This window comes from Saccostrea cucullata, unplaced genomic scaffold, assembly GCF_032062105.1.
Source record: "Saccostrea cucullata isolate Sc308-1 unplaced genomic scaffold, CSIRO_AGI_Scuc_v1 ctg709, whole genome shotgun sequence".
Taxonomy (NCBI): domain Eukaryota; kingdom Metazoa; phylum Mollusca; class Bivalvia; order Ostreida; family Ostreidae; genus Saccostrea; species Saccostrea cuccullata.
In genome coordinates this window covers 86920-159008 of record NW_026926516.1, presented here as the reverse complement: position 1 = coordinate 159008, position 72089 = coordinate 86920, and the positions used below count along the sequence as shown (strand labels likewise).

General features: G+C 31.8%; 4 protein-coding genes across 5 annotated transcripts; all 4 read left to right on the top strand.

The window, feature by feature from the left end:
- The first annotated feature begins 13950 nt into the window (after window positions 1-13950).
- LOC134271911 (beta-arrestin-1-like) lies at window positions 13951-42168 on the top strand. Of its 2 annotated transcripts, none has more exons than XM_062754136.1 (13): window positions 13951-14194; window positions 21912-21942; window positions 22088-22148; window positions 27638-27882; window positions 28693-28752; window positions 35532-35599; window positions 36986-37106; window positions 37964-38048; window positions 39611-39689; window positions 39851-39997; window positions 40502-40588; window positions 41034-41141; window positions 41545-42168. In XM_062754136.1, exons 1-13 carry the CDS (start codon window positions 14154-14156, stop codon window positions 41654-41656), a joined length of 1245 nt encoding a protein of 414 aa, XP_062610120.1. In that variant the 5' UTR covers window positions 13951-14153; the 3' UTR covers window positions 41657-42168. The 2 variants fall into 2 exon arrangements, with proteins under 2 accessions (XP_062610120.1, XP_062610121.1); XM_062754137.1 differs by lacking the exon at window positions 13951-14194 and adding an exon at window positions 15689-15768.
- Window positions 42169-44673: 2505 nt separating this feature from the next.
- Window positions 44674-47811, top strand: LOC134271918 (LITAF domain-containing protein-like). The gene is made up of 3 exons (XM_062754146.1): window positions 44674-44882; window positions 46843-47008; window positions 47370-47811. The coding sequence occupies exons 1-3, from the start codon at window positions 44822-44824 to the stop codon at window positions 47476-47478; spliced, it is 336 nt and encodes a 111-aa protein (XP_062610130.1). The 5' UTR covers window positions 44674-44821; the 3' UTR covers window positions 47479-47811.
- A 1622-nt stretch (window positions 47812-49433) lies between these two features.
- Window positions 49434-51085, top strand: LOC134271919 (lipopolysaccharide-induced tumor necrosis factor-alpha factor homolog). Its single transcript, XM_062754147.1, has 3 exons — window positions 49434-49620; window positions 50234-50399; window positions 50811-51085. The coding sequence occupies exons 1-3, from the start codon at window positions 49605-49607 to the stop codon at window positions 50917-50919; spliced, it is 291 nt and encodes a 96-aa protein (XP_062610131.1). The 5' UTR covers window positions 49434-49604; the 3' UTR covers window positions 50920-51085.
- Window positions 51086-52636: 1551 nt separating this feature from the next.
- On the top strand, window positions 52637-68992 carry LOC134271915 (lipopolysaccharide-induced tumor necrosis factor-alpha factor homolog). The gene is made up of 3 exons (XM_062754141.1): window positions 52637-52839; window positions 54197-54359; window positions 68577-68992. The coding sequence occupies exons 1-3, from the start codon at window positions 52824-52826 to the stop codon at window positions 68683-68685; spliced, it is 288 nt and encodes a 95-aa protein (XP_062610125.1). The 5' UTR covers window positions 52637-52823; the 3' UTR covers window positions 68686-68992.
- Window positions 68993-72089: the final 3097 nt, after the last annotated feature.

Here is a 72089-nt window from a genome sequence, read left to right as displayed (position 1 = left end):
TCTCTTTGTATGATATATAATTTTATATTGTGTGTGGACTCTAGACACGGATCATGCTGATAGATGTTTGAAGTTATAAATCTAAGTTTATCATCACTGTAATGAAAATGAACTGTCTATCCCAACATTAACAATATTTCAGTGACATTGCATCTTACTGAACGGTGTGTTGATTTACCCAAATGGAGCCAAAGATGACTCAAATGGACTTCTGTAGACTTTATATAAAAACTAAAATGCATCTATATATATATATATATAAATAATTATTTATTTTTGCATTTAGATATTTATATTGTTGAATATTGAGAATAATGGCTATTGAAATAAATATGTTTTATGTTTATGACAAACATTCAAACTATTGTATTAAAAAAAAAACTTACTTTATTCATTACAATTAAGCAAATTATTTTAAAATATATGAGTTTACCAATCAGAAAATTTCACAAAGTTATATTCTTTTTTAGTAAATCAGTCACGTAGCAACAGGGGGCGGGGGGCTTGCTCCACCACTATTTTCCAGACATAACTTTTAGTTTTACTGTATTAAAAATGTTCATTGAAAGCCCCCCTTCACCACACACACTTTCCAAAAAAAAGATGCTACATCACTATAAATGATATTACTATTTTATCTTAATTAAATCCCTTTGCTTAAATCGACGCAATTTACTGAATGTCACCTATCATGGATTATCACTGAACATATAATGAATCAATGTGAACAGAACTCATCTAACCAAAAACTGTATGATGAAAAATGATTGAAAACTGCTCAGTTTTTAATTTATGACAGAGAATGTTAACACCTAAACATTCATAGGGAAAATCCACATCAGTCTTTATGTACAAGAAAAAAAAACTTTTCAGCATTATAGACACATTAAAACCACAATAAATAGAGGAAATTCGCGTCACAACTTTATTTGAAGTATTCTATACTGGTTGCAAGTGGCGAGACCATAATTTAACCTTACTTGTGTCTAACAATACATTTATCGGCAAAACAAACGATAATTATTTTTATTTTATCTTGTTAAAATACTGTCTTACTTACAATAGATCGGTTTTGATTGCGAGTTTACTAATCATAATTTGTTCTCTCTCTCTCTCGAGTGCAAACAGCTGATTAAGTTGGATGCCGATCTCGATGTTTAAAAACATTAAACAGTTTATAGTACACTTCTGCTGTCGCTTTCTTTTCCCAAATAGTTTTTTTTTTTCAGTCAATTAATAAATATCTAATTAAATTAGTCATATATTGCACTTCTTCTTATGTAATTTTAGAGATGAAGTAGGCCTATCACATGAAAGCCCAGATCAGATGCCGATCGCGATGCAATAGCGTCGAATGTCTTATTTTTCAAGATTTTGCTGAAAATATTCAAAAAACAGAATTCTTTAACAGTCTTGGAACTTTATTACTTCGATTTTACTTCACTTTAAACACTAATTGCTTCTATATAAGGAGATTACAACTTTCTCTGGGTCTAATTATACGAGTGTCGAATTGCACGGCTACCGCTTTTTTCAGAGCGACACTGAGCACTAGCGACAGTTTTCACTGGTACACCGGGACCTCTCACATTTGAAGCGAGAGACATAACCACTACACCACGGTGTCGCTATACAAAGTGTGAAGTATATGCAGAACAGAAGTCACATACATGTATATATTCATGTTTTCATGTTCGGTATTCTCAAAATTTTACACAATCCATGGTGTTTGATTTATTTAGCCTTTATTAAACAGTTCTAATAGATGTAATAAGAACATGAAGTCCGCTGAGAACCTGTTTTATACGCAATAACTCTCCTCATGCCCCTGCGCTAAAAATAGCGACAAGTAATACTATAAATACTAATAAAACAAACGGGGCACTTTGAGAGGGGCGAGAGACGTCCTAGGGAGTTTTGGTATAAAATTACATTGCATAAGCTCAAAATCTTCTTGAAATATCGCCCGGAAATGATAGTGTTACACACAGAGAGAATGTATAAATTTACGACCTTGAACTTTGACCTTTTGACCTCAAAATCAATAGGGGTCTTCATTAGGCCACAGGGAGTTGTTATGTAAAATTTCATTGCAATAGCTCAAATGGTTTCAGAGATATCGTGTGGAAACGAAAGTGTTTTGACAGACAGAATTTGCTTATTTATGACCTTGACCTTTGACCTTTTGACCTCAAAATCAATAGGGGTCTTCTTTAGTGCATAGGGAGTTGCTATGCTAAATTTCATTGCAAAAGCTTAAAGGGTTCTCGAGATATCGTGTGGAAACGAAAGCGTTACAGACAGACAGAAAGACGGACGGACGGACGGACAAACCCAAATTAACATCCCCCACTTTTCAAGCGGGGGACAAAAATGTCAATTGAGAGAAATACCCCCCCCCCCCCCCGTTGCAGTATAGATCATGTGACAATGTTTGAATAAAAGAAATTAGGCGTTCAAGGCAAAGACTATCCCCTATCTTAGAGAAGAATTAAATCATGAAAATGTATTTATTATTCAAAAATTGTACTATCTTCAATACATTTATTACATATATTCTATAGAATAAATTGACAAAACTATATTTTTTTACTCATGTTTTTAAAGTACATGTATGTGAAAAGAAAAAAAAAACTATTTATGAAGCTTCACTCATGTTTCGAACTCTCTCCAAAAATGTGCGATGGAAATGGAAAAATACCAAAATAAAGGCGTACATATAGCAACTAATTAAAAGAGAGAAGAATTTCAATCATGATTATTGAAACTTTCTTGATTCATCAAATGTTTGGCATACATTTTAGACTGACGTTATTTAAACAAATTGTTTGGTTATCATTTTTACACTGAATTGACTTTAGATGTACCCGGGCACTCATGATAAGGAACAACTTAATGGTAGAGAGAATTTTAATCATGATCATCGAATTTTTAATAAAATGTTGCAAAATTCATTAAATGTTTTCTATGTATTTTAGAGTGACTTTTTCATTTAATCTCGTTTAAAGTCAGCATTTCGTAAATTCGATCGTTATAATGACCTTGTTAGCAAGTATATCCTGATATTGGGTTGTATTTTGACTTGTTTAAAAAAAAATTGTTAGGGCTTTGTTTTTAATACTAAATTTGATAAAGGGATGTTCTGTCTTCCCGATCAGTACATAGTGCTCACGGCAGATGTGACCACCGGTCAACAGAGGATGCTCACTGCTCCCAGGCACCTGATCCCAGATCTGGATTTTCCAGGGATAGGCGCCCTCTTCTCTAGGACTTGTACAGCGTTAACATTTTTGGGAGCGATAACTGTTTCGTTGTCTTTATCATTTTCATTTTCCCGATATTCTGATCTAAACATGTTTACAATCTTTGGATATTGTAGAAAATGTTCAGAAGTCAAAACACATTTAGCTCTAGGTACAACTTTGAAATTGAATTGCAAAAATTAAGTTTGTAACTTTGGAAGGATTCTAATGTAAACGCGAATCCTTTGATAATTGAAAACATTGCAGTGCTTGTAGTTCAAGACATTGTATTTTTGTGTAAAATTATGGACCTACTAATACAAGTATACTACTATAGTATATATATCCCTGGTATGTAATACATGTACTTCTCTGTTTTGCTCTTTCTGTTTGATCTATTCTTCCTATGCTAATCAACGATTTTAGTTGCTTCTTTTGCACACAGAACTTCTGAGTTACATCTGTAATTTTAAAATTTGCATATACTAATTAAAGTTAGATAACCCGTGATTCCTTGAACGTACTTGACGCGCAACTATTGAGACAATATGGATTTATTATGCAATGTAAAACCTAGATCACAAATATATTAGACCAAGATGTACATAATTCTGTGTATCGGATATACTTTGTTATCGACAGAACTTAGCATAAGGTTTTAAAGTATCAAGATATAGATGCAAATAGCCCGAAACTAAAAAGATGTTAAATATACAACTTAAATGAGTAGCTACAGTTTCTTCAGATTTCTGGGCAATACTTTCACTTGGGCACCAACAATTTTGATCACTTCACTTTGACCTTTGAGTTTGACCAACTTTTAAAAAATAACCTTGATCCATTACTTTTAAAGGGACATGGACACAGTTTCAGCTACAACTTTCAAATTTATTTTTCCATTTTTACAAATATTTAACCAAGGTCTTCATCAAATTTTGAATTTCAGTTGTTGAGATACAAGACTGATTTAGAGCTCCAAACCTTTGACATGTAAACAGAGTTCGTGTCATGTTTTTGTTTACAAAGGTTAATATACTTACACATGTATATTAGCTATGTTCATTTTAAAGCAGATAATTTCAATAAAGAAGTTTATTCTTAATACGATTATTATTATAGAGTTTCTAGTGATTTGCTGAATTTCATTTGTTATAAATATGATATTTTTTTTAATGTAAAGAAAAACAATGCAGGAACCTTGTATACATTATGAAGAACTTTGAGTTCTTTATCTTGTTTGTTAATCTACTAGATGATGTTCAAATTTTTTTCTGATCATTAGATGATGCCTTAGTTAGGAATTGTGAACATTAAATTTGGTTGAAAAAATTCAGTTGAAGCTGTGTCCATGTCCCTAATAAATGGTTAGGGGAAGGGTTTTTTATTCGGAGTATCACAGAAGTAGATTTCTTGTGATAATACATCTCTTAGTGACCAACGATTTTCACCCGTTTACCTCGATCTTGGAGTTTGGCGTACTTTTGTTGAAAAAAACTTTAAAATTGTCCATAACGTTCGTGTGGTTAATGCTAGAGCTTTTATATTTCACAGGTTTATTTGCTTGTGACAAATTCATCCCTTGGGTTTCAACATTTTTGACACTTTGACCTTGGAGATTGATTTACTTTGAAAAATGTTATACTCTAGTCCTTGGTCATAGTATTTGAACTCTTGGTGCTACGACATTCTTTTCCCCCAAGTATTTTCGTTTGGACAAGGCATTTCTTTGGGAACCATTATTGTTGAACTCATAATCTTAAGTTTTTATTTTATCTTGATTTGAAATCTTTCGTAAGTTTGCATACATGGCATCAGCGTTTCACATACAGTTTTTGGAACTTAAAATAATCTAGCTATGTGCCAAATTTCATGTGAGTTGAGGCCTTAGCATTTTTGTTTAAGTGAATATACCTCTGCTCCAAATTTCACCACTTTTTTTGGGAATTCCTAACATTGATTTTCATTAACATCAACAACAATATCATTAAATTCAAATGAAAAAATAGTTTGAAGTATGAAGAGTTGCTTACTTTTTCAGAAATTAATAATATGTCTAATCATGAAAATTATGAAAAAAAAATTCGTTTTATTGCAGAAGACGTAAATATAGTTAATAATGAGGATTTAGATCACTTATTTTTAAAGGTCCCAATTACAGGGAATTTCATAAATATTATGGAATCTGTTGAAGATTACGCCAGACGATGGGCCAGAAATGAAAAAGAAGACGTTGACACTTTGTCAGAATGGATTAAATATATCAGATCCATGTTATAATCGCGTATTAAAAGATTGAGGGGCAATATGAAAACCACCTATCCTTCTGTACTCAATAATCCAGAAGTGAAAAAGAATTACATGTTGATAAATTACATGATCAGTAGGTACTGGTCCCTAGTGACAAAGCAGGTAACAACATTGTCTTCTTTTGTAAGGCTCATTATATAAATTGTATTTTAGAAGTACTTGGATTTTTAAATTCTACAAGTGGTAATCCGAGTTATACTCATAGTTCCCTTTCTAAGGAAGAAATTCTTCAAAAGCATATGTCAGTTCTGAATATTTTTAATATCCCAAAGAACCAAAATGAATTTGAACTACCATATTTGATTCCGAAATTTCACGAGAATCCTTTCAAACAAAGATATACAGCGGGTTCCAGTAAATGTTCAACCAAACCTCTTTCTTTACTCCTCACTAAGATATTAACCGTAGTGAAGGAGAAACTTCAAGAGTACTATGCAACAATATATTCAAAAGGTGGTGTAAATCCGATGTGGAAACTTAAAAATTCCAAGGAACTTTTGGACAATTTGAAATCTTAAGATTTCACCAAAATCAACAGTTTAAAAACTTACGACTTTTCAACTCTATACACACGATAATTTTAAGTCCAGGCTTTTTGATATCATTGACAACTGCTTTTTCAATAAAAATGGATCTGGTAAATTTACTTACCTTGTCATTTGCAAAATTATTTTGTTAAAAAACATTCTGATTGTACACACAAGTTCTCTGAAAGATGCTTGAGTTTCTGACTGACAGGAGACTGACTGGAGACCAGATCTTTCAACAATCCATTGGAATCCCCATCGATACCAACTACGCCCCGTTATAGCAGACCTATTTTTGTATTCATTTGAAACAGAATTTGTGCAAATTCTAATGCGTGAAAAGAAGAAAACACTTGCTGTGGCCTTCAACTCAACATTTAGATATACTGACGACGTATTTTCCATTAACAATAGTAATTTCCATTCTTATGTCGATACGATATATCTTGGTGAGCATGAGATAAAAGATACCAGAGAGTCTGACACATCTGTTTCATATTTGGATATTTTACTTGAAAAAGACGTTAATGGCAATCTAACGACCAAGCTCTATGATAAACCTGATGACTTTAACTTTTCTATCGTCAACTTCCCTTACTTATGCAGCAATATACCTTCATCACTGCATACGGAGTTTATATATCTCAGTTGATTCGATACGCAAGAGCATGCTCTACGTATGAACAATTCCTAAAAACGAGGTTAATCATTGACAAACAAGTTTATGAAAAAAAAAGATTTCACCAGTCTCGTTTAAAGTCATCATTTCGTAAGTTCTATGGTCAATACAATGACCTCGTCAGTAAATACAATTTATCATTGAGTCAAATGCTGACTGACGTTTTTCATAATTGTTAGTCCATTATTTATACATGTACATTGAATTGTCGACGGAATTTTCCGTTATTTCCTCATGACAAGGAGCACAGGACGGTTGTGACCGGTTGGCAGGGGATGCTCACTCCTCCATGGTACCTGATCACACCTCTGATGTTTTGGAGGTCCGTGTTTGCTCTGCTCCTATTTTGTTTTGTTTTATGGACTTTTGAGCTTTAATACTGTTTGCTATCTCCATATGTCTCACCTAGTGAATAAAAAGATCAATATATTTAATTAATATATCTCACAATAAAATAAAAAATATGAGGTGTATATGAAAATAATATTTAATATCAGACTGTCTAATTTACATTAGAAAAGAAAATGAACCTTTTTAAATAAGAATATGAAATTCTTTCCTGTGCTTGTAATATAAATGCATCTATTTACAAGTTCTTTCCATTATCGTTCTTCATAATATTTTAGTGCCCAAATAATAATTAATTGATTATAAAAATTATGCATCTAAATTTTTGATACAATTAAAGAATTGTGTGTTAAGAGATAGGAATATCTCAATTTTCACGGCTTGAAGAAAGTGAGTATAAATATTTAATGTAAACTATTATAAGTAATTATTAAAATCATTGGCAATAGAAAATAGAAGTCAATATTTGTACGATAAACCAGATTTGAATAAGATGACTATTAAATGGACCTCATTATGAAACTCTGGCAATTCAATTCATTGGACTGTTTGAAATAATTTCCTCGGAAAGTTATCCCTCTTTTCAGAGGAATATTTCACCATAAGTGTTACATGTTAGAGACGACAGGATTGGTACGTGTAGAATGAAAAGAATTTTGATCATAAACATCAAAATTGAGTAATGTTCTGAATGAGTTAAGATAATAGGTTAAGTGCAAATGAAATATACAAGAAATACAGAGGCTAGACTGTTTACTATGAATGTGGAAAACTTGCAAGGGAACCATAAGATCTTAGCTTATCTGCCTAGAAAGAAAATAACCTTGAAAGAAGCCTTAAAGTTGATTGTAATTGTCACAAATTAAATCCATACATGTACATGAATGCAATGAAATGAAAAAAAAACATACACGTAAAGATGGACTGATATTTCAATAATGGAAATTATAAAAGATATATTATTTTTAGTCATACATGTACATCATGTTACAACATTATGGTGTTGGGGATGGTAATATTTTGCCTAAGATATGTAATACTCTTATTATTTCAATTTTGTTAAATGTGTTTTATTCTTTTTTTACTTTAATAAATGATATATTGTTATTTGTTTTTGCTAAATAAAATAGAAATAAAAATGTTATTTCTAATTAAAATAGAAATAAATTCCATATGAGGAAAAAATGAAGGCTTTTCTGGCAGCAAAGTAATGAAACATATTAAAGGAAATGAATGATTTTAAAGGAAAGAAATATGGTGATACTTAGAAGTATCTAAGCTCAAAAGCCCATTCAAACAATACAAATCAGGAGCAAAGAAAACATGGATTTCTAAAACATTATAGGTGGAATCAGAAGCCATGTAGGAGTGAACATCCCATATGGACCGAACTCACACCACCATGCGCTCCTTGTCATGATCGGAAGAAACAGTTCTTATTGTTGAATTTCCAACGGTCCATCTTTTATGCTCTCCTCACAAATGTGTAATAGTTATATAATTTTTTTTATTCATCACTTTTCGTTATCTTAACCCTTTCACTTTTAAGAAATTGTTAGTACTTAGAGCAAGCTCTTGCGTATCGAATCAACTAGCAGCCATAAGCCGCATATAAAGGTGGTAAGTATATATAGCTATGTACAATGAATGAATGCGCGATAATGATATCTTAAGAAACTCTTGGTAAAAGTTATACGTGACCTAAGGGTCAAAAGTCAAGGCTATGATTATGCACAAATATTTGCCATTAGTCTGGTCCGATTTATAGGGAAAAAAATCTAACTATGTTCTACCAAATAATAATTATTTGCCGTTAAAACTTACTTCTAGCCTTCCTTTTAAAAATCAGGACCAGACTACATTGACATTTTAATAAAAAAAAAAAACTTTCGTTGAATTTCATCTTTGACCTTAAACTTTGATCATCAAGTTGAATTCCATTGCAGGTACATTGATCCAATTCTCAAACTTTGCTATCAACTGGAGAATATCAGAAATTAGCGTTAATTGCACTTTTATTGAGTTCACTCATAAGCTAGACCAGACAGATGGGAGAGGACTATCTAAGTTTTTGGAACTTGTGTCCAATCCCTTTGACATTTTGTCAATAAAATATGTTCAAAACAACAGATGTTCTTGGCATGAATCGGAGTTAAGGATACAAATCTTCATTTTTTTTTACCTTTGACAATTGGTCCGCCAATTTATTTCTTCACACCAAATCTAATTATCATTTTCAAGAAACCCTTTTCCTTAATGTTAGAGGACAGGATTGAACTCAGCAATTGTTTCGATCCCTGTTTTCTTATCAGTTGAACTTGATCAGTTCAACCAAAAATGTAAGTCAATAAAGTCATGAATAAAAGACTGTTTTGCAGACAAAAGGGGTCTCTGGACACTTTCATTTTATTTGGGGATAGAAAGGGGTCTTGCACATGAGGTGATAACAGTCTCCCAATGACGATCGATGGTGACCATTCCTGAATTGCGTAATGAAGAGATAAGAAAAACTATAAAATATATACAACGCGATGCATAATTATCTATAATGAACACCGTCCTGCCTGGCCTGAAATTTGATGCTCTTTTTCCCCAAATTCAATAATTTCTTCAGATAAAGAAACTGTGCATGTTTAAAACAACCATATGATATTATAAATCTGGTGAAAAAAACCCAATAAGATCTTGATGGCATTCGGAGAAATTTGAATTTACATATAAAATTTTGTATACCATATTTTTCATAATCATTTAATTCCTTTAGACATAGAATATTTCTTTCCAAAGTAAAAGAAAATTTTTGATGGCATAGCTTTGATTAATTGACTGGTTTTAATAATTACGCACACAATCTAGCATGAGGCAGGCTACTGAAAGATAAGTTGATGTTACAATGCTTACACCTTCCTCGTTTCAAGTCAGCATTTTGTAATTCCTATAGTAGCTATAATGACCTTGTTAATAAATATGCAATATCACTGAGTGAAATATGAAGCTCAAAAGTCTTTTGAAAAAACAAAAATTTAGGGGCAGCGGAAACGCGGACCCCGAAAAATATCAAACGTCTGATCAGTTGTCTTGGAGGAATAAGCATTGTCTGTCGACTCGTCACACCTGCTGTGTGCTTCTTGTCATGCCGAAATCCAATTGTGCTCAGCCAAATATTGTGCTAACAATTTGTATGAAAAACTTCAATCAATACTGGCCTAATTAATACACTGTAAATGCATGACGACAATGTAATTATATCAAGCATAGAATTTTCGATTTGTTGACTTAAACCAGACTTTTGATATTCTTGTTTTATCAACTTAAATTATTTGTCAAAAATTTTCTTTGTTTTAGAAATTTTTGTACATAGAGCATGCTCCTGCGTAGCGAAATAATGTGCAGAAATAATTTCTTTATGTAGATGATTATGATACATTGTATATTGCTACGAAAATAAGGGACGTTGGGTCGTTGACACTGTAAAGGCTCAAGTCATCAATGTTGTGTTGGTCGAATATATTAGTGTCTTTTATCTAGTACCCAAACATGAAACATATATGTCAGATAAATCGAATCTTGACACTTTAAAAACCCACTCGAAAGAGGATCTGGCTCTTCATTTGAACATTTTTGAATGCCCTTTTGTTAAGGATTTTTATGTTGTTATAGTTGAAATTGGTCCAGTGGTTCTGAGAAAAAGTCAAGAGCCTTAACAGTGTAAAAAAAGCAAAACAAAGAGACGGAGAAACTATATGTGACAGAGTCATATTTATTTATAATCATTTTTCTATTGTTTTCTTAATAACTTACTGAGCCATAATTTACGTTTTGAACCAGTTTGCTAAACAATATTATATGTTCTTTTATGTTGGGAACTTCAGGGTGAACAGACAGTTCAAATCAGAAGTTCTGATGATAGACAAATGTCAAGCTTATATTCATCCAACAGTTTTTGCCATTCAATGAAGGAGAAGACTTTTAGTGTTGATTACGAAGACCTTTAAGTGACGGAGATAGGAACATAGCTAATGAAATTCATTAAGTTCTTTTATAGTCAGGTTGAAATTGCTTCTGCGTACGAGGCGCGAAACGCGTATCTCAATTTAACCTCATCATCGAGTTTAACTTTTGGCTTAAGTCTTAAACCTTAAAAAGCATGAGATTTTAAAAAGCTCTTTCCTAGCTGACAGTCAATATGGGCTCTTGATAGCTGTCATGAACCCTCTGTTTTGCATAAAAGTATATCAAAATCAGTTTATACCACTTAAATTGTTTGGAAGATAATTATTTATACCTGTCTAATCCGACATGCAATTAGTCGCCCCTTCACGATAACTTCGGTACTATTCTTTTGCAGGGCAAATTAATAACATTTGGCGAAGTTTTTGTTGATGGATAATTTTAAAAATTACATATATAAAACAATTACTTTTACGTCATATTTCACCAAATTTTGTCATTTTGCCCTGCAAAAAAGTAGTACCGCAGTTAACGTGAAAGGGTCTATGGTATCCGAATTTTGTGTCGGAATAGACAGGATGTCGGATTGCACAGAGTGAAAAATTTGGAAAAAATAGTAAAATAGGAAAAAAAATTAACGTCGGCATTCACAGTGTGACGTATTGCACAGGTGTCTGATGAGACAGTTTTCAATGTCCATATATCAATATGTTGAATAACATTATGCTATAGTAAGAGGAAGAAGGCTCCATTGACTTTTCATCCATAACGATAAAAGTATGTCTAGAATGGTAAGGTTGTAAAAAGGCCAAATCTACCATTATCAATGTTACTGAGCATGTGTATTATAAGTTTTTTGTCTATTTTTGTCTGTTTTATGACTATTATGGATATCGTATCCAAAATGCAATGTAAAAGTGAATTTTTCTATAACAAATCGACCATAGAGAAATCACTACGTACATTAAAGTGGTTATCGTTTTTGTATTAGAAGAAACACAATCGTGAAAGAAAGAAGAGTAAGCATCTTTTTATGCTCCGTGAATGAAGTTTTCATACTTGACATATGTAATCCTTGTAACAATACCTTTCCTATGATACCAACAACTTTGACCCGTTGACCTTGACCTAGGAGTTTGACCGACTTTTAAAAACTTCAACACTGGCCATAACTTTTGATCGGTTAAAGCTAGGGCGTTCATACTTCAAATATGTAATCATCGTGACAAGACCTTCCTTAGAAACCAAACCTTTGACCCTTTGACCTTGACCTTGGAGTTTGACCTTCTTTTAAAAACTTTAACCTTGGCGACAACTTTTGAACAGACGGCTCTAGGGCTTTCATATTAATTTTCTTAATTGTATTTCCTGTGAGACCTTACTTTGGGTACCAACATATTTGATTTGCATTTGAGAAAGTTTAATCTTCGCTATGTTGCCATACGGGGGCATCAGTATTTCACAAACACATCTTGTTATTTAGAGGGACAGAGTGAAGACAAATGACATAAACAAACGTATGCTCGTTATCTTAAACTTTTGTCTGCAAAAATATGCTTAAATTCAATGGCAATGTTATCTTGATGTTAACGTTTCACAATAAAAAGCTACATGTAGCTGAAGGAAATTCTTAGTTTAATGAAGATGGTGGAGTTCGCAGAGGGAAGTCATTAGAATATACTCGAACACAATTATTAGAACAACCCTCAAATGGACAGTACAAGGTTGGAAGACAATGAAGGGGATACGACGGGGGAGCCACAGATCAATCACTGAATGTGTAAAGAACAGAGCCGGGGGAGAGAGGGATGCAATTAATTGGTCTAGATGTCTAAGTACAAAATGAATGGCGTACCTCTATATAAGTATATAAAAATTTAAATATTATGAAATGTGTCTTTCAGCAAGTTACTCTTTTAATTGTAAATGACTGCTTTTGTTTTCTTGATTAACAATTAAAAATTGTAAATTGGTGAAATGAGAAATGTACATAAAAAAATTTCATTGCAGATTTGAATTTTATTAAAAAATGTTTTAAAATTTCATTCCATGCAAGATGACGTCTTCTGATATATATATCCTGATTCCACGTCCGTTCTTCTGAAAATCAATGGTAGTGACCAGTGTATATGATACATATATACAGAATACCTGCCTGAAGACACCTACTAATTGCCAATTCAGTCAGTGTATCACATTACAATATACTGTAAGAATTCCTACAAGCCGCCAAAGGAAGCTGTCTTCCAAAGGATTAAATTTGAGTCAACTGCCTTCATTTTGATGTGGAAGAAATAAAACGAACAACTTAACAGTAAGACAATTAGAGTTAGGGCAAGTTTACCAAGCAACATTTATTCTTTTACTGATAGAATTTGCATATATATTTTTTAACTTTTATGAACAACTTTCTTGTGACTGATATATTTTCTTATTTCTTTTAAATCCATCGACATCTACTTTTTCTAAATCGTTAAATTATGTAACCTTCGTTAAAGTATATGTTATATTTTAAAGCGCATTTATAGTTTACCAAAGATATTAGAAGGTATTCTCATGCTGTCTTAATTTGCTGAAAAGTATATGGAATTTTGATTATCAAAATTAGGAGTTGAAATTCTGAAATTACTTTTTCTTTTCAAATGGATGGATACAGGCTGAGTTCTTTTGTTCCTAATTAACAAATGTATTTTAAATCCGAATATAGTAAATGTACATATAAAATTAAGTAGTAATTAATTTCCTAATCATCTAAAATATTATACTTTATAGATAGAAAAATCAGAGCCATCATTGATCTGTTTCTGATCTGAGGCTATTTCTTAATTGGCATTCGATCGTTCCGACTCGTATAAAGAGAAAATCCCAATATTTTTACCATCAGATGCGTGACAATGCTGAGTTCTAGCACCACTGTCTTAAGTGATGGCATCTGAGAAATTGTGTTAATAATTAGCTCGGATGGCATTATCTGTACTTACTTGGTAATCAACAACTTCTGATTTGATTGAATCTAGAATCCACTATTTATTGTGCATTTTTTGGCTTGGGCTGCCTTTTTGAATCCCAGTTGGCTATTTTTTGTGAAACTGTTAAGACATGCCCAGAGAGGAGAGTAAAGATCCTTTAGACGTTTGCAGGTAAGTATTTTTTTATTTATTTTTCAATTTTAATTTCATTTAAACAGTTTTACCTTTCCCTACATCCCTTTTAATTTTAAGCTTAAAATCTAATGTTGACTTTAGCGCGTGTATTTTTACAAAGCTTTATTTTATGTGGCAGTTTTACTCTTTTTGCTTCAACTTTTCATTTTATCTCCGTAAAGTGTTTAAGTATAAAAACAATTGAGATGCTGACAGACAATAGTTTATTCAAATAAGAGACAACCAATTTCAGAGAAGATGAAAATGACTATGAGCAAAATCAAGCCATGCGCAATGCAACCAGGTATGTAAGTTCTAAAGTTTTCATGGTAAACATGTATATTTAAAAAAAACAGGAAACTATTGGTACATGTATCTTTGTTGGTCCTGACTCTGGTCAATTTATGTAAACTCGCAAATGCTGCTCAATTCTACGTGGCTGGCTGACCTATACTTAAGATAGATCCTTCAGTACAATGATGGCATTAAAATTATTTAACAATAATATTTCATTACGCAGCGCAATTAACCTTATTTGCGTTTTTGAAAACTGTACGCTAATGCGGATTTTGTGAGAAGTTGTAAATGTTGTCACGTGATGAAATATTCCAAGATGTAGTTAACAGAGGTTGAAGTCAGTGTCAGATTGATTGAAACGGGTTTAATTAGGCTCCATATGACCGAGACTTGTCAACCTGTCTCTACCATTCTATCTAATGTGACTTCTGTGTTAATGTCACTGACAATGTCGTATTTAGCTTTAAACATGTCTGTCTTTGAGAGATTTGGTGCAGTTGCCTCAAATCACCAAGAAAGAAATGTCAGTTAAAATGGACTAATATTGACCTGCAAAGTATCATTTTGTCAAATTGTCAAATAATCACAACAATTTGAGAATTGAAATGCATTACACAGATGAAACATCAAACTTAAAAAGCATTACTAAATGAAAACACGTTGAGTTTTTCTTGATTGAATGAGGAAAGAGAAAGATTGGTGTTTTACACAGCAAGAATACATATAAATAAAATATAAACTAACGCTTTTGACGTGTGACATCTCATTAATAGCTATACGACGACAACGAAAAACGTTCCCATTAAACGCGTTAAAAACAATTTGCAAAAAGCATTATCTCCACAACTGGGTCTTGTCCTAAAACATACAAACTGTTACATGGAAGAAAAAGAAACGTTTTTTTTCAATGCTTAGCAATTACAAAGAAACGCTAGAGGACAAATTCAATTTATTTAATACTTGTGCAGGTTTTTCGTTGGTCTGACAATGGCATTTAAATGGGAATGAACTAGAAATGACTTAAGTGTCTTCCCGATTAACTATATTTTCAGAGATAGGTGATGTATTGTTTCGAAACTTTATCAAGCCCTGTTTATGTTAGAAATCGTAAATGACAAATCGAATTATCCGACACTAAATATGAATTTTTAGAGGCAATATTGATTCTTCGTACTCCAGTCGTGAAAACTTTGCAATGACAATACATAATTTATCATATGAAGGGAAAAATAATTTTATGACCCATTTATGGATTTTGGAAATGCACCACATCGGTCAGTAATAACTGTATAATTTTTTGTATAATGAACTTGAAATTTCTCTCTACACTTCATTTTTTAAAATAACAGATGATGTTAAAAAATCTTAATTTTATCTGAAAATCTTTAATAATTTTTAAAAATTCCAATATAAATTGCCCAAACCCCTTTTAAGAGAATAATGATATTAATGGTCGATTTATGATTTTAGCATTGAAACATAACAATCGTAATTATAGATTCCATGTTGACAGAGAAAGAGTTGTCTAAGTTCTCATAAAAGGCTTCAAATTTTTTATATGTTGACCAGTCTCAAATTTCCTATAATACAGTCTTTCTAGTTGTCAACAATATACTTCTTCAAAACGAATATATTATCCGTACTTTTGATTAAAGCTAGCATGTCTCTTGTGTTGTCACGATAAAGAATTCTCAATGCTCAAAGGCCTTGAGTGTGGAGTACATGTATATGGCTCTAAATTTGAAGCTCTTCATCAAAATAATTATTGTCACGTCATGATATGAGTGCAAAAATTCTCCAAAGTGACTTAAAACAACATGTAATCAATCATTCTATCTTGCCTTAAAAATGTAGCATTCCAGTTCAGCATAGTTTGTTTTTTCACATAGCAGCAATTTGTGTACTTCCTTTTTCAGTTAAAAAAAATATTTCTTTAAAATACAAGACTTAGTTAAGTTTGTTTAAGTTAGCAATTCAGAGACGAACGTGTTTTATGACGTGCAAGTAAGGCTGGCTTTCCATTCCAAGTTTCCCGAGAGTGACATTAACTGGAAACATTTGGGGAAGTTAATTTGGTCATTATTGAGGTTGTCTCCTTTTTTATTTCTTTTAAAACTAATTTGTCCATGAGTGGTTTGGTTGTTACATAATTTCCAGACTATCTGCATCTGAAGACTTCAGTTATAGTAAACATAATATATAATTATGCTTTCTCTTTCTTTTTGACTAAAAATTACCTATGAAAGTTATCTTTATTCTTTCCTCTTCTTCAACAATCGAAAGATTTTACTGGTTTCCTAATTATGGTCTTTTTTGCTTGTCCGTGAAACCAGCACACCAACGTTGAATTCCCTTTGATTGCCGTTTTAATCCTGGTGAGCATTGTAGAGATGTATAAAAAATCCTTGTCATAATTCAATTTCATAACGCACTCCGTATGAACGTTTCAAGATGTCCATTTTTTTGGGTAATGGATTACAATATTTGTTATGGAATTATATTTTTCTATAGAATTTGTATTGATAAGTGTAAATGTGTGTTGCGTCCTCCAGTAAGATGTATGACAAAGCATCATTGAATAAGGTATGATTATTGTAGCTCATAAATATTTTAATCAAATTGTAGTCTGACACACAGCTTTTATTGCACATGATCCCACCTTTGACGTTTGTAGAGATCCGTTTCTGCCTTGCTTCCAATAAGTATTATTTCAATGGACTTTTAACATGTTTATACACTTCGTTTGGTGAAAGGTCGGTAGAGCACTCGCTTCGTGATGGGGAGTCGTGAGTTCGAATCGACCTAAGTCGATAAAATAAGGGTAGCAACTGTTCCTTTGTAAGGCGCTAGGCAATTGAAGTGAAAGTTGCGGGTCATTCGAATGAGACCTGAAAAACAGAGCTTCTGTGTCACGGCAGGCGTCGGCACGATAAAGATCCCTCACTGCTCAATGGCCCTCGAGTGCCGAGTAAAGGTCAAAATCTGAAACTCTTCACTGGTATATACTGTAATTACGTCTCTATATGAGTGGAAAAAAATATCGAATGGGGCGTAAATCAACATACAACCAATCAATCAATCGTATATATTTTTTTACTGAATGAAACATATGGAGATAAGGAACAATATTCCAGATAAAAAGTCTATAAAACAATACAAAATAGGAGCATAGCAAACACGGACCGTCAAAACCTCAAAGGTGGGATCAATTGCAATGGAGAAGTGAGCATCCCCTGCTGACCGGTCACAACCGCCATGTGTTCCTTGTCATGATCGTGAAATAACGGAAAAAATCGTCGTCAGTTCAGTGTTTAAATAATGGATTCACAATTAGTATGCAAAACATCAGTCGGCATTTGACTCAATGATAAATTGTATTTGCTGACAAGGTCATTGTATCGACCATAGAACTTACGAAATTATTACTTTAAACGAAATTGCTGATGTTTTTTTCATCAACTTGTTTGTCAATAATTTACCTCGTTTTAGAAATTGTTCATACGTAGAGCATGCTCTTGCGTATCGAATCAACTGAGATACTTAAACTCTGTATGTAGGTGATAAAGGTATATTGCTGCATAAGTAAGGGAAAGACCTTAGTTGTTAGATTACCATTAAAATCTTTATCAAGTAAAATATCCAAATATGTAAGAGATGTGTCAGACTCTGTGGTATCTTTTATCTCAAGCTCACCGGGATATATCGTATCGACATAAGAATGGAATTTTAAGTTACCATTATTAATCGACAATACATCGTCGATATATCTAAATGTCGAGTTGAAGGCCACAGCAAGTGTTTTCTTCTATATACTATATTGGGGTGAAATTCTCGAATGATAATCAGATGTAAATAAAATCGTTAAGGTTTTCTCAAAGCGTAACAAGAGACTGTATGTTCTCGAAAGATTTGCTGGATATTTTTTTCCGAAAAAAAAAATCTCACAAGGGAAAGAAGAAATTCTTTCTGAATTCTATTTTAACAGGACCCAGAATTAGTTATTTTATTTAACCAACAAACACCAACTGGTTTCTTTGTTGATTTACGCAATTTGTATCATATAGTATTTTCTGTGAAATTCCAAGAAAAATTATTACACATGGGAATTCATGCATATTAGTTGGTCTCAATCAAGTCCTCTATTTATTGAGAAAAAAGGCGCAGTTAGTGACGATTTTCAATCATCATTTTACGGATGTTTACAAATACGTATAAGCACTTTAGGCAAATATAACTTTATTTTTGTGGCAGATCACTAAATAGCGAAAATTGATGTATGCAGTAGAGATATAAATACATGTAGAACGAGTTACGAACAATTTATCCTTCAATGAAATATATGAAGATAGGGAATAGTATTCAAGCTCAAAAGTCTACTTAACAATACAAAAATTGGAGCATAGCAAACACGGACCTCCAAACAATCAGAGGTGGTATCAGGTACTATATGACAAAAGTTGACAAGTCGTAAGACCTCAATGCTTCAACGATGAACCTTCTTGCGTTTTTAATCTTTATTTTTGATAGCTGTGTGTCAGTATTTTAAGCTTCATGTATTTGCTTCATTCCATGTAAAAGGAAGACAATTTTAAATCATCGGAAAACATGTTCAGAGTTTAGAAATGTTTGCTGTTTAGATACCTTTTCTCCAAGTATTTCAAACTTTAAGAATGATGATGTAAAACAATGATGTAAAAACATAATGATTTAAACAATAAGCAAATCCTATTGTGTGTATTAATCCTTTTTGGTTTGCATTTCTGTAAAAAAAAAAAAGAGAAGAAAATATAGATGGCAGGGATCAATTTCATTTTTATATCAACAATACAATATGTTAAAAAAAAACAAAACCTGAAACAATAAATGACCATTAGCAGAACAATTTTTCCCTTAAAAATAAAATGTGTTTGTGAAATACTGATGCCCAGTATAGCAGCTAGATCAAGATTATGAAATATGAAAAGATTTTGCCTACCAACAAGAAAAAGTTAAAGTTTTTAAAAAGTGCTAGGAGTATGTCACACTGCAAGGTCAAAATCATGGGGTCAAACATTTTGGTATCCTTATCACAAGGAATATACATTTTAAGATATGAAAGCCCTAGCAACAACCGTTCGAAAGTCATGGTGACCGTCGAAGTTTTTCAAAATTAAGTCAAAATTCAAATTCAGTATGTTGGAACCAGAAGGAATAAACGTTATAATTTAAAGCCCTTACATCAATCTTCAAAAATTATGACCAAGGTTATAAATTTTAAACTAAGTCAAATACAAAAAACAAGGACAAAAAAGAAAAGTCTGTCCCAATGAAATACGTAACAATCCAGATTAATTATATTGATGTTTGTTTAGTTTTTTGCATATCAGTTAATCATTCAACTTATCCTTTTAACGATTTTGACTCATATCACTATTTCTGTCAAATTATACATAATAATACTGTCTTTGGAAGCTTTTCTGCCTCTAAAAATGGTTTCATTTGGATATCAATATTTCATAATTCCTTTGTAGTAGTCGTAGTATTTAACACCAAAAAGAGAAAAATATATAATTAACAACTTGCTGAAGTTTCCAATTACAGTTTGCGTGTTCGAAAATTCCATTAATTAATCAAGTTTTAATTTGCAGACAACTTATTTTGATTCGTTTGGAGGGAATGAAGATTGTTGCGTGGTTTTATTTAATTTTGTAAAATACATCAGAAATTTACAAAAACCTAGCTATTACATTGTTGTTCGTTGCCAGCATATCTACACATTTTGATGTAATTACATTTCGAGCTCATTCTGTGATGGAATGGAATTGTACCCATAAAATGATAATTTTGGCTTACACAATTTTTCAATTTAGGGTTATAATCAAGTCGTGAATAATTCATACTACTCTTGCTATCACTTTGGTCATAATGTCATATGCTTGCGAATAATTACCGAATTTTTCTATATAAAATATTTCTCTAGACATTGATATATACATTTACGAGAACTCCTCTTCATAAGATTATAGTATTTTGTTGAGGCGCCCTTTTTTGGAAAGAACTATATGCGGTATATTGCATATATTTGCCCCCACAAAAGTCAAATTTTGAAAACTTCCTGAAATGTGCTGAATTCAATAAATTGTACGAGAAATATAAGTTTTAACAGAAAATATTATAGTTCCAGAGCAGTGTATTCACAAGTTCTGTTTTTTTCGTCACAAACTAGTCCGATTTTATATCCTTTTTCAGAAAGAGGACAAAATGGACAAAATTTCAACAATTTAAGCTTTAAAATTTATAGAGTGCATGTGTGTTCAGGAACAATATTGACATATTTCATTGATATTATCATTCTACACATTATATCAAAATATTTATCCTGAACACACATGCGCTCGGTGACTTTTATTTAAAATATCGACGAAATATTTCCTTTTTTTCTGCAAAATCCATAAAAAACTGAAATTTACGTCATATTTGTGAGAAATTACGTACACATGAAATCATTACTTATGAAATTATTCAGTGCTTTGAAGTCAGCATATACTTCATGTTTAAGGACTTAATTAAATATTACTCCATCAAAGTTTGATTTTGGGGGGCAAATGTTGGTTAATACCGCACATGGTTCTTTATTGATGTTTGTTTCAATAATATTTAATTTTATCTTTAACAATTATTTGGTCTGTATGGAATATTTTCCTGTCACTTTTAAAAATATCATTCAGAAGTATGGCATTTTAGTTATTCCCTTATTCGCGAAAAGCAAAGAAGCAGTACAAAAACTTCAAATTCAAGTCTTTCTAGTTTGTAAATATGAAATTTATTTTATAGTCAATCAAGGTCATACAGTAATTTTTCTATGGCTGTCAAACATCATGTTTTTTTTCTAATGACAGAGAAAAAAGCTTGTAGTGAAATCAGATGACACGACCTTTGCCGATTAAGAAAATATCCTAAAAAAATGAAATCTTAAGAAAAGTTTCTCTTCGTTTTCATATAGTTAAAATCTGCATGAGATTTTAGCAAAAATATCAAAGAAAATCCACAAAATGCTCTTTGGATGTAAATCATATACGGTACCGATTATGATGACATGAGCATTTCAACAAATTATGTATCTTCAGTGATGCTCATGCAAAACGTTGGAAATCCAAAAATTAAGATGAAAAACTAAAAAGAACATTCTTTCCATCACCAGATTGTCCACCAACCGCCTCAAATATGAAAAAGAGAAATTATTTCAAAATCCATTCACTGCATGATGTTTATCTCAAAACAATTTCACTTATGAGTTATTTTATACTGATACTAAAATCATTACAAATGAACGTCTGTCAAATAAATTGAAAAGAAAGTTGTTCTGTGATTAATTATGCAAAGCTTTTAACTGTATCATTTACTTCGATCAATCAATGTCTTTTTATTTCTTTTGCAGAATTTTCAAGAAGAGTAGCTTGAATGGAAAGGTGAATAATTCTTCTCTTCCAAATAGTTTTATTACTTTTTTGATTCTTGAGACGTTCACGAAATCCAAAACTTCTGAGAATAAAATAAAAATCAGGCATCTCAATTATGCGTTGTAAACCCTGTTTAACAAAATTTTCTCAACAGGTCACGGTTTTTATTGGAAAGAGGGATTTTCTGGATTACTTGACCCACGTTGATCCTATTGGTGAGTACAAATAAATTTTTTCATAAACTAGCTTTGCGGTCTTTGATAGATCCATTACGATTTTAGCTCACCTGATCCAAAGTCTCAAGTGAGCTTTTTATGATCACATATTGTGCGTTGCCCATAGTCTTCATTGCTCTGGTGTAAACCTTTTACGATTTCAAATTTTGTCCAGAGACAATGGACCAATTTCAACCAAACTTGAAACAAAGCAGTGAAAGCACCTTGGGTAAAGAGGATTCCAGTTTGTTTACTCGAAGGGTCTAGTCATGTTCATATAAAATGAAATAAAAAAATAGAAAAAAATGGGAAGTGTCCTCTAAAACACTTTAAAGAACTACAAGTTACTTAAGTAAAAGCTTTGTGACATAACGTAGCTTCAAGTTTATTCGAATTATGACCCTGGCATTTCCAAACCTCTCCATTTGCAGGAACATTATTGTTTAACAGGCACATCTTTTCAATATCACATTTCTTTCCCTCGTTCTCCAAGAACTTTTTTGCAGATTCGTTTACCGTGAGGTAGAAAAGGATCCGATAATGTTAATAATTCAATTAGTTTCTCTTACTCGCTTTCAGAAATTTTAAGAAAAATACTCTTTTTCCAGAAAGAAAAATAATTATAGTTGTTTCTAACAAAGAAAACTGGATATTAACTGATTACATGTATTAAATCTATTTCATAACTCCTTCACATTCAAGCAAAATTTAATTTCTCCATTAAGTAAATGGAAACACAATTCGGAAAAAGATACCATTTAATTCTCTAAAATCGAAGCATGTAAGATTTTTTAAGTTGATACCAATATGAAATTAAAATTTTATAAACTAAGATAAAAATCAGCAAAATATATTGGGTCTAGAAGAGTCCGGTTTCTGACTTACATGTAAACCGTGGTTTGCAAAATTATTTTGAATTTGCTGTTCTTGGATAGATTTTTTTTAAAAAAAGATATGTCCTTTGTATTTTTATATAAAAATTAAATTGTCCCTTGCGGTCACACCCCTAATCCTATGTGGTTCATGATTGGAACAGAATAGATTATAGATTCTTCCATTTAAATATGAAAAACAATGACCTTGGTGTTCGAACAAGGAGAGTTTTAAAGATGTTTCCTTTGTAAAATATAAATTGGCTATAGTTTTGCCCTACCCCTATCCCCAGAACAACAGTTGCCTATATTCTACTGTATACAGTTATTTTGTCCCATTAGATTTGCAAAAAAGTATTGCCCTGAATTAAATTTTGCAAACTTTGAAATAGTCCATGCAGTTTTTTGCCTAATCGCAACGAGAAAAGACAAAATATACGTTAGCATGTAAACTACAAATTATTTATGAATTCAACAAATTTTTTATAGCCGATTAAATTTATCATAATATACTGTATATCACAAAATTTTCGTGAATATATTTGATTTAACAATAATAATAATCAATATCAATTTGAATTCAGTTGCAAGATTAGTATCAGAACTTTTATTTCTGATAGGGGATAGAGAATTTTGACAAAATATACGTTAGAATAAACTTTGAAATCGTTTTACGAATTCAACAAATTTTTTTTACAGCCGATTTTATTCATTATAATGTATACAATTAATGTTATAAGTAAATACAATTCAATCTATTGTGTTTGAAAAATCATTACATCGAATTCGAAAAAATAATTTTGGTCGATCCCTATATAATAGGTGAAAATAACTAGTTGTGATCGTTATCAAAAAACTACACAATATACAAATAATATTAAGTTATAAACAGGACAATAACACGGACACGTGTAATTTTCAGGTGCTGAGAATGGTCGTGAGCCATATATTGATCAGGTTGACTGAATAATCTGTAATCAAATTTAGAATGAAAGGGTATGAAAATTTATATGAGATATTCCAGACAAAGTTCGAACCTAATGAAAGGTTGTAATTGCCTACATGGTCACAATACGGACAAAGGAATTTACGAAATGACATTAAAGAAGACTGCTGAAATCAACTTCGACTTGAAGCATCAACTTATTTATTTATGAGTATCCTGTGTCGGTTGACAGATTGATCGTACTCACATCATGCTATTTTCTTAGTTTCGATTAAGATGGGAGACATAACTCAATAAGCAGGTGCATGATTATGGAATATAACTACATTAACATGATGAATAAGAAAAGTTGACGAAAGCCTGAAGTTTTGTTGTTGATTGGTGTCTTTTATTTCGAATTCACTGTGATATGTCGTTGTGATATATCGATATATCATTGTCAACATATAAATTAAATAGGAATAGTTAATTGACGTTAAACAACGTCATCAATATATGGAGACGCTGCAAATTGTGTTCTATACTTGGCACTTGAGCAGCGAGGAGTCATCATGAAGTGTTATCTATTAGTATTCTCATTTGACTGAATTTGAAAAAATAAAAGATCAACTATAACTCAGGAAAGACAAAATTAAAAGATGAACTATAACTCAGGAAAGACAATGAGTGCCCATAATAAATTCAAAAGATTTTTGGAAGACATGGCCTCGAAAAATCTACATAGATTTTGTTAATGAAAAAGTCAAGCATCCTTCAATATTAACTTCTTCTGAATACTGACGTTTTAAATCACAGTAATTTTTGTAAAACAATTTTGAATGACCAATCACAAGAAATAAACATTTCCAATTTTCTTTTTACTGAAGAAGCAGTTTTACGTGTTCTCAAAAAATTAATTTTATTTTTCTTTTTTGAGAAATTGTTCAATTGCCGAAAACTCGTGATTTGAACTTAGGTTTACTGACAAAAACGTTTTTTTTTTTTGGTTTCAAAATTTTAAAAGTTCTTTCTATGCGTTCTTGAGAATCAATATTGTATTTACACCTGTCCACTTCTTATGCTGTAGCACAGGACCTTTGACTTTTTGTTTATTTAAGTTTTTCTTAGTAACCACGAAAAAAAAGATATCGGCATATCTTTCGACTTATTTCGTTTTTCATGTACGCCATGTGATAAAATTACCATTCTACATCATCATAGTGTTTCCTTTGATTTGAATTAGTCATTAGTATAGAACCAGTACATGTTCTAGTGTTGTAAAAGTACATGGCTTAGCCAAACAAAACTTTTATGTGGTTCAACATTCAAATCGTATTGATGTCTGATGTAGATAAGAAGTGAACCATCATTCATTATTAATTTACTAGTATATACAAGACAATGAAAGAAAATATAAATCAAGTGAAGCCAATTAATTCTGTTTATTGTGACTGAAGTATAAACACATTTGCATTTACTATAGTGTCATTCATTAATGAATGTTAAATGCTGAAATGAACTGTAACTTCTCTTTGTAACAATACTATTTATTTGAAAACATTTAGCACTAAAGAGGATTTATTTAGCGCTGATCGACGATGTGAAGTGTTTTGGTAGTATATATATTTGTATTGACATGTTTTAGTGAGTGGCAATAAACGTTAACATCAAGATATTATCTGGACAGTTTTATGTGTGGTGTGCATTTAATATTGCTGCGAGTACCAGTCTTTGTAGCCCCTTTAAGTCTGATAATTCCAAGATCAGCTTGAAATTATTCCAATACATCGCTTTGCAATTACTGGCAATAGAATAGATTGTAATAGCTAAAAGTATAACACTGTTTACATTAAGGCTTATAGATTCTATCTTTATTATGTATGAGCAATCTTAATCAGAAATTTCATGGCAATACTTTGAAATGTCCTAAGAGAATGTTTCAAAAGTGCATTTTGTTTAAGGATAACATATCTTAAAGTAATTAAGTCTGCTTTTTTTGGAACCTGTAATATACATTATCAATGAGATATGTTTAAAACAATAACAATTTATTTCATGCTTATAACATTCCTTCTAATTCGATATTTTTTGCTTTAAATGAGGACATGTTTTTAAAAGTGTTTTAAATACTTGCATTATTGAAAAAAGGGTACTTTACGATGGCATTAAAGGGGTTTGCCAGAAAATACGTGTCGTAACTCAATAAAAAAAAATCTAGAAGGTGATTTTAAAAACTGAGTATAGTTAACTCATTCTCAAAGCACATTTCATTTTAAAAAAATCTAGCAGGAATTCTGTAAATATAAAAACCATCTCCTGGATGTGATAACATCATTCTAAATTCTTTTATTGTTTGGTAACAAACCCTAGAGAAGACATGACTCCACAATTTGACAAGAGGATAAAAAAACCATGTGTATGAAGTGCGTTTTTTGCGGAAATTTGACATCATATTCCTTGTCAATATGGATTAGACTATCATGATGAAGTAAAGAGTCGAGGGTAGAGATGAAGGATATCAAGAAAATGATAAAACTGCGAACTAAGATATTCATTCAAATGACATTGATTTTGTTACGAAAAAAGGTTTGTCACAATGATATGAAAAAAATGTGGCGGAGTTTCTGTAATGACGGAAATTAAAAAAAAATGCAAAGGGCAATTTTTAACATCAATGCGTATTTGGGAAAACATAAAAACACGCTGAAGAGTTGGAAAAGATTATGATAAAAAAAAAATAAAGTGTTTTCAATTTTTCTTAAAAATTCAATAATATTTCTGTAACCCAATCTGGATTTTGTAATTCGGGATAATACGAAAAATAGATTAACTGTAGAAAAGCAGCCATACGGATTACACATAAAAGGATAGACAGTCATAAGTTCTTGTATGTTTTTGATTTAAAGCCAGTTCGCTTCTTTTTTTTGATTTGTTCATCTTAAAGCTCATATTTCTTTTTAATTTGTTCATCTTAAAGCTAATATTTTTGATCATATAGCTTTATGTAGCATATATGACGATGATTTATTGGTAACATTCATACGTGGGTTAGTAACAATTTTATTTCAAATTTTGTTTATTTATGACAAGATTTGTGACACGCAGTTCATGGCAAGGTTTATGAAAAAATCGGTTCAGGAAAAGTTGCTTATGAAAATGCTGATGGCAGTTTTGTTAATGGCAGTTTTCATGACGGGTTATTAACGTCTTGGTTCATGAAGGGGTTGTTAAAAACACGTTCATAAAAAAGTTAATTTACTGGATTCATTACCTTCATTAAATGGCAACGTTCTTCAAAGTCTACAGTATGTTGCCGTATAATCGAACAAAAACATACGGTTGTGCCGAAAGTTGAGTTTGATAATTTGAAATTTATGGCTGAAATGTTTTAAAACCCCGTATATTTGAAAATTTGACATATGAACAACATATGTGTCACAGATATGATAGGATTTGCATGAAATAATATAAGGTAAGTATTCAAGGAAAAGTCAATATATTTTCTATGTTGCGCGTTTTATACGGCCAATTTACATTTTTTTGTAAGTTACATTTTTCTCTGTTTATAAAAATATAGCAAGATGAAGCCCTTTGAAAACATTTACTACCTTATTTCATACATAATACCTCAATAAATATAGTTTGATTTTCATATGGCCATTTCTTAACATTGACCTCAATTTTATATTTAGACGGCGTAGTTTTAGTGGACCCAGAATGTGTTAAAGACCAGAAGAAGGTATTCGTTCAAGTTCTCGGGGCTTTTCGATACGGCAGAGAAGACCTGGATATTATTGGCCTATCCTTCCGGAAGGACTTATTTATCGCCACTATCCAGGTCTATCCTCCGGTCGTTGAACAACAGAAGCCGCTGACGGCATTGCAGGAAAGGCTTCTTTCCATACTTGGACCAAATGCATATCCTTTCTTCTTTGAGGTAATTAAGACATGGTAGACGGATATGTAATGTTGATATCGCATGAAACATATCTGAAATTCTGCTCTGCATCATTTTAATTAAAACTGATAATAATTTTATAATGCTGTAATTTGCAAAAGACACAGCTGTTTCATACCTTAACACGCGATTGAAAATAAGCCCCAATAGTTTAATGAGCCAGACGCAGTCAGAAAATCAGATCAGATGAAGTCGGTTCTGATGACCCAAATGTCTGATAACTAAAGTCGTGCAATTTATCATATTTTGCAAGAAAATGCTTCAAATAAGAGTAATAAGAGTTAAGTTCGTTACTTCATTTTGTGAAATAATTATTCATGTAAGACATTTTAATTTACAGTGACACCGGATTTATCCGGCATCTATGTAATCCGTTCACTGTAAATTCTAACCCTATTTTCATTTCCAACTAACTATATAATTTCTTATGTAATAACAATGCTTTATCCGACACTTTGACCATTATAACACAAAATTTATCTCCCACAGCATGTCTGATTAGACAGGTTTCACATTTAATAAAAACCAATTACTGAACATCAAAGAAATCACAATGATTTCTATAAGAGATTCATTGTCTGCCAGCTCTGAATTATTACTTTAAAGCATTCATTTTACATGTGATTTATGTCAGATAGCAATTACCATAGTGAAACATCAAAAACCGGTTAATTTTTCTCAACACGGTTTTCACTTGTAGAAATTACAATTGGGAAGATTTTATAGTTCCATTGAAGGTCACAAATTTTATCTTATAATTGTTCTTCACTGATTATCTTCATTATATAGATTCCACCAAACACTCCAAGTTCCGTCACGTTACAACAAACACCTGGGGAGGATGGAAAGGTGAGTGGAACAATTAATCACGTGATTTATCACGTGATGCATGCGTCAAAGAACTTGATAAAGGTGAAATATAACATAGCAAATAGTAAAGAGGCTCAAATTCACTAAAACAATACAAATCAGAAGCCGGGCAAACATTGTTCTCTTAAAACATCAGATAATGGATCAGGTGCCATGGAAGAATAAGCATCCCCTGTTTACCGGTCTAAACGACCTTTTGCTCCTTGTCATAACTCGGTAAACTGAAATATTCGTCGACAATTCAGTGTAAATGATGGCATTAAAATAAGTATGAAAAATATTTGACTAAATGATAGATTGCATTTGCTGACAATGTCATTGTATCAAACAAAGAACGTGGCAAATTCTGACTTTAAACAAAATTGTTTTTATTCTTTGGTTCATCAACTTGCCTGTCAATAGCTTGCTTCGTTTTATTGTTCATATGTTGAGCATTCTCTTGCGTATTGAATCAACTTCTTGAATATTGTTTTCATTTTCCATACACTGTATTCCGACGGCGACTGATGTGTAATGTAAGCAATTACTATAATTGCATTTTTAAAGATTTGTAAACATGAAAGATAGAAAAAGATTCCCACAAATAAACAAAGTCATTAAAATCATTAAACAGCAAATCGTCCGATTAGATTTCAAAAGCTCAGCATTGTTAACCAGTTCATTTATTATTCGTAACTTTATAGCATACACCTCATGATATGTGTAAGTGTTAGCCTATCAACATATTCTGAAAGAAAATAGAAATCCATTCATAAACGTAGAAGATAAGGTTTTATTATCATACGACAAAATGAGAGCCACATATAATTTTACATGATATATCATGCATAATTGTCATAAATGAAGGCAAAATATCGAATCAAACATTATTTAAGCACAGCAACTACGGTAAATACAGAGTATGGGTTATAAATTTTTAAAGTCATAAGGCATGTGTCCCCATCCCGTATTTACGGGAACTAGTGGCGTTTTAAGCACTATTCTTCGAATAGAGATTGGATATTTAATTCTTTATATGTGCTTTCCTTGGCTCATTCCGGATATGAAAGACAAATTCTTCGATCTATTTCGTCCTATTATTGCTGAATTGGAGATAATATACGCGACTAAGTTGAGACCATTCTGTGTACGTACGTGTTTGTCACATGTTAATTTCGGAATACCTAAGCATTGAACATGCGTTCTTTTCTGGTAGACATACAAACATACAAAGTTTATTACTGATATTGGGGTATGTTTTAAAAAATAACTTGTTCTATTTCACACTATTAAATCCCCATCTTTAGAAAGCGCATTATAAGATGGATATTCTGAATATTTAAATATTATTCAATTCAGCGTTAACATTTATAGTGGAGTATTTCTAAAATACAATTTATCATTAAGTCAAACATTGTTTTTCTTCATATTGATCAGTAGACCATTATTTACACACTGAGTTGTCCATGGAGTTTTCTGTTTTCTCAGAACATGCAAAGGAGCACACGGCGGTAGTGACTGGTCAGCAGGGGATGCTCACTCCTCCATGGCACTTGATCCCACTTCTAATTTTTGGAGGTCCGTATTTGATCCGTTCCTTTTTTGTTATGTTTAATGGACTTTGAGTTTGAATACTGTTCGTTATCTCCGCATATTTCATTTAAAAAGACACTTTTTTTTTTTTTACACATATATCAATGCGATTGAATTCCATTCTTGTACAAGACATATTAAAGCGAAATGCTGCCTGTGATGCACATACGGCCTGGCGTGATAAACAACCATTTTCTTAGTTTGATGTACACAAGTAGTAGCTAGACATTTTTTCTCTTATTTTCTGCAGACGTTAAAATCTCTCACAAATATTTCTACAAGATAAATATTTTTCATGCTTGTAGACCAATAATGTGTTTTTACCCTTGAATTCTAGGAATAAGGAAAAGCTAATTTACTGTGTATGTTATTCTTTATCTGTCTGGCAGAAATATTTAAATGAAGGGAGTAATCCTTTTTGTTAGTAAATATTTTCCTTTTATCACGATAATTTGCTAACAAAAGATGGAGAAAAAAAAACTTAAGAGGAATAAATGAATTGTGTTATTCTTGGCAAATTTTCAGACGAATTATTGGTGAAGCTGATAATTTCATAAAGAAAAACATAAGTGATTTATGTGCCTTAGCTTTATCTCTTGTAAAGAAAGGACATTTCCACTAGATTTTATAAGGAGAAATAATAACGATATTATCATACAAACAAGGCGTCCAGGGGACGAGATGCATGTATAATGTCTTACTCCTTGCGAACTTCAATGATTCAAATCTTAAGAGTGCTCAGATCTGTAGGTGAAGATACGGAAATTTCCTTTGTATCAGAAAAAATAATATGAATCTAAAGTCATATAGCTTGATGTGATATATTCAATTCTTTTTTTCTATTGTAATGGTGTTTGAGATGATTTCTCTTCGCACGTTCTGACGTTGAAATTCAAAACTTTCTATTCTTTATCACAGCATTAAGTTTATAATGAAACATATGGAGAAAACGAACAGTATTCAGGATCAAAAGTCCATAAAACAATAAAAAATAGGAAAAGACAAACACAGACCTCCAAATATCAGAGATGGGATCAGATGCCATGGAGGAGTGAGCATCCCCTGCCGACCGGTCACACTCGCCGTGTGCTCCTTGTCATGATCGAGAAATAAAGAAAAATCCGTCATTCAGTGTATATATATAATGGAGACTAACAATTAGTATGAAAAACGTCAGTCAGAAATTGACTCAATGATAAATTGAATTTGCTGACAATTTCATTGCTGACCATAGAACTTACGAAATGATTATTTTAAACAAGACTGTTGGTATTCTTGTTTCATCAATTTGTTTGTCAATAATTTACCTTGTTTAAGAAATTGTTCATACGTAGAGCATGCTCTTGCGTATTGAATCAACTGAGATATATAAACTCCTTAGGCAGGTGATGAGGGTATATTGCTGCATAAGTAAGGAAAGTTGACGATAGGAAAGTTAAAGTCATCATCTTTATCATATAGCTTGGTTGTTAAATTACCATGAACGTCTTTTTCAAGTAAAATATCCAAATATGAAACAGGTGTGTCAGACTCTATGTTATCTTTTATCTCAAGCTCACCAGGATATATCGTATAACAGTGTTAGACATAAGAATGAAATTACCATTGTTAATTGACAGTACGTGGTCGATACATCTTAATGTCGAGTTGAAGGCCACAGCAAGTGTTTTTTTCTTTTCACACATTAGATTTTGCACAAGATCTGCTTCATATGAAAACAAAAATAGAACTGCTAATAATGGGTGCAATTGGTACATATGGGAATTCCAATAGATTATTGGAAGACCTGGTCTCCAAAAACAACATAGATATTGTCAGTCAGAAACTCAAGCATCTTTTTTGATGTCAACTTCAGATTTCTTTTTTTTTTAACTTAATAATTTTGCAAATGACCAATGACAAGGTAAGTGAATTTACGAGTTTTATTTTTTATTGAAAAGGCAGCTGCCAATGATATCGAAAAGCCTGGATTTTAATTTATCGTGGGGAATGGTTGTGTATAAAGTTGAAATGTCGTAAGTTTTTAAGCTGTTGATTTTGGTAAAATCTTGTGATGTGATATACTTTTGAAATTTATATGCGCGTAGCGCATTGATTAAAAAGTTTTCCGTCCAAATTTTTATACATGGAAAAAAATATTACAATCATTTCTTATTTTAATTTTTGATTTTAAATTAATAAAGAAACTTTCTAATTTTTACGCATCAAAAACAGTGCTTCATCACAACAACGTTAACGTTGCTGAAATTCAAAAGGGCTCAAACGAAGAAACGTTCTCAAATATTATCGTGTCATTTGTAACCAACATTCTCTGAAATAATTTATAGTTCTTGAACACAAAAAATCTTACCTGTTGTGTTATCCCAATGGGTATATTTTCCAGAAAAAAAATGTCAGGGAGTGAAATATCCTAACAATTCTAACGTTAGCACTTTTTAAAGAATTTCAAACCGAACATATAAATAAGTATCACAACCTGTCAATGCTGTATATTGAAAGGAATTCACATTCAGGCAGTGTCGTTTTTCTCGATCATTCGTTTCCCAAGATTGAACAGATTTGGCCTAACGGTTTTCCCCGCTTTTAGCATAAAAAAAACCATTTCTTCAGAATTCTGTTGTTCATACCAGATATCTCAAAGCCGAACATTTAACAAAAGTATGTCGATTTATTTCCTTCTTTCCCAAAACTGTATTGTTGTTATGCAGACGATTTGAGTTAATCAAAAGGTTATGTTCAACGTAACAGGTTTCGAAATTCAGAAAAATATTTATTTATTTAATTAAAGGTATTTAATTATTCCCAAAAAGTAATTAAGGGGGAATATACCGACTGAAAGTAGTTCCTGTTAATGCAAGCGAACTCTAGATTTTATTGATGCAGTTATCAAAACAATTTTTTATCCAATCAGAATCAAGTATTTTATAGAAATTAAATGATTGTGATATACTTTTGAAATTCATATCTATGCATTTATCTTTAACTTTGAGATATTTATTTTTAACTTTGAGATACTTTTTCGAATTGAATTTTTTCAAAAGTGCTTAAAAATATTGTTTCAAAATTTCTGAATTTAAAAAAAAAGTTAATGCATTGTGACTAGAAAAAATGGGAGTGGGGCTTGAAGCACTATTTAAAGTTATTGTAAATTTAAATATTGAAAAAGACATATCAACCCACAAGTTTCGAATTTTTAATGATTATGCTTTTAAAAAATTAAAAAAAGTTTTGTTCACAACCGCTACAAAATCTATCAAAGATTACACAAAATTACGTCTCCACGAACCTGTTAATGTTAAGCAATCCACGAAAATTGACCCCAGAGATTTTAATTATTTTAATTTTGATGATTCCACAGTATTTTAATATTAAGATAAACACAACTTAATGTATTATCTATGGCGGCACAGCAGGAATATAACCGACGTCATTATGACGTTACTTTTTTAAAATAAAATTTAGATTAAAAGTAAAAAAAAAAAAAAAAAAGAAGTATAAGATCATGCATGTAAACCTTCGATAATTAAAGAGTTTAATGCAGTTGTGACATTAAAGTATTAGCCTTCTTGTATTTCTCGCGAAAATAGTCTTAAATAAGTGTTTCTGTTGTGTTGTAGACCAAACACATTATTACGCTTTGCTTTGTCACTATCGATTGTTGCAAATTACACACTGAAAATTAAAAAAAGAAACATCTTTGGCAGAAAACCAAACAAAAACCATTGAGTCTAGTGAATGTCAGTTTCAGATGTCTCTTCTAATAGAACTTTTCTAGCATGAAAATAACTACAGATCTCTACAGGGATATTTATAATTAAATTTTTAATGTTGTTTGACTTCTAATGCCTCCATGGAAAATGACAAACATGTTTCTTTGCGAGCACGAAACTATACTTAAAAACATTGCATCTAATTGTGGTACGAAGATCTTAAAAATAAGATCCCCCGAGATAGCTTTTAAGTTAATTTTCAGTCACGATTCTGACCTTACTTTAACATGAACTTATTTCAGATAGAAGTTCATATAAAAGAAAGAAGTTATGTTTACCACAGGGTGAACAGCTTCCAAAAATTCCTACGCTGACACTTTTAATTTTTCTCAGGTTCCCCCGAGTGTCAATGGGAAATTTTGTTATCTGTATTTGTCCGTAATCGTGCACCGATAGTAAACTTTTGAGAACAAAAATCAGCTTTTTCTTTTGTATGGCTGTACCAATTTTAACATTTTTTGACATAAGCATTTATTGGTGAGAAGAATTAAAAGGTGAATTTCTTGATCTCTCTCTCTTTGCCTCCCTGGGGTCCGAGGGATAGGAAGGTCCATCAAAATATTGTAATCAATAGTACTTATTCTACTTTCAGTAAAGCAGTTATATTTTTGAAAGGATTATAATAAACAAGGAGTCCTCAATATAACATGTGATAATCATATCCCTTCTGTTCAGGCCAATTATTTTAGGATTAAGTTTACTTTACTGATACATGTATTAAAAATGCATTAAACCTTTTTTTCGTGGACATCAATTCAGTAAAATGTATGCAAGATGATAACGAACATTGTACTCTTTACAAAAACTGTTAAATTTGCAAAGTAGTGGTCTAAATGCAATGGAAAATCTCACTTCATTATATTTTGAAATGTAATACATATATACGTATATAGTTTAAATTTCCTGGACATTAAGCAGAAACAAAAATACTTTTTACAATAATTTAAGCATCTACAAGAAATTTATAGAATTCATAGCCTCTGAATTCACATCAGGTTAGAGATAATTTAGGTTAATCAAAAATAGAGACACGTTTAATTTCAAAAGTGTTCAGCACCCCTGGATATCTTGTTGGCATAATGTTTGCATTATCCTACAACCAAATGTAACATGCAGACTAAGCACACTCAATTTGTCATTTTGTAATGGATACATTAGTTTGAACATTAATAAATTAAAAATTATCATAAAAAATAGCAGGAATATGAAATGATTGCTTAACCTTTCCCCAAAATTGAAAAAAAAATAATGTCCATGGTTTTTATGGTACAGGTATAAAAAAAGTGACATGAATCATCCTTTAATGGGAATGTCGAATAAATCATTTGAAACTCTTGCAATTACATATCACAGAATTTTACAGTTAGTACGAGTTAGGAAGACAACAACTTCATCAATATTTTTTCTCTGATCTAGCCGTGTGGTGTCGATTACCAGCTGAAAACACACCTTGCAGAAAGCCTGGACGACAAACCGGAAAGACTGTGAGTTATAAATTGTCATGGTGAAAATTTTGAAATTCTTGATTGGAGATACTGGAAACCAATTTCTATATATTTGTGAGCGAGAAATACTAGTATTCTGTTTTCATAATAGTATTTTTACAAAACTCAAAAGTAAGCCGCGACGATAAGATTTTATACTGTCAATTGCAAAAGAAAATTTTCTTAAATAATAGATGGTTTACAGAAATCGACAATTAAAAATGAGCTATCAATTTTAAAACTTTTCGGAATGAAAATACGGGTTCGCCGACCGACCCGACATTTGCAACTGTAAACATTACAAAATAAATGAAAAATAGATAACCTTACATGTATTTAAGGTCACCTGAGCCAAAGATTTATGTGACTTTTCTGTTCAAAATTTGTCTGCTGTCTGTCGTCGATAATAATTAACTTTCAAATTTTCATCCTCTCCTGCTGCCCCATAAGGCCAATTTTGATTTCCCACTTAGCACTCTAGGGTAAAGGGAATTCGAATTATTTAAAAGAAAAAAATGGCCACGCCATCTTGAAAGGACTGATACTTAATTTTTAGTGAAAATAAAATCGCATTTTTTCAAGAAATCTCGTCGACAAAAAAAAACCTTTTAAAAAACTTCACAACAAACTGAAGATAAAAACGTTTGTTGGAATAAACACCCTTGAAAATAAAAGAAAAAAAAATTGTGTAAAAGTATTTTTTCAGAAACAGCAATGATAGGAATTTATATAGGAGAAAATCGATAAAAAATCAAAGAGTCATCTTCTGATGAACAGCATATCCTTGATTAGGGTTTGTTTATTTTGTTCTAGAGCCACTGCGCTACGCAATGTTAGTAGTATAGATTTATAGTCATATCAATTTAGATTCATTTTTTAAAAATTTAAAATTGCCCATGAGGCCAGGGTGGGAAGCAGAATAGGGGATCAAATTTGTACATAAGAAAAACAGGAAATATCTTCTTTTTTTAAATATCATCTTCTCAAGAACAGCAAAGCCATGATTCGTTATATTATTATTGAATATATACAGGTAATCACCTGTATATATTCAATAATAATATAACTATTTAGTACATGTATTTGTATGAAAACAAGTTTGTCCAAGTCATAAATTAGGATCAGGTCTGATAACCCTTTAAATATTTTAGTACCGAACTGGTTATTGCTTATCTCTAACCAAAGTGCTCGGGTGAGCGATAGTTCATAGGTTTCTATTTTGTTTTTATCTTTTATTAATTTATTCAAAACCCAAATCTCTCTCGTTTAATATTTTATAAGATATTTATTATATGTTTTCATATTTCAAGAGTTAAAATTAGAAAATATTCCAGATTTATATGCTACTCAACATCGGTATATATATAGTTTTATTACCATTTTAAGAACCACAGTAAGAATGGCTATACGTAAACTGACCTACGCTCCTAGCGACGTAAGGGCCCCTCCACCGAAAGCAGAACTAAACAAAAATGGGATCAAGCTGGAAGCCTCTCTGTTGAAGGAAGTATGTTTTTTTCTTAATAACGAATCACACTAAAACAGTCTCTGTATTATATTTAATATAAAAATAAAACATTACTTCATAACATAAATAGCATTTTTTTCTATCATCGGGTGCATTGTTACAACGCACTTTGAAAAAATGTGCATTTTGAAAAAAAAATTCAAAGTGTGTTAATCTGGGACAAAATCAACGCACTTTGAAAAAATAACATTTGTTTTCAAAGTGCGTTAATATCGACCATTATAACACACTCTTTGAAAAAAAAATGTATGGCTTTTTCAATATTCTTGCAAATCTTAGGTTTGATAAATAATTGAACCTGTTGGATAACGTTTCGGTGATAAGGTCATTTCAGGATGTGAAAGTGGACGATTTTGATTTTTCCATACTTTGAAAATTCTTTCTCTCTTTAATGTTTTACTGTGCCTAAAATTTTCCAGTTTGCATGCATTTTATATATACTAAAATCTATTGAAAATTTCAACATCATACCAGTTATGAAAATGTGCGTTGATTTTGTCCCAATTTTAACGCACTTTGAATTTTTTTTTCCAAAGTGCATTGCCACAGTGCATGATTTTAGTAATAGGCTATAATTATTAGGAACCGTTTTACTTTAATAAGGCTGTATCAATCGTGAATAATACTAGGTCATTTAAACATTTTCTTAAAATCACCGAAATGACTAAGTTTGTTAAATTTAAAAGATTTCAGTGTATACAGAGCAAAATAAATATTATTTACCTTTTTGTCTGGTATTCAAATAGAAAGGACATTTTGAAGCCAATCAAAGCCGGGCCACCAACCTCTGGAGTTTCTGAAATCGTATAACTGAGATGTATTATTTATTTTTTCAGAAATACTACCATGGGGAAAGTGTTGATGTACGTATTACGATAGACAATACTTCCAATAAAACCATCAAAAGGATCAAACTGGCTGGTAATGTCATTCACTTCTTGAAGGAAATTTGACACAGAAATTTGAAGTTAATACTTTCAAACAGATATGGTATATTTTTCTTTAATCTGAAAATTATTATGACCATTAAATTGGAATTGTATGCAGAGTAAACGAATCGAACACACTCGTAAATGCAATAATCGAGCTCATGCAAAGATATTTATGAAACTTTACGAAAAATATTGTACATGTATTCATTAAAATGATAATATAAGGTTTTTTTTAACGTAAGAGACAGATATCAATACAATCAAAACAAAAGAAACAAATAACAAAGAAACAAACAAATAAGCAAAGAAAGGAGCAGACAAAAACATCCGAGTACGTTGGATATTTCTGTTTATTTATCATCTAAGCCTTTTGTTAACTCTCTCCTACACATTGATAGATTATATGATGACATGCACGAAAACAAACCTGATTCTAAGAAAGCCATGTAAGATAAAAGGAAAAATAAAATGAATGTGATGATTGCATGTCGGATATTTTCTACATCGATTATCTTTATTTTGATCCCCATTCCGTGTATATTCCTAAGATTTAAAGAAATGATCGATAAGGCAACATATTTTGTGCGTGCCACTTGATTTCTGTCACCCCCGCAAACTTGTTCTTTTCTTTTTGTTATTTACATTGCGCAATATCATAATATCTTTAAAAATAAAACAATGTATGAGCTTTTTTAAACATTATAAATCACTTTCACTTACAGAGACTTACTAACATAGTTTCATTCTTTAGATGATTATAAAAATGAGAAAATGGTTTGAGAAGTGTTTTTAAATTGACATTGAGCTTGAATACTGTTCGTTTTCTCCATGTTTTATATTAGAGAGAAAAATAAACTTACTGCATATACATACCGAAAGTATTTATAGAAAGTGGAAGTTACAAAAAAGGAAAGTATATATTATTTAAAAAAAATATACGCACAGTAAATCAGTACTTTTATACGAGGGTTTGCAGTGTTTCTTGAATTAATACAAACACTAACAATTAAAGAATGAATACTAGTATATATATATATATATATATATATATATATATATATATATATATATATATATATATATATATATATATATATATATATATATATATATATATATATATATATATATATATATGGCTCACTGGACTAGTGATTAATCTTTTACGAAATAAACGTGCCATATTATGAGTAGGACTATAGAGTAAATTTATGATACTTACTCACCATACAGACACCAAGTGAAATAATGCCCAAAAATTACGTTTTCCTTGAATCCATATATGAACTAGCACAATACAAAACTACTGGAGTATTACAAAGTATATACTCCAGCACAAAGTTTCATGTCAAGGTCTTAAAGTTCTAAACAATCAAAATTAACTTGCATGTATAGCCTAGGTCAGTATCATCAATCAAAATTCTTAAAAATCAACATACAATATATCATGATTTACATACACTGTACATGTACATACGTTAATACTTCCAATTTATCTCTTTTGGATGTTCTTAAAATCGGCTTTAATTTATCCATAACTCATTCCTTCAGTTGTTCAAAAGACCATGGTAACCCTACATGTGCTTTGTGAAGAAGAACAAGAGCTTAAAATTCCTGATCAAAATTTTCAGTAAGTACAAGAATTTAATCTATTCACCATATACCCCTACTGTTTTTAAAAATAATACTCCCATTCCTCATCCTTTCAAATTAAAAAAATCATTTATAGTACAAATCCTTGGCAGAATTGTGAGTTTTGTTGTACTTTCGATTTGTACTTTCGGTTTCCAGAGAGGGATTCCCTATCAGGGCTGGTCAGACAGGGTTTTGTAGGATGTACCATCTCACACCATTAATAGAGAACAACAGAGACAAGAGGGGTTTGGCTATAGACGGCAAACTGAAGCACGAAGACACAAACCTAGCGTGCTCCACCAAGTCAGTTTTTACACAAATCTAACTAATGGCTAGCTCCTTAAGTGTAAATTTTCGGTATATTTGAAAATGTCATCCTATAAAAGAGATGGCCAAGTTTTATACCTAAGTGAAAGAGAGTAGAATTTTAGCAATTTTTAAATATGTACATGGAATTGTTTTCTAGAAAGGGTTTACAAACTAAACATCATATTCGCAAGCAAGATTTTAACATAAAACTCTCTTCTAGTCTACATGTAAGATTTTTTTTAATTTTCAAAAATAGAAAATATGTTGAATTTTTTAGCCTTAAATTAAAATTTCTTCTCTGTGACATATTGTTTTTCTCAAAAACGTTGTCATTTTCCACGAATTTTTACTTTTCATAAAATTATTTTGTTTTCTTATATAAAGAAAACATTGAAACATACAGAGCTATTCTTTTATTATAAAGTCGTCTAAGAAAAATAATATGGTTAATTCGGTTCACTTTTGACGATATATTTATTGAATCTTGTGTCCTTACAGGATGTCAGAGAACCTACAGAAGGAGAACTCTGGTATTATTGTGGCCTACAAGGTGGTTATCAAGCTGGTTCTGGGATTTGGATCTTCGTAAGTTTTTAATGCATAATAGTATTACTTAGATAAGAAATTAAAGTCTGAACGTTTATGCGACAATTTGAATTTCTTAGACAATATTTGGATAGAAATCGCTTTCCTAAGAGAGATAAATCAATAGGTTTTCTTTGTTTCTTATTACAACTTGTTCTTTTTGGTGACATCTTACAATTAATTAATGATACTAGATTCGAATAAAGTATACTAATTTAAAGAAAATAATAGAAAAATAAATTTTTCAATTAATTAAAAAAAATGATTTAAAAAATTGCCAATTATTAGTCCCCCAAATTAAAGGAAAAGAGTAGGTAACACTTGTACTTTAAAACTAAACACAGAGGAAACTTCAGAATACATGGTTTAGTTATATCTAAAATATGGTTATTAAAATAAAAACAACCACAATGACAATTATTACATTTGTTTTTGCTGGTTTCAGTGACGTAGTTTTAGAGCTGCCTTTTACCTTGACTCACCCAATTCCAGATCATCCCTCAAGGACCAGCAGCTTCCGAAGTTCCGTGGCAGACGACACAGTTATCCCTAGGTAGAACTGTCGATAGAAATAAAAAAAAATCATTTGACTAATTTACTTTAAAAACTATGTTCTGGAAAAGCATGTTCCTAAAAAAAAAAATCCTGGTCTATTATAAAGTGATATAATTAAAAAATTTGTACATATAATTATTATGTCACAATGTCTGTTTGTAGTTTTATCATTTTATAATTTAAAAAAAATGTTAACTAAATTTATTACATGTACCAGCAATTGAAAAGTTACCCAAAGTTGAACTTGGAAGTATAAGAGATAACTCCAAGATGTATCCTTTCTGCGATGAAGCTGATATAAAGAGAATGACCTATTGAATTAATTTTTTGATTGATGAATTAATTTTTTAATTGATGAATTAATTTTTTTTATTTATGAATTTATTTTTTATTTATTATAGTGAAGACATGATGGAAGACGATTTAGTGTTCCAGGAGTTTAATAGGGCACCAATTGCTGAGCCTGAGAATTTCAAGGAGGATTCAGTCCCCAAAGAAAACAGTGATGAATAATCACACAATTATTGACGACATTCGCCAAGAAAAGAATAATGAACAAATTAATATATAATAATCTAAGAGCATTCAGTGAAATTTATATTCCCCTTTTCTGTCCATATTTGTTGTAACAAACAGTAGATATAATTATGAAGCGAATACTGTTAAAATATTTTTGCAAAATGTTATTGAACACGTTTTTTGGGTTTTTTTTTTGTATTTTATGTATTTATGAACAAGAAAAATATTGTGAATGCTGAGACATATCAACGTTCTGCACGCCTTTTCTCTTTCTTTTTTAAATTGTTACTAAGTTCCACAAACACTTTTCTCCATCTTCACGTTACATGGTAGTTTGTTTTATAACTATTTTTTTGTTGTTAATTGGATTCAATTCGATAGAAATAAAATTTTTGTAGAAGTAGTTTTTGATTGGTTCAGTAAAAATATGATTTCAACTAAAATAATTAAAATAAAGCTTATTTCGTTCATATTTCGTCCTTCAAAATTGGCATAGACTGCAATAACTCGCCTATATTTTTATTGAAGAATTTTTCAATTTAATTTGCATAATGCTAGCGCTATTATGAATAAGGAATTATTTTATATTGAATATTTAAAGATATTTTTAAAGTAACAATTATTTGATTCTTTACAATTTAAATTTATGCCATTTGAACAAGTTTCTACAAGTTTTTAATATTTTTTTACCTCACTAAATGCAATTTTTATGTTGACGTAAAATTCTGTTTAATTATACCTGATATCTGTAGAAAGTGGGCAACTTTTACTTTAACATGTACAGAAATCATCACACTAAATCCTATAAAAAGAAATTAAAAGTTTTTTTTCTACTTTTGAACAACTGAATGTGAAGATAGAGGCATCCTTTCAGTTTTACCTTTAGTCCTTCGTAAAAATTGTAATTTTGGAACAATTGTCATATGTTTAATTTATTGTTATTCTTCAAGATTTTCCATATTATTTCTCCAAGCTGAAACTTTCCTTTCTGAAATTATTCCTATTTATAAACATGTATAGTTATTCAATTATTTTTGCATCAGGTATTCAAATAAATTAACAATGAGAGCTTCAAACTGCTTTGTTATTTCAAACCAATTTTTTTTTTCATCAAAAGGGATTGACAATTAATACAACTTAATCAATTTCATGTGACTTTACTCCTCCACTGTTAGCAGATTTAGAAAAGAAGAATGTATTCAAAAACTTATAGTGTCTTCTACTAAGAAAATGGAAGTATCTTGCTGTTCCATTTCATTCAACATTTAGATCTGACACGTTCTATCACTCAACAATTCTATAGTACTTCGAATGAAAGACACCACAAAATTTGAAACATCTGTTAAACCAATGGGTTGGATGTTTTCTAGAAAAGGAAAAAACTGATAGCAAAGTAACAACTAAATTTTATACCTAACATGATTCATATATATACAACTTTTCCATGGTCAATTTCCCTTTATTGCTACTTAGCAAATACCATTACATATATGGGATTATGTTTCATAGTTGAATCGAAAAAACAGTTTCTAACATGAGAAAAGCCAATGATAAATAAGCCAACAATGCAAATATATAAATTTTTTTCTTAAGTCAACATTTCACAAATTATATCGATACTATTTTGTTTAAAAACAACGATGGACACTATCGTGCTTTTTTCTTAGCTTGAAAAAAATGTGTGGGCTTTCTTCCGAGAATTGATTGTCACATCACGACAAGCCCATTTTTTTTTCTCTAGAAATGAAGTAGCAATTTTCATTTTCGGGGTTTAATCGATACCCCCTTCTGCAAACTATCACGAAAGCTATGTTAGTGCGGACGATAGATACAAAATCATGTAAATGTCATAATGTATACCTTTCGCTTCTGTAAAACTCAAGGTATGCAGCGAATATGTACATTATAACAAATAAATGTACATATATGGGAATATTCGTTTCAATACCTTTCATACAAAATATTAGGCCATTATTTTCACAATGAATTGTCAACCAAATTTCTTGTAATTCCAATAATGACAAGGGCACTCAACTGGAATGAAGCGGTCGACAGGGAATGCTTACTCCTCCATGGTACTTTATCCTACCTCCAATCTAATTAAAATTAGATGTTGGATCCACTCGCATACTTCCTTAGTGAAGTGAGTATGCGAACGGATCTAACATCTAATTTTAATTAGATTATCCCACCTCTGTTTTTAAAAGCCCTTTGTTTGTTCTGCTCATAGTTTCTATTGTTTAATTGGACGGTTAATAAATTAATGCTAATAAAGCATGGTTACTGTGTGGCATCTTCTAATATGATTTCGTGATATGTACTTTGTCAATGCTCCACGTTTCAAGGTGTATATAAAATCAATACCGTTGATAAACACCAAGGTATTTCTTTATATACCTGACTATCAAGAAATATCTGTAAAGAACAAGTAGAGCATAAGGCTGGAAATAATACTTGAAACACATTGTGCACATCATTTTCCCGATTATGTTCACTGAAATTTGATCCCTCTCATTCAAAAATGTTTTTAAAATACAATGTAAAAAAACACCTGCCATAAAGATATACGAGCTTTTTGTTTAAATTTGTACACGGATTGAATACACAATACTCTTTGATATATATTATTACATTGTCCCCACACGTGATTATGACGTATGAAGTCCCATGACATGGTTTTCCAATGTGTATACCATATGGAGAATCATTTGTGACATAAAATTTTGTGTTATTTAAAAAAAAAACTAAAATGATAATTCATTTACTTAACAATATCATAAAACATCAATGGCTCAAAAAGTGTGTTTAAATATTCAGATTGGATTTCGATCAACTGGCCGAAGTTGACAGAAAAATCGGTACATGTAAGTGATATATTTATAGAATAAGCATTACGTAACATGTTTTGATAAATATACACACAATAAATCTGAAATAAATTCTTATCACACATATATATATATATCATGACTTGTTTATCGACGATAACGGAACTTCGTATAGAGGGCTATGTAAATGAAATCCTTTATTGCAAAATCAGCCAGCCATATGACGTGATAGTTTATTTTTGTCACCGATATTGCCTAACCTACCTTGGGTACAAGAAAGATAAAACCGTCAGAAGAACAAGATTTTAGTGAACATATTTGAGATCTAAAGATGGAAAAAGGAGGATATTCAAATCCCAATCCCCCACCCCCACCGTACTCTGCCGTTGGACGTAAGTTAATTTCATTAAATTTTATTGAAATTTATAAGTAAAACATAAAGTAGGTCATACTGTTTTAGAGCAAATATTAAAAGATTGATAAATTAAAATGTCGTTTTGCGTTCCAGGAAGTTTAAAATATTTTTAGTTTTCTTTTGAAGTAGTGTAGGTAGAAATGTTAACTTTAAATATTTTTTAATTAGTTTTAAGGTATACTTAATTAACCTTTGGTTGAATCTGCAAAGATTTTCTAGTTTGTCGTAAAAAAAAAACACTTAAGAATATTATTTTACCATTAGTAAATAACCCTAGTGATGTCACATAAGTATCGTAGATACAAAAGAATCTTTTTGATTTAGTAAGCATTTTCAATACATACACAATAGTATACGAATTAAAAATCAAATTAATATATATTAAAATAAATGACGAAAGATCATTTCATCTTTTCATCTTTGTGGTTGAATGCAGTTAAAATATGCAAAGAATTTCGATACAAAACAAAATACATAAAAATCGTTATTTCTGAATATGAAAGCACACAGAAAATGTGTGATATTAAAATGTTGTTAACACAATACGGTCGCAGGTATCATGTATGTTTTTGTTTTCTTCGTGCTGATATCAGGCTTTGTAGAATCAATACATTAAGTTCAATATTGAGTCCAAGTTGAACCCTACCACAAATAATCTATATTTAACAACAAATCGTCAGTATATGTTATCTCTGAGGTCAAGAGTAAAACGCACTTGTTATACATGTGTACATAAGAATTTCTAAATATGTCTTGCCTATAAAAAGAATGGGATACTTGCAGGCGCGTATCCAGGATTTTTCCAAAGTCAGGGGAGGGGGCTCTATCCCGACCTACAAAAATTCCAACTCGAGAAGTTAATAAGTAGAATAAAAGTAAACATCTTTCCCAAACATAATTTTTTAAAGTGATTTCTGGGTCTTAAGGACATACGCAAGGTACCTTACCTACTGATAATTTTTCAAGATATTCTTAATTTAAGATTATAGTGCCATCAGATGTTCATAGACAAAAAATCAGTATGCATTACCGTGGGTTTTTGGAAGATATCAAATTCTGACAAAACATTATTCAAAGATTTTTTTCCATCAAAATTTGTTTTAGAAGTATACAAATCCATATATAGACATTAAAAGCACTCCACACAAGTTCTTTATTAAGTGGAACTCTAACTCCAGGGAAGAACCCAATAAAGTTCAAACTACGTTGCGTATGACCTTAAGTCGTTTTCCTTGCCTTTATACTTTGAATTCACCAAAATCCAAACAAGGGTGTCCACAATTTTCAGGGGTTGCAAGGTCATTTTTAAGTTACTTATATTACTTTTATTTGTACATTCTGGACCCCAACACCCTCTAGATATGTGCATGACTGGCTTAAGCATGACTTGTGCATGACTGGCTTAAGCATGACTTGTGCATGACTGGCTTAAGCATGACTGTTTGTCTAGCTTTTCGATTTATAGTTCCCGGACTTAAACAGTTGGGTATCTTGGCTGTAACTACATGTAATGCAGTCCTCAGTTTTATGATTATCATTTTATAGGTTAATTTTCGCATGGAATCGTGTGTAACAAGTTGTTCTATTTAAGAAGTAAAACTTACTTCGATAATGAAAAAAACTGACTAAATCGAAAAGTGAATTTCGTAGACATCAACAACTTTTTTATGCCTAAAGTAATTTTTTTTTATTCTGGACTTCAAAGATAAAGTTTTGTACTTTGATATATACCATATAAATATCAATATAAATGAAATAGGAATATTTCGCTTAATGCTGGCAATATTCTCACAAAAAGGTTCAAGGATACCAGATGGATATCAATGATACCCAATAAGTTCCTTTGATACCCACTTTTTTAAAAGTATACTTCATAGTTTATAATCTAAATATCAATGATCCATATACCTTATAAATTTAATTTATTTGTTTTACAGAAACAACAGTAGTTGTTGGACAACAGCCTCTAGTGGCCGTACAGTTGTTCCGTGAAAGTCCAGTGCGCGTAAAATGCCAGTACTGCAGTTGCGATGTTCTGACGGGCACATCATATGAAACAGGCACTGTCACGTGGTTGGCATGCGCAATAACAGCTTTTGTTGGGTATGTATAAAGCAAACGCTTTACTTTATGTAGAAACAATTTTTTTAAAGTCTGAGAAATCTTCTTGCATTTGAAATATAAAAAGCTGAAAAGTTTTGGTTATATCATGTGTTTAATAATACTAATCAGTTGCAAATGCGAATCTGTTTAGGCTTATTTTAGTTTCATTTTGTATGTGATGGTGATGGTTAATAACTTCGAACCAGATCTTGTTTATACATTAACAAATTACCATGAGTTCATTTAGCAAACAAAAGGGGGACATTTTCACAAATAAAAGGTTATAATAAGAAAAAAAAAGGTTGGGACTTCTGAACCACGTACGTGTCTGTTTTTAGTATTTCTATTTCTTCTATTTAAGATGCTGGCTTGGATGTTGCCTGATTCCGTTTTGTGTTGACGGATGCAAAGACGTGATACATACCTGTCCCAACTGTCACCAAGTGATTGCACGATACAACCGGATGTAGGCGTGGTTATGCGATACAACCAATCATAGACAATTTGACTGAAGTCGAGAAACATTAAAGCGGAAGTCAACCGTGCCATGGAAATCAAATCCAAAAAAAATTGTGTGCATAAATTTTCTTGAAAAACTTGAACAATATCATTTTAAAAATTTTACTTCATGTGATGTAAATAGCATAGAATATTTTGAATTGCTTTTTTGATAATGATTATTTTGATTAACAATAAATAACCTTTTATGTGTTGTTAAAATCATTGTACATATTTGTTTGAGTTTTAATTGATATAATTGTTGTACATTTTAGTGTTGTTTTTATTAAAATGCCTTTCCTGTTTTACCTAGCAATTCTTATATTTTACTAGGATTTTGTTTTACATACGAACAAATAGGTCCATCGGATGAGATTACCGAGGTCCCAGGGCGCAGAAGTGGTTGGCATGAAAAATGATCGGTAACTGCACAATATAGCCCTGATTGCCAAGTATAGTTATAAATTTGGCAAGTGTAGACGTTTTCGTATGATTGAAAAATTCTGGAGAGGGACATTAAATACGAACAAACGATCAAACGAGGGAAGCTATTGACAAACAACTTTATTTAGCAAAGATATCAATTATTAGAGTCTCGTTTTAAGTCATTGTGCGAGTTGGTCGGTACAATGGACTTGTCAGCATATAAAGTATATTGTTAAGTCAAATGCTATCTGACCAGACGTTCTAAATGCTAATTTTAGGCTATTGTTTTACCGATCATGACAAGGAGTACTAGTACATGTTGGGTGTAACCGGTAGACAGGAGCTGTTACTTCTCTATTGCACCTGATTCCACCTTTTCTGTTTTTAGATGTTTGTATTTTCTCTGCTTACGATTTGTATTGTTTCAAAAGGCTTTTGACCTTGATTTCTAAACCTTCATATATGTTAAATTGACATATTAGGTTCCTTTTAAAAATCTGGGAAAAGTTTATTTGGGATGGGACTGTCTTTGAAAAAAAAGAGTATAGCTACTGACGCTAAAAATAAATATTTAATTTGCAAACAATACTTCAGAATTAAGTGTACACTAATTTTACTATAAAGTATTATGACAATGTTTTGCTGATGCTGAGGATAAAGTTAAAAAAAATACAGAGCATAACTTCTGCATTAAAAAAAACCCCAAAGGGAATCGTACAATGGCATGAAAACGATAAGGTACTTTTCCATACTTCTGCCATGGATTGGTTCTAAATCGGGGCTACACGTAGAGATGAATTTTTATTGTGAGCAAGCTTAATTTTCTCTTCTTTAAAGAGAATATATTGTTATTTTTTGTAAGAGAATCCTAGGATAGGAGAAATTTTGGTGTTTTTGGTTGTTTTTTTTTTTTAGAAAAAAAAAATCAAATTACATTGTTTTCATAGGTAAGGGGTCAATGGCCACGATTTTCCGCGAAGAAATGACAGTCAGTATTATTTTGACTACCCTCAGTGATATGATTATTTTTTTTGTTTTGGTATGGAACAGAAAGATGAATTGTCTTTCATATTGTAGTGGATATAGTGCAAATTACAAAATGATAGCTTATTATCTCGATGTAAACTGCATTTCCTTACACCTCTCAAATTCAAAACTTACTATGTCCATGGGGATATTCTACCTTTTTTACAGTTAAGGTAAAAATGGCATTCTTTTATGACTCGGTGTTAGCTCTATCATTTTTTGTACCAAAGATTTATGATGTTTTAAATTCAGTTGATCTTTTCAAAACAAAGCACAGTTCGTTTTGAATTTCTGCCTTTTTGACAATGCTGTTGTTGTTCAGTTGTTTTGTCTTCGAAACAATTTATTATCATTCAATTCTTTACCGAGGGCACTGAGTTTATGAATTTTGTACATTTAACTGCACATGTAAGACAAGCATTATATATATACCATGGGTTACCTAAAAATTCCGATCGATATCCGGTAAACACAAAAGCTTTAAAATATAGCCTAACAATTATGGTCTACCTTTAAATACGAACTATAATTTTACAGATTTAAGTCAACGTAATTGATTTGAAACGTATATATCGAGTTTTGTTGATTTCTACAAATTCGAATTTGATATCATTTGACTGCAATGTTGGAACTGATCTAAAAGATTATGAGTCACAGTCAAGGTAGGTTTTTCACAGCTTTTTCGATTACGTTTTTCATTTATGCTTATGGTTTCATTTTTTTTATTTATATAAAATCATTTCTTTTAGTTTTCGAAACCACAATACGTAACCCCCTTCCTTTTTGCAGACAATTCATACAAATAATCCAACGTATTTTTAGTTTCTTCCGAAAACTTTAGGAAAGTTTCTACTTCCTTGTTTCAATCGAACTAATGATTTCTATTGCCGTTTAAAAAAATCGATCGATCTGTTTAAAAACCTCTGCACATAATTCAATGCCAAATACAGTTGTGTATTTAAATATACACATGTGCCTTTAAACATTTTGAACAACCGGTGTACCTTTACATTGAAAATATGAACACACCAAGATGGACTATCAAACTAAATGTTTTCAGCGATACAACAATATATTTACACGTATTATATAATGCAATATAAAAAGCATCGTTTAAAAAAATATAAGTATGTATTATTAAAATTTTCCCACCTTACAATGTACGCCCAAATTTCAAAAAAAAAAAAAAAAAAATTAAACATAAATCTAAACAAAAATTTAAAAAATAGTTTCAAAAGCGTCAAAATAAAATTGGATATGTATTTATATTTGAAGAAAAGACCACAATTATAATCCAACCAGAAGAGAAGGGAAACCCAATTTTCCAAGAATGGCCGGTTCACACGGAGTGTCCACAATGTGGTAGCAGTATACTGACCAGTCTGGAGTACGAGGCCGGGACGCTCACCTGGATCATGTGTTTCTTCTTAATGTTTATTGGGTACGCGGCCATCTTAGTTATACTTGGCTGTGTTTGTTATAAATTATTTGGCTTCTTTAATTCTAAAACTTAAAACATTTGAGTTATAGTAAATAATATAAATTAATTTTGACTGAGTCCGTTGCTCTGATATTCATCTAGATGAAATTTTTGCATTAAATTGATAAAAATACCAAGATACTTAAGGGGGATTTTTCTGATCTTTGTTTCTCATTTATATAAATGTACTAAAAGTTTACTGAATTTAGTAAAGCAAAACAAAACAAAAATAATCAATAAAAATCGTTCTTAAAGATCATGATTGGAATTCTTCATCATAAGATATAAGGTGATATGATAGTTTACTAGAGCTTTATATATCATCCTCAGGAATAAAATATTTAATGAACATTTTTATACTTCTTTCTTCAGGCTGTTCCTCGGATGTTGTTTCATTCCATTTTGCTTGGACGGGTGTAAAGATATTGCCCACATTTGTCCAAACTGCAAAAAGGAAGTTGGAAGATATTACCGGATTTGACATAAAAGATGTATGATATCAACGTTTATCATACTGTATATCAAGATTCAAATTTGAAATTAATGTGCCAAACGATCAAAATATAATGTAAATCACATGTCATTTTAAATATCTAGTCCTGTAAATGACAATCTTTATGTCTATTTGCCATACATTGCATCTTGTATATTTTGTTCTACAAGATATTCCGTCCACAAATGCAGTGATAAATTGTACATAAAAAGGTGCAATATAATGTAGAAGAATCGCTTCTTATGTTCCTTTTTATCATAATAAAGGACAATCCAATGTGTGAAAATTGGCTAAATAATAAATATGAAATACTTAAGTCAGTATGTGACGTAAATAGGAATTGTATTTGCTGAAAAGGTCATCTTTTCAATCGTTGAATCGTTGAAATGATGACTATACACGAGACTGTTGATATTCTTGTTTCTTAAACTTGCTTGTTGAAAATTTTACCTCGCTTTAGAAATTGTTGGTACATAAAGCAAGCTGTTGTGTATCGAATCAGCTGAGAGATACATTTATAAACCCCGTATGCAGGTGAGAAGGATATATTGTCACAAGAGTAAGGGATGTTGACATTGAAAAGTTGAAGTAATCATGTTATTCAGAATGCTTTGTTGTTAGCAATTAACATTAACTATAATCATCATTTCAATAGAATATCCAAATTTGAAGCATATCCATGATGTGTCAGACTCAGTGGCATCTTTTATTTTAAGCTCACTGGCAATAACTATTGTTAATTGATAATAAGTTGTCGATATAGCCAAAAGTCCATTTAAAGGCCACAGCAAGTACTCTCTTCTTCTCATGCACTAGACTTTGGACAAAACTGCTTCATATTAAAACAAAAAGGTCAGCCAATATCAGGGCGAAATTAGTAACCGTGGGAATTCTAACATTTTGTTGCAAGATTATCTAAAAAAAAATCACACACATCGATAATGTCAATCAGGAACTCAAAGCATCTTTTTAATATCAATTTGTGTATACAGTCAGAATTTTGTTTAATCAAAATGATTTTACAAATAACCAATGACAAGGTAGATAAATTAAAAAGTCCCATATTTATTGAAATAGCAGCTAACATTGATGTCAAAAATCTTGGGCTTTAATTTGTCATGGGGAATGGTTGTTTATAAGTTGAGAAAATTTTAAGTTTTAAGGTTTTGATTTAGGTCAATTTTTTGCGACTTCAAATTTTCCAAAAATTAATGAAGTTTGAAGTTTCCACATCTGATTATCATCACTTCTCGAATATAATTATTGCATCATACTGCACCATATTACTGAAGTTTCTCCCTCTTTTAGTGAAGAGTATGCATCTGAGATTTTACAAAAAAGTGATGACCTATCCCCCTAGTTGTAAATTGTCGAGGTTCTCCATTTGAGCATTTCTGGAAGAGAAATAAAGATATGGGTTCCGAAAATTTACATACAAAGTTGACCGTACCATGTTTTAATAATTGAGGAATTTGATATATGCATAATTTTCATTTTCAACCAACAAAAGTATAAACTACATAATACCAAATTTTTAGTGCTTTCGGTCTTTTTAACTGCATGTGTCCCTTATTGTTTTCTTAGAGTGGACCAAAGCCAAATTAACTGATATATATGTTTTTTGATAAGGACACAGTAAGGATATTTAAACCTAAGAAAAACACTATATATATCAGTAAAGTTTAGAAGAGTCTTTTGAATAGCAAATCCTCTGCAAACTTACAACCACAAAAACATTTTATGAGGTCAGAGAACTATTTGCGGAAGGAGTCATGTGAGCTATTTACTCTGTGTTTTGCAATACAATTTCTACTCTGAGATTACATCCTGTCTTGTGTTAAGTTAACTTGATTTAAGTTTGCTGTCTTTCACAGATTCAAAACTTCCTAACAATGGCAACGTATCCAGGTATGTAAATTTAATTACCATTTTAAATTATAAATACAAAAACAAATCTGTTCTTTTGTTGTACTCGAGATACATGTATTTAGGGTTTCATTTTGCTCAGGAAAATGATTTTCTGTTAAGGCAAATGGGTTATTAAATCAAAAGGTATAAGTCCATAGTTAATGCATTACAACGATAAATAATGCGAAATCAGAAGACATGATATGGAACACACAGATACTTAGCATAAAAGAATTTTTTTTTCTAAATTTTGTCCTTCAATAATTAATTTTATTGATTGAGATCACACCCTTCCTTTTTTAAAAAAAATATTTTGATTCATATTTATAAAAAAAAGATACGATGCTTATATTTTTGTCAACTTTATGTTTGTGCATATGCATACATTCATGGAAATACTATCTTATTTGAGTTCGGGCCAGAGCAAAGTTCAATCAATAGCACTTGCGGTTAAACTTATCTAAAAAGAAGTTTAAAAACCTTTATACAAATGGATAAAAAAATCGATTTCAAGCTGAATTTAACATATCAAACAGATTCAAACAGAATTTAAAGTATTGCACAAGAATTTTTTTAGATTACATAAATATATTTCGAAATCAATTAATTATGATCAAAGGTAAATATAATTTTAATAAATTTTGAGGGAGGAACACAAGGATAATTTCTTCAAATATCGAAGGCAATGAAAAAGTAAGCATCCTGATTAACCGGTCACAATTGTAGCGATTCCCTTGTCATAGTAGAATAAACATAAAAATCTAATTTAGCTTGAAGTTAATGATCTAATAAATTATTGCTATGACAGTCGTCAATCAACGTTAGACTTACATCTACTTACAAATAAAAAAAAAAAAACTCCATTAAAACATAACAAATTGGGAGCAGTGCAAATATGGATCTCTTTTAAAAATCATAAGAGTGGGATGAACTGCCGTGGAGGAATAAGTATCCCTGTCTATACTGGTCAAACATGTCCAGTTTAAATGTGTGTATAATCTCCTAACAATGTGTCTGAAAATCGTCAATCAGCATTCTAATAAAAGCAAATAATGTTTTATTTGCAGAAAGTTCATTGAACTGACCACAGAATTTGCAAAATGTTGACGTAAAACGGGATTGTTTGATATCTGTGTTTAATCAACTTCTTTGTCAAAAGATTATCACGGTTTAGAAAGTATTTGCACAGAGAGCATGCTTTTGTAAATATTGTATAATCAACTGAGAGGCATAAAATCCATAAGCAGGTGATAATAGAAAATTGCTACATACATATAAATCACATTTTTTCATTTATGAAGTTTTGTTAGGTTACCGTTTTTTTCTATTAAATTATTATTTTTAAACTTTTTTACAGCTACAACCGTTGTTATGCATCATCACCAACCTAACATACACATGTTCAGGGAGCTTCCTGTACGCATGCGCTGTCAGTACTGCAGCGCAGAGATTACCACCAGCACAACATACGAAACGGGAACACTGACATGGGTCATTGCTGGTATTTTGTTGCTTTTTGGGTAAGTATTTTACTCTGTATTACTCCTTAAAAGTTTGATTAAATAACTCTTATACAGCATGAACATTTCCTAGAGCATTTACATAATTTCAAATTTTCTTGATTACAAAAAATACGATAAAACGGTTGTAAATGGAAAAATTAAGGCTTTCTCCCCAATCGGGGGGTGGGGGTGGGGGTGACTGGTTAAATTGTTTAATTTTGAAATCATCAGAAACAAAACTTTGAAAGATAAGAGAACTTATTATGCCTATTTTAAAAAAATTACACTGTAATACAGTATAAATACAGAAATAACGAACAGTAATAATTATCAAAAGTCCATCCAAAAAATATTAACCAGACCTTCAAAATTATCAGAGGTGGCATCAGGTGCCAAGAAAGAGTATATGTCGAATGATCACACGTACAGAAGCAATATATGGGACATTCAATTTCACCTTTAAAAAATCCCCATTTGGAGGGAATGGTAAACAGAAATTGCCATGTGCAATAGTTTGTTTACTAATGTGATGACTTTTTTAAGCGGTTAGCTAGCTAACCGCTTTATGGCATGGGCTCCAAAAAACCGGAAACTTCCATAAGGCGCTACCTATCGACATCGCTTTATCGCACGTAACCTTATCCTTCTGCAACCAAAACCGGAAACTTCCACAAGGCGCTACCTATCGACAACGGTAACTTCAGCAAAGCGCTTCCTATGATTTGTATACTGTTGGCGTAATACGCCCCCTGGTGAAAGATTGACAATAAGCTGTGTACGAAGAGTGGCTATTATAACGATTTTATCGAATTCTTATTAGTATTTACCAAAGCATTGACAATACTTAGAACACTAACTTCAAAGAACTGAGAATTTCGTCCTTATTACATGTACATAGTGCGATCGCGATTTATAGCAACTGTTAGTTTATTTTTGAAAGTTGAACGATACGATTAGTTATACAGCAGGTTGAAGGTTATTACAGACTGCAAAAACATCAGCAAATCTCTCGATCGAGTTTGATTTTCCTTGCCAAAGTATTAAGAAACACCATTTATTAAGTCAAGTCATACCTGAAAAACGTTTTTATAAAAACACCGAATACATCTGCAAGTTTTACACTTTTTGTAACGTTTTTATGGAAACAATAGGATTGCCTCCACAATGAAACGTTTGTTTTCTTCTCTTGTCTAATAAACAGTTTTAAAAGCTCAGCTCCCAGGGGTAAATTCTCTGCTCCGTCTTTGATAATTTATTACATGTACAAACGATCATAAGGGATCACTTACTTTTAGTTTTGAAAAAAATAATGGGGCACTTAAAGTAGTAAAATTAATTTTGAAAAAAAAAAAATGGATAAATACATATTAATTTTAATCGGCATTGTGACCCTCTTCTAAAAATCAACCGATATTATTATTCACAAAAGAATGAGGTATGAAAAATCTTGGCAATTAGCAACAATTTAAAATTTATACTTAGGGGAGATCCGTCCAATTCTGGACACGGGGTAATTCCGGACAAATAATACAGTCTTTCTCTTTTGTCTTATTTTTCGGTAATTCTGTATGGTTGATTAAAAATGTTTATTTTTAAGTTTTGAAAATTTGATCAATTCCGAGGGAACGTATTATTAGCTGTGAAAATACTTTTTAAATTTGAATTTGTCCAGTTTGTCGATCATTATTTTGAGCGTTTGAGAAGAATTAAATTAAGATACAGGTGTTTAGAGGCACACTGATAGAAAAGAAATCAGTGTATATTGTTTAACCGACATATTGAGGAAAGTGACACTGATAACTTCTTAAGTTACACTGACTTTAAGTGTACATTTGAATTTTTAAATACTAGTATTTTTTGATTAGACAACTTTCCTTTTCACATGTTTTATTTGAGAGCAATATTGCATGAAGAGTATATGGCAAATACACATTATGTCCTTATCTAGACATATTGTGCAAGACTTCTTTTAAATGATTCTCATATACAATTTACTTTATTCGAACATTTACTTGTTTGAAAAGTCAATATTAAAGTACATTTCATAAAGCTTGATAATCTTGTTTACTCGCCAGTCTTCCCGTACAAGTAGTAGTTCATAATAGAGAGGTTTAGTTACACGTTTTGCGACGAACTTGTACGGGTGACGTCATCAATTGTTGTGTTCTTCGACGTCATGACGTCAAATCCGACGTGTAGCTACAAGTTTAGAACGTGTAATACTCTGTCCACACGTACGACGTAAACGGGTAAAGTTATGAATTAAATTCTTTATTTTTTGATGCAGTTGATTTATTTTTGTGCAAATAGCATTTGGTTTTAACAATGTATTGATGCATTAAATTTTATTCCATGCCTCCTTTCTAGACGTTATATGATTAAGCCTTCACAATTTATTGTTTTCAAAAGGTTTTCTTTTGGACTCTCCCCCCCCCTCCCTTCATCCTCCACAAAGTGCAAAATGTGGTCATTTTTTATCGTCAAATAAATGATTTTTGTGATTGCTTCCAATTTTAAAGTGATGCAGAATTAAAAGCTTAATTGTCCTGAATATTTAGAGCGATTCACTGCATTAAGATGACAATACATTTAATAATTTTTGATAGTTTATGATATCTATGACTAGAGTAAGTATAAATTCTATTTCACCATTGATTTGTCTAAATTAAAAATAATAAATACAATGCCGTTCAAATAATTTACTGTTCAATCACGAAATTTGCATACGTACACGTGTACGTATAACTAAATCATATTATTGACTTTGACGTCAAATAGAACGTGTACGTCAATGTTACGCGTACACGTTGTTACGTCACTTGTAACTAAACCACTCTATTATTACTAAACGGAAGTATTCAGTATCTGTATAAAAATACAGAATGATCAATGATCGATTTAAGAAGAAAAGCTGACTCCTGAAAGTTCAAGAGGTGGGATCCGTTGCCTAGAAGAAGTAAGCATCCCTCGTTGACAGGTTATACCCGCGATGAGCCTACACAACTGGAGCTCTTTGATATCAATTCATTTACAAAGTCTCTGCTCAGTCATCCTTTTTTTCTCTGACTAGCCAGCTGTAGCTCTACACTACTCCAAATCCATTATTCTAAAGAATTTAATTTGTCATTTTTTTTAGTTGTTTGCTATATTAGGCTTTACAATTACCTAACTTCAGATTCAATAGAGCATGAAAGACAATTAAATTTTCAACATCAACATAATTGTTTTCATCCAGAGAACGATAGGATGCCACCAAGAGAGAACTTTTAAAAATGCACTTCCTGTCTTTCAAACTGAAGAAATCTCATGTTTAAATTTTGAAACATGCATTTCAATCTAATTAAAATTTATTTAAATGTTCCAAATCCGCTACTGCTTCTCAAACATCTAACATCCCATTCGGGGTCACATCAGAGCGACCTTTCGATTATGAATACATGTACTAGTAAACACAAAAACTTTGGCCATGTAGATTCAAGCCTCGGTAAACAATTCTCAAATTAATTCCACGGCTACATATCATCATTAAGGTCTTCCGTCTTCACGGAAGACCTTCTAGTGATTCTACTGTTTCTTATTAAGGTCTTCCGTCTTCACGGAAGACCTTATAGTTATTGTACTGTTTCTTATTATTATTATTAAGGTCTTCCGTCTTCACGGAAGACCTTATAGTGATTCTACTGTTTCTTCTTATTATTTTTCCGTACATCTAATTTTGTGCACGCGATTTCTCGAAGACTACTGGATGGATTTTTATGAAATTTGCAGGAACAATGTGTTGTTATCTGAAGTTATTTTATCCGAGAGATTTTTTGGAAATTCCTGTCTGGTGCCAAGTTACGGACAATTTTCTGATTTTAAAATGACATTTTGTCCGCGATTAATCTCAAGAACGGTAAAAGATATCACTGTGAAACTTTCAGGGATTAGTACTTTCCAGGACGCAATCTTTTGTACGTCGTCTCTACTTCCTGTCGTTACTGCAGACGAATTTAAAAAGTCGAATTTTTCAACTTTTTTGTTTTTCAATTTTTTTGAATTATATTAAAATGGTGAATAGAAACCTTTTCAATTAGGCTGAATATATAATTTGTTTTTAAATTGATATATCCAAACTCGAGATATTAACAATAAAAAATTTGAAGCGGGACCAAAATGGCGGCGGTCTCTGTCAATTCCGACATTTCGCAATAGGGGTCTACAGAGGCAGCCGAGTGTTTGCTTGAACGAAAGTAACATAAGGAGCAATGAAATATGAAGGAATACTTGGATTGTCACGGCGTAGGTACGTTGCGCATACATTTATAATTCAAGGCCTCCTTACACGTATTCTTTAATTGGTTTTAGTTGTTTCTCAAAGTAGAAATAGAAAAGAATTAATGTGCAAATGAAGTACAATACCTACTATTTTTTGTTTTGCATCACGGAAACACATAGCTTAAATTGTACATGTAGTTATAAGTAACAGTTTTTCAAGATACAATATACATGTATATAGTAAGTATAAAACGTGACCACTGTTTTCCCATCCACACTTGTGTCATATTAAATTAATAGAAAAGACAACTGTTACAATAAGATTTTTTTTTTTAAAAAAAGACAATTATTTTTAAAAGACCGTTTAATTGACTTCATATAAACATTTTTTTTTCTCAGTGCAAGTTATTGAACATAATTGAATCTTATTCCTTGACCCTCGTAGGGCGATCGAGGCATTATTTTTTTTTCGCTGAAACACACAACTTTCTTCATGAAAGTGTAGGTAATTGGAATAATCCACTTTCGTGATTAACAGGAAAATTATAAAAAAAAAGAATTAACCATCTCACCTATTTAATAGAACATTCCAAGGGAAAGGCGCTAAGATTTACTCGTGGCGTTTGGCGCGAAATTATGAATAGTGACCCTCCATTCATAATTCCAAGACAGATTAATTGTTGCAGAATTACATGTACATACAAGTGAATTTAGAGAAGTTGTTCAAATAGCGTAATCGATAAGCGTATCGGATTTTCACGCTAGTGACCCGTTTCAATTACCAGTGTGTCCAAAAAATGTCTAATAGATTTTCAGCTCGATTTTAAAGTTATTTTTTGGAATCAGACGGAAGACTTCTCGTTGCTCGCAACGAGATCGATTCTAGTTAAGGTCTTCCGTCTTCACGGAAGACCTTATAGTGATTCTACTGTTTCTTATTAAGGTCTTCCGTCTTCACGGAAGACCTTATAGTGATTCTATTGTTTCTTATTATTATTATTATTATTTTTCTTATTTTTTTGACTTTCTAATTTTGTGCACGCGATTTCTCAAAGACTACTGGATGGAATTACATGAAATTTTCAGGACAGATGTGTTGTAACATGAATTTATTATATCCGAGAGAAAATTTGGAAACTCACTTCCGGTGCCAAGTTACGGACAATTTCCTGAAATTAAAATGACATTTTGTCCGCGATTAAACTCAAAAACGGTAAAAGATATCAACATGAAACTTTCAGGGATAATAGATCGTGATATCTATCATCCAGGACGCGACATTTCGTTCGTCGTCTATACTTCCTGTCGTCAGGAGAAGCAAATTGAAAAAATCGTATTTTTCAACTTTTTTGTTTTTCAACATTTTTTATTCATTTTTGGAATGATAATAGAGACCCTTTGATCAATGCTTACTATATAATTTGTTTGAACATTGGTTAATCAGAACTCTAGATATTTATATTTGAAAATCTGAAGCGGACCCAAGATGGCGGCTGTCTCTGTCAACTCCGCCATTTCGCGAGTAGGGGTTTATGGAGGCAGCTGAGCGTTTGACTAAATGATACATGACAAGTAAAAAAACTACATGGACTTTCACCCTTCAGTACGCTGCAATTCACTGACAATCTTAAAACTTAATTTCCGTTTTACTGCTTTAGTGTAATTGTGGTAGATAAGTGTGTGTAATGTATTAAATTTACTTTCTTAGCGTCGAAACAAATAAAGGCGATAAGAAGTTGTTTAATTTAATATTTAATTTCATTGAAGCTATGACACCTGTTCGATAGATCAGTCTATCATATAGATCTTTTTGAGAGGTTTCCAACGGTATATTTCTTGTGATTTTTAATGCACTAATTCAGAAACTATTAGCTCATATCTATAAGCATTCTGTTTTGACAGAACATGTCCTCGCGTTTTAGAAGTAAACAACTTATATTTAGTTACAATGGTGGACATTTAACGATGGCTGTGATTGGTCAACCAATGATATGACAGCTTATATATTGATATCCTCCATTTTGAATATTTGAACCGTACGCGCATCCTAATTGCGCATGTGACGTCATTATTCTAGAACATTCCTATTTGTCGGTATATAAGTCGATCAGATTAACCGGAATTCTATTTTACGCTATATAAGTCATTCCGATAATACGATAATCGGATATTACGATAAATTCCTGCTTTTGATGAATTTCATCGAAAATTATAATTTTCAGATATTGCTCGTTTAATTATATCTCTACAACTCGGACGGAAGACCTTCTCGTTGCTCGCAACGAGATCGCATCTAGTTATTATTATTATTATTATTATTTTTCCGTACACCAAATTTTGTGCACGCGATTTCTCGAAGACTACTGGGTGAATTTTCATGAAATTTACAGAAATTATGTGTTATTATCTGAAGTTATTTTTTCCGAGAGATTTTTTGAAAATTCGCTTCTGGTGCCAAGTTACGGGACATTTTCTGAAAATAAAATGACATTTTGTCCACGAATAAACTCAAAAACGGTAAAAGATATCAACATGAAACTTTCAGGGATTATAGATCGTGATATTTACCATCCAGGACGCGACCTTTCGTTCGTCGTCAGTACTTCCTGTCGTTAGGAGAAGCGAAATGAAAAAATCGGATTTTCTAACTTTTTTGTTTTTAAATATTTTTTATTTATTTTTGGAATGATAATAGACACCCTTTGATTGATGTTTACTGTATAAGTTGTTTGAATATTGGTTAATCTGAACTCTAGATATTAATATTTGAAAATCTGAAGCGGGTCCAAGATGGCGTCTGCCTCTGTCAACTCCGCCATTTCGCGAGTAGGGGTTTGTGGAGGCAGCTGAGCGTTTGATTAAACCATTCTTACATAAGGATACATGAAATGTAGAAAACTACTTGGACTTTCACGTAGTAGTACGTTGTAATTACGTGTCAATCTTAAAACTTAATTTCCGTTTAACTGGCCTAGATACGATATGTAATATGTACAATGTGTTAAATATACCTTCTTAACGTCGAAATAAAATAAAGGCGATAAGAACGTTTTATTTATTTAATTTCATTGAAGCTATCACACCTATTTAATAGATCAGTCCAAAGAAAAGACGCGAATATTTACTCGTGGTGTTTGGCGCGAAATTATCAATAGTGGCCCGCCTATTATAATTCTTAGACAGGTGTACTGTTGCAAATGTATACACAAGTATATTTAGAGCAGTAGCTTAATGGTTTGCGCGTTAATAGATCACGTAGTAATTACGTTACAATTCTGTGTCAAACTAAAGATTTATTCCAGGGTCTTCTCAAACGTCTTCTGTAACTGGTTTTGGTTGGTTCTCAAAGTAGAAAAAGAAAAGACTAAATGTGCAAATGAGAGATACCTATTATCATTTGTTTTGCAAGACGGAAAAACAGATCTTAAATCATAGTTATAAGTTATAGTTTTTCAAGAAACAATATCGATGCATGTATATAGTAAGTATAAAACGTATAACCACTGTTTTTCCCATGCACACTTGTGTGATATTAAACGAATAGAAAAGACAAAAATAAGAAAACCATTTTAATAAGATCGTCTAATGGAGTTTATATTAACATTCTTTTCTCAAAGATCTGAATCAAGTTATTGAACATAAATGGTATCTGATTCCTTGACTGTCGTAGAGCGAGGCAGGCATGTTTTTCGGCGAAACATTTCAACCTTTTTATGAAAGTGTAACTAATCGGCATAGTTCACTTCTGAGACGGGAAATAAAAAAAAATTAAATTATAGTCATTTCACTGCTTTTGTGTTACTTTTCTACAGAATGTGTACAATGTGTTAAATATATTTTCTAAACCTCGAAATGTAGGCTATGAGAACGTTCGTTTTTTCTTAATTTCATTGAAGCTATCACACCTTTTTAATAGATCAGTCCAAAGAAAAGGCGCAAAGATTTGACGTGGCGTTTGGCGCGAAATTATGAATAAAGGCCCGTCTTTTATAATTCTTAGACAGGTGTACTGTAGCAAAAGTATACACAAGTACATTAAGAGCAGTAATCCCAATAGCGTAATGGTTAGCGCGTTGGGGATAAAAGGGGAAAAAAGCGAATTGGATTTTCACGCTGGCGACCTGGATTCAATTTGTGACCAAAATGTTTAATCAATTCTCAGCTCGACTTTACGAGTTTTTTTCCAGAATCAGACGGAAGACCTCTCGTTGCTCGCAACGAGATCGTGTCTAGTTCTTTTTATTATTTTTTTGACTTTCTAATTTTGTGTGCGCGATTTCTCGAAGACTACTGGATGGAATTACACGAAATTATCAGTGAAGATGTGCTGTAACACGAATTTGATCTCTCCGAGCGATTTTTTGGAAATTCCTTTCTGGTGCCAAGTTACGGACAATTTTCTGAAATGAAAATGACATTTTGTCCACGATTAAACTCAAAAACGGTAAAAGATATCAACATGAAACTTTCAGGGATTATAGATCGTGATATATACTATCCAGGACGCGACTTTATGTTCGTCGTCGGAACTTCCTGTCGTTAGGTGAAGGGAATTGAAAAAATCGCAGTTTCTAACTTTTTTGTTTTTAAATATTTTTTATTTATTTTTGGAATATTGATAGTGACCCTTCTATTGATGCTTACTATATAAGTTGTTTGGATATTGGTTAGTCTGAACTCTAAATATAAGAATTTGAAAATCTGAAGCGGGTCCAAGATGGCGTCTGCCTCTGTCAACTCCGCCATTTCGCGAGTAGGGGTTCATGGAGGCAGCTGAGCGTTTGATTAAACCATTCTGACATAAGGATACATGAAATGTAAAAAACTACTTGGACTTTTACGTAGCAGTACGTTGTAATTACGTGTCAATCTTAAAACTTAATTTCCGTTTCACTGCTTTAGTTTAACTGGGCTAGATACGATATGTAATGTGTACAATGTGTTAAATATACCTTCTTAACGTCGAAATAAGATAAAGGCGATAAGAACGTTTTATTTATTTAATTTCATTGAAGCTATCACACCTATTTAATAGATCAGTCCAAAGAAAAGGCGCGAAGATTTACTCGTGGCGTTTGGCGCGAAGTTATCACTAGTGGCCCGCCTTTTATAATTCTTAGACAGGTGTCCTGTTGCAGATGTATACACAAGTATATATAGAGCAGTGCTCCCAATAGCTTAATGGTTTGCGCGTTAATAGATCACGTAGTAATTACGTTACAATTCTGTGTCAAACTAAAGATTTATTCCAGGGTCTTCTCAAACGTCTTCTGTAACTGGTTTTGGTTGGTTCTCAAAGTAGAAAAAGAAAAGACTAAATGTGCAAATGAGAGATTCCTATTATCATTTGTTTTGCAAGACGGAAAAACAGATCTTAAATCATAGTTATAAGTTATAGTTTTTCAAGAAACAATATCGATGCATGTATATAGTAAGTATAAACCGTATAACCACTGTTTTTCCCATGCACACTTGTGTGATATTAAACGAATGTTAGACAAAAATAAGAAAACCATTTTAATAAGATCGTCTAATGGAGTTTATATTAACATTCTTTTCTCAAAGATCTGAATCAAGTTATTGAACATAAATGGTATCTGATTCCTTGACTGTCGTAGAGCGAGGCATGTTTTTCGGCGAAACATTTCAACCTTTTTATGAAAGTGTAACTAATCGGCATAGTTCACTTCTGAGACGGGAAATAAAAAAAATTGAATTATAGTCATTTCACTGCTTTTGTGTTACTTTTCTATAGAATGTGTACAATGTGTTAAATATATTTTCTAAACCTCGAAATGTAGGCTATGAGAACGTTCTTTTTTCTTAATTTTATTGAAGCTGTCACACCTATTTAATAGATCAGTCCAAAGAAAAGGCGCGAAGATTTAACGTGGCGTTTGGCGCGAAATTATGAATAATGGCCCGTCTTTTGTAATTCTTAGACAGGTGTACTGTAGCAAAAGTGTACACAAGTACATTTAGAGCAGTACTCCCAATAGCGTAATGGTTAGCGCGTTGGGGATAAAAGGGGAAAAAAGCGGATGGGATTTTCACGCTGGCGACCTGGATTCAATTTGTGACCAAAATTTTTAATTATTTCTCAGCTCGACTTTACGAGTTTCTTCTTGAATCGGACGGAAGACCTCTCGTTGCTCGCAACGAGTTTCGTTTCTAGTTATTAAGGTCTTCCGACTTCCTTCGGAAGACCTTATTGTTTTCCTTCGGTTTTTTATTATTAGTATTAAGGTCTTCCGACTTCCTTCGGAAGACCTTATTGTTTTCCTTCTGTTTTTTATTATTATTATTCTATTTTCATAGTACAGCCGATATCTCAGCTATGCGTGGACAGATTTCAAAGATTTTCTCAGGGAAGATGCATCATGGGAATATCTCCAGACGTGTTTTTCATTTTTTTGAAATTTACTTCCGTTCGCGATTTTGGGGGATTTTTGTATTTTTTAAAAGGCATTTTCCAGCAGTTTTCTCGAGAACGGCTAAAGATATGAAAGTGAAACTCACTGAGGTAATAGAACATAGAACTCCATTATGGGCAACGACCTTTATTTTTCGTCGTCGGCACTTCCGGTCGTAAACGGAAGTGAATTCAAAAAGTCACATTTCTCAATTTTTTTGTTTTTCAATATTTTTCTTTAGTATTTACAGGGATTATAGTGTCTATTATGAGAATTCTAAACATGTATTTAGTATCTTGATGCGTGCATCTATTGAAAAGATATGACCAAACCAAGCTTTGTCCCACTGTCGGGGGTTCGAATCCCGCTGTGGGCGTTGAAATTTTTTTTTCTTTGTTTCTGTCTTTTTTCAGTTGCAAATAACTTTTCTCTCTTTTTCAACATGTACGGAAGATTTTGCCGATTTTGAAACACTATTTTTTGAGATAATTTGAGGAATACCTGTAATAATTATGAGATATGTTAAGAGGCTGCTGTAAATGAACGCAAACGAAAAAAATACATTCTGAAATTTTATGGGATGACGCAGCAATGAATTCTAACGAAAATCGGTAGGAAGACCTGCTTGTTGCACCAGCAACAAGAACGCATCTAGTTATTATTATTATTATTATTATTATTATTATTATTCTTTTTTCATAGTACAGCCGATATCTCAGCTATGCGTGGACAGATTTCAAAGATTTTCTCAAGGAAGATGCATCATGAGAATATCTCCAGACGTGTTTTTCATTTTTTCGAAAATCACTTTCGTTGGCGATTTTTGGGGATTTTTGTATTTTTTAAAAGGCATTTTGTCCAGCAGTTTTCTCGAGAACGGCTAAAGATATGAAAGTGAAACTCACTGAGGTGATAGAACATCGAACACCGTTATGGGCAACGACCTTTATTTTTCGTCGTCGGCACTTCCGGTCGCAAACGGAAGTGAATTCAAAAAGTCCCATTTTTCAACTTTTTTGTTTTCAATATTTTTCTTTAGGATTTACAGGGTTTATAGTGTGTCTTATGAGAATTCTAAATATGTGTTCAGTATCTTGATGCGTGCATAGATTGAAACGATATGACCGAACCAAACTTTGTCCCACTGTCGGGGGTTCGAATCCCGCTGTGGGCGTTGCAAATATTTTTTTTTGTTTTTGTCTTTTTTCTTTTGCAAATTACTTTTCTCTCTTTTATTACATGTATGGAAGATTTTGCCGAATTTCAAAAGCTATATTTTGAGATATTTTGTGAAATAATTATAATAATTATGATCTGTGTTGAGAGACTACATTAAATGAGCGTAAACGAAAAAAATACATTCTGAAATCTATTTCTTGTGATGACACAGCATAGAACTCTAAAGAAAAGTGGGTCGGAAGACCTGCTTGTTGCTCTAGCAACAAGAACGCATCTAGTTATTATTATTATTCTTATTTTTTCCCCCAAAATTTTGTGCAGGCGATTTCTCGAAAACTAATCGGTGGTTTTCTATGAAACTTTCAGGAATTATGCGTCATTATATGAACTTTGTTCATCAGAAGGAAAATTCTCACCTTCGGTTCCAAGTTATGGACAGTTTTCTGATTTTAAAATGGATTTTTGTCCCCCCCTTTTTTACGAAAATGGTGTAAGATATTAACTGGAGACTTCTTAAAGATAATAGATGATGACTTTTAGATATGTGAAATCACCTTTTCGTGTGTCGTCAGTACTTCCGGTCGCTAGCGGAAGCGAATTTAAAAAGTGCGTATTTTCTAACTTTTTTGTTTTTCAATATTTTTCATTTATTTTTGGAATGTTAATAGAAACCATTCTTATAATGCTAACGATATAATTTGTTTGAACATTCATTAATCCTAACTCTAGATATTAACATTTAAAAATCTGAAGCGGGTCCAATATGGCGGCTGCCTATGTCAACTCCGACATTTCGCAATAGGGGTTTTCAGAGGCAGCCAAGCGTTTGATTGAACGAAAGTAAATAAGGATAAATGAAATGTAAAGGAATACGGGGATTATCACGACGTTGTTACGTTGCAATTCTGTCTCAAACTAAGTTTAAATCGATGGTCGTCTCAAACGTCTTCTATAATTGGTTTCGGCTGGTTCTCAAAGAAGAAAAAGAAAAGAATAAATGTGCAAATGAAATACATACCTACTATCATTTGTTTTGCGAAAAAAAAATAGATCTTAAATCATAGTTACAAATAATAGTTTGAAGAAACAATATCGATGTATATAGTAAGTATTAAACGTTATCTCTTGTTTTACTCATGCACACTTGAGTCATATTAAACTAATAGGAAAGACAAACATAGTAAAACCACTTTTTAGCAGAATTGAGTTTATATTAATATTCTTGTCTCAAAGAATAGATTTAAGTTATTGAACATAAATGGTATCTGATTCTTTGGCCGTCTTCAGGCGACAGATGTTTTTCGGCGAAACATTTCAACCTTTTTATGAAAGTTTAATAAATAATAGGGATAGTTCAGTATGGGGATAAACAGAAAATTTTTAAAAGTAAAAAAATTATAGCAGTTTTGCTGATTTAGTGTAACTAATCTATCTATGCATAGAATTTGTAAATGTGTTAAAAACAATTTCTTTACCTTGAAATTTTAGCTATAAGAAAGTTCTTTTTTTATTTCCATTGAAGCTATAACACCTATTTAATTGGACATTCCAAAGAAAAGGCGCGAAGATTTACTAGTGGCGTTTGGCGCAAAAATATTAATAGTAACTGCCTTTCATTATTTAGAAATATATGAAAGTAGATTTAGAGCTGTGGTCCCAATAGCGTAATAGTAAGCGCTTTGGATTTTCATGCTGTCGACCCAGGTTCAATCCCCTTTGTTTCCATGAAAGTTTGATCACTTTTTCAGCTCGATTTTGCGGGGTATTTTTTCAGAATCAGACGGAAGACCTCTCGTTGCTCGCAACGAGTTTCTTTTCTAGCTATTGATACTGTCTTACGTTGAATTAAAGTAATTTTGGAATCAATTTCATGTATAGTCTGCAGACTGGCATCTGCACGTGAATAATGCAAACGAAAGAGCACAAACTATACAAGATACCCACACGTCATACATAACACAGCTTATGCAATGCATATTTTGTTTACTACAAAACTCCTCGGGTGTTTTGGTTCGGTGGTGAAAACAAGAAACCCATCTGAACTATAAGCCAAGATTTCGGAGGAACCGTTTTCTTTGGCTAATCGCAGATTCACTCTTACATGACCCCAAATATGATGTTGTTAGATGTTTGAGAAGCAGTAGCGGATTCGGAACATCTAATTTTAATTAGATTGCATCCATCTGTGACATCAGTTTGGAATGTTATTGGTTTTACTATTAAGTAAAGTATTACAAAAACAGAATGCCTGTTATTTTTTCTCTGATAACATTGGACAAAGATATGCATACTTAAATATCATCATTTCATGCACTTTTTTCGGTACATATTAGATGAAAGCATGCTAACCGCTTTTCAGTACTTTCAGTACTTTGATTTATTATAGGCTTTGGCTGGGCTGTTGTTTGATCCCGTTCTGCGTTGACGGATGTAAAGACGTCGTCCACAGGTGTCCGAGTTGTCAACAGGTGGTTGGCAAATTCAACAGGATGTAGCGCATGTCTACAGAAAGTCAAAAGTGCCATAGATTATTCTAAAGGAACAGAGAGATTAATTTTATCGAAGGTCAAAAAAGTGTGCCATACATATTATACACAGTATACACATTATTTTTTTTTACCAGAGTGCAGAATCTGTGTGTTGCATACTTTCTACTTTTCTTCTTAGGATTAGCTGTGATAATTTTCATTATATTGTGATATTTTACTATTGTTCAATTACAAAAAAGTTTTATGTGTTAATATATTTTTCATGTTTTATATTTGATTTTATTTATATTTTCTTTAAAAACTGACAACATTGTTTCTGCTTGTAAGCTCTTTATTTTGATACTCTGGATTTATTTCCCTTACTTATGCAGCAATAAACCCCAAACACCGTCATAAGGGGGTTTAAAATTATATCGCAGTTGATAAAATAAGCAAGAGCATGCTCTACGTACGAGCAATTTCTAAAAGAGGTAATTATTGACAAACAAATTGATAAACAAGAAAATCAACGCTCTCATTTAAAGCATCATTCAGCATATTCTGTGGTCGATACGATGACCCTCTCAGCAAATACCATCTATCATTATGTAAAAGGTAACTGATTTTTTTCCCAATAAAAATCGTTAGGCCATTATTTTGACATTGAACTTTCTACAGATTTTTTTCCTTTACCCGATCGTGACAAGGAACGCAAAACAAGTGAGGCCAGTCCTCCAAGGCATCTGATCCCACCTCTGATGTTTTAGGGATCCTTCTTTGCTGTGGTCCGAAAACATTCTGTGTGTGTGATGTTTACATCCCACAAATTATTCGACACTTAAGAGGATACTCCTTAGACGATAAGTTTTTAAACCGAGGCGGACTACTGAGAGATAAGTTGGTGTTACAGGGATTTCAACAAACTCGTTATAAAGTCAGCAAATACTATGGTCGTCATAATGACTATGTTTGCAAATATGACCTACTATCGGGTCGTATTTTCGCCTTCGTTTATACTGAATTTGATTTCGGAATGGTCCATCTACACTGGGTTCACTGCGGGTGTGTCCGGTCGAAAGGGATGCTTATTTCTCCAAAGAACCTGAATCCACCTCTGGTATTTACATGTGTCCTTCACAGAATTATCTTGTTTAAATTTTATTGGGACTGATCACCATTCGTTATCTTCAATCTTTTTATAAATATGGATATAGTTCTCCTACGAAAATAACACAAAGAACAGTCCTATTTATAGAAATGCTTTATAAATTCATCATCGACAGTCTTTATTGCTAGACAACCACTTCTCTTTTTTACCACTGTCAACAGCCAAAAAAGACAGCTCTCAAAAGCAAAATCACATCGCAATGTTGGGGACTGCAATTAGGAAAGACTGCAAAAAGTGGATATGATTACTTTACTACCGATATACTGACATGTCTTAAGGTATTCCATCCTTATAAGACTCATTTTATCCCTTAAGTTATAAAATACGCTGGTATTAATCTTAAGTATAGGAAAGTGAAATAGGATTTAGCAAAACATTATTGTTATAATATACTAGTAAGTACAGTGATTTATAGCTGCAAAAATGTATTTATGGTTTTATATATTTGTCTTTGACCATAACGATACAGATCCCGTAGTGCAAAAAATGTGCAATTTACGGCACAAGATTTTTTGCGCACTTCTTGGGAGAATTTCTCCCCTTTCCAACTTTGGTAAATCATCTACCTTTCCCTTCATAATTCCAGACACATTCATTAATCAATTTGTATATTTTGTCCTCCTCTAAACCTTTAATAGTCTCCAATACAGGCGATAAACTAGAGCTGCTCTTGATTTGAATTGTCTGCGTGAATTGTGCACAGTAAATTCTAATTTAAGCGAGTTTATCGCTTGAAGAGACGACTAAAAAGTGCAGGGAGGTGGATAAAGTATACAGATTTATTAAAAAATGTGTCTAGGATTATGGAGGGAAAGGTAGATGATTGACCAATGTTGGAAAGAAATTCTCCCAAAAGTGCGCAAAAAAATCTTGCGCAGTATAATTGCACATTTTTTTGCTGTGTTATGGTCAAAGACAATAGATAAAACCTAACGCTACAGTTTGCAGCTAAGTGATCTAATTACATTGAGTAACTAATTGATTAAAGAAGATCTTTATAGAAAAATAGTCATTTAAACAAAAAAATTAAATATAAGCATGCCAATACATGTTATGCTGCAAAATGCCTTTAATCATTAGAAAAAGATTTTTTACGAATTATTTTTTTTTCTAGAAAGGGTTTATAACAATGTACAATTGAATTTGAATGAAATGAAGTATGGGAGGATAGCACTTTAAGGGCATGTTAAGTTCATTTATCATAATAAATTTCGCTCATATTCGTTCTTTCAAAGAAAAACATGAAAATAGAATTTATATTATATAAATACTCCATGCAGTTGAAGGTAACCTTGAAAATTTCTACCCCAGGAGAACCCTTGTCAGTCAAGTTAATAATGAATTTCTCGAGGTGAAAATTCTCCACGTTACTCTCACCTATATGCTGTAGTTTTGGTTTTTTTTTTATATTAAACTGAATGTTTTATACAAATAAATATGACACTAAACCGTGCGATCATAAATTCTGCACAGTCAATATTTTTTGGAATATCACCCGTCGTCAAGCAGTGTTGATTGTTGCTACGCTGGAGGGTGTGGTTTCATAATTCAGAGGGTAATAGTTTTTTTTTTCAAATGTTTCTCGACAAATTAGATTCAACTAATTTACATGAAGTATATTATTATAAATATACCGGGTTAACAACTCGCACATAAATCTTTTATGCATTCAACTTCATGGAATCTAAGGCTGTTAGGGGTGAATTACCTTAAATGAATTGCAACTAGACAAAGTATAATACAAAATAACTCACAGATCGGATAACTTGAAAAACAAACATCAATCAGATAAGATTTTAGAACTAAGGTTGTTCGAGAGCGCAGTCAGAATTACAAAAGAATTTGAGTTTTATACCTCGATTGTTTTTACGGACCATCTAGAAAAAAATTATTACATAAAAATAGCAAAAAGAAAAAAACCTTACCAGCTCAGCTGCCAACAGAAAAAAACAGCTGGTAAGTCTAAAAAAAATAGAAAGTCGACTTTGGAAAGTGATTTGAAAACGTATTTTTTAATAAAAAACTATAGCTAGTTGTTCTTGAATTTTAGCAATAAGTAAACGTTTGGAGACGAACAGACCAAGAATGAATAGTTTTATAGATTGCATTCAGATCGTTCTGTTTGTCGTTTTAACGTCTATTTTTTTTACTCAAATGGAGACGTCACCACTTGCCGGTGGGGGCTGCATATTTTTTTTACCTAAGCTCGGCACTTATACGTATCAAGAAAAAAAAAAGGAAATACCTTACTAGGTTTATATGA

Excerpts from the sequence above, each read along its gene's own strand:
- LOC134271911 (XM_062754136.1), top strand. The coding sequence starts at position 14,154 with ATGCCCAGAGAGGAGAGTAAAGATCCTTTAGACGTTTGCAG. Across the intron at positions 28,753-35,531 it reads CACCTGGGGAGGATGGAAAG|CCGTGTGGTGTCGATTACCA; the intron begins GTGAGTGGAACA and ends TCTCTGATCTAG. Across the intron at positions 38,049-39,610 it reads CAAAAGGATCAAACTGGCTG|TTGTTCAAAAGACCATGGTA; the intron begins GTAATGTCATTC and ends TCATTCCTTCAG.
- LOC134271918 (XM_062754146.1), top strand. The coding sequence starts at position 44,822 with ATGGAAAAAGGAGGATATTCAAATCCCAATCCCCCACCCCCACCGTAC. Across the intron at positions 44,883-46,842 it reads ACCGTACTCTGCCGTTGGAC|AAACAACAGTAGTTGTTGGA; the intron begins GTAAGTTAATTT and ends TTTGTTTTACAG. Across the intron at positions 47,009-47,369 it reads GCAATAACAGCTTTTGTTGG|ATGCTGGCTTGGATGTTGCC; the intron begins GTATGTATAAAG and ends CTTCTATTTAAG.
- LOC134271919 (XM_062754147.1), top strand. Across the intron at positions 50,400-50,810 it reads TTCTTCTTAATGTTTATTGG|GCTGTTCCTCGGATGTTGTT; the intron begins GTACGCGGCCAT and ends TTCTTTCTTCAG.
- LOC134271915 (XM_062754141.1), top strand. Across the intron at positions 54,360-68,576 it reads GGTATTTTGTTGCTTTTTGG|GCTTTGGCTGGGCTGTTGTT; the intron begins GTAAGTATTTTA and ends GATTTATTATAG.